The sequence below is a fragment of the Dipodomys spectabilis genome, unplaced genomic scaffold, assembly GCF_019054845.1.
Source record: "Dipodomys spectabilis isolate Male_0828 unplaced genomic scaffold, ASM1905484v1 ptg000002l, whole genome shotgun sequence".
NCBI classification, from domain to species: domain Eukaryota; kingdom Metazoa; phylum Chordata; class Mammalia; order Rodentia; family Heteromyidae; genus Dipodomys; species Dipodomys spectabilis.
In genome coordinates, this window is record NW_024870679.1 from 9992120 (window position 1) to 10064208 (window position 72089).

Below are 72089 nucleotides of genomic sequence, written 5' to 3' on the forward strand. Positions count from 1 at the left end.
AAGAATTACAGTCATGAACCACCAGTGCCTGGCTTATAAAATGATCATTGTGTGCCAGGCTATAATGTTAAACTCTGAGTATTAGAAACAAAGGTTTAAATTTTGCTTTTAAATTGTATTAGTAGTTTTTCTTCCATGTATTACTTTTGTAACTAAGAAGCTGAAAGGTCCATTTCAATCTGTTTCTGGTCCCTGATCTGTTTTGTTCCATACATACATACCCCGTGGTTTGAACCAGACAGGAATATGGGATTCTTGCCTTTTACTCTGCTCTTCCCTGACTGGAAGCTTTGCTCAGCTCTTTGTGAGAACATTTGCCATCCCCTTAGGACTGAGTTTGGAATAATTCCATAGAAGCTGATTATTTCCTGGGCTCCATAATATGCTAACTTATTCCACATAGTAAGCAATATGTGCTTAATCTAATTCCTGTTCTCTTCTGAAAGACACTCGGACCCTTGAAGAAAAAGCCCATTGCTGGCTTCCCATTACTTCAGCATTTGTGGCTTTTAACCTCAAGTTTCTGAATGACGAGTGCCAAGATCACTTCCATCTTGTGATTGCAGCTCCCAATTTATTAGAAAGAAAATGGTAAGTACAGCCTCGACAATGGATGGTCTCTTTTCCCATTCCCTACTGTCTCTTTTTATACAGCAAAGAATAAAAAGTGAACTCTTTCCTCTTACAAAGCACAAAACAGAGAGATGCGAAAGTACGCTCAGGGATGGAATATAACATCACACCACACATCGCTCGTGCTCCAATCAGGAAAAGCTACTCAGGCAATTAAATATCTAGTTTTATTGAATCCTACCTTCTGTCTTCTATAAATTCAGACTCCCGAATTTATAGCCCTGAAATTTAGTTAAGCCTGCTGACAATGACAGGAATGTTGTTAAGACTGATTGCATATCACTCTTTATCCTGATTTCCCTCCAGTGAAGTCCAGGAGTACTTGAAGGTTAGCAAGGTTCCTGTTAAGTCTCTCTGTCTCCTTTGGAATCCCAACTGGAAGGAGGGGGCTGGCACCTCATGCCTGAAGGTGATCATTGGGAGAGCAATCCCTTGCCTAGGAGCTCATGTCAGTAATCATAGCTACGCAAGAGGCTGAGATCTGGAGATTCAGGTTTGAAACCAGCCTGAGCAGGAAAGTTCATGAGGTTCTTTATTTTTTTTGGGGGGGGAGGTTCAGTCGTGGGGCTTGAGCTTGAACTCTGGGCCTGGGCGCTGTCCCTCAGCTCTTCAGCTCAAGGCTAGCGCTCTACCACTTGAGCCACAGCGCCACTTCCGGCTTTTTTTTCCCTTATGTGGTGCTGAGGAATCGAACCCAGGGCCTCATGCATGCAAGACAAGCACTCTACCACTGAGCCACCTTCCCAGCCCTTCATGAGACTCTTAAGTCCAATTAATCAGCCAAAAGTTGCAATCAGAGGTGTGGCTCAAGTGGTAGAGAGGTAGCTTTGAGCTAGCTAGCTGGCAGCCCTGAGTTCAAACACCAGCACTGGCACAAAGACACAGAGACAGAGAGAATGAAGAATACCTGTTAGACAAAAAGAACTGGGAGTCAATAAACTCATGTTTCCCAATGTCTCAGGGAGGTTTTCGAATCACTTCATGGGCTGATCATCCTGATACTGTGTTATCTTTTCTGCAGTTTCCAGAACACTAACAAGAAGGTAATCATTTTGTCATTCTAAACTGGTCACTTTTATTTTATTTTATTTTGTAGAACTACTCCCTGGATACTTAAGCCTTTTGAATAAGACTCCAATTTTAATTTAAAAAAAAAAACCCACAAACTAGAAAATTCAATCAGAGGCTAAATTTATTTCCTAGCTTTTATCTGCCATGCCCTCCTGTTTGTTCCTGATTACTGATTTGCCCTGTGGTTATTTGGATCTGATTACCCCTGCCCGGTAATTAGTAGCCCCAATTTCAATCCAAATGCTTATTACTGAATGGACTGGGGTAGGCACGGGGAATAGGAAAATGAGCCATTAAGGCTAGGTCTTAATCACAGCTAGAAAAATCGTTCAAAAAAAATGCCCTTTTCCAAATGTGTTAGTAACAATAAGGTCACTAGGTACACATATTCCTTATGTACCATAAGGTGCTATGAACATTGTTCTCTTTCTTCTTTTGCTTTCTCTTTTTCATCTTCCTTTTCCTTCCTCTTCTATTCTCTTTTCTTGTTGTTCCTCTCTCCCCTCCTCCCCTCTCTCTCTCTCCCTGTCTCTCTCCCTCCCCCTCCCTCTACACCTCTCTCTCTCTCTCTCTCTGTCAGGCAACTTTGTCATTTCTTTGATCCTACCCAAAGAAAGTAAATCAGAGAACTTGGAGAAGGCAAGAAATGGACATCACATTTTCTACTTTAGAAGACATTGAGACTAAAGAGTGCCAGCCAGATAGAGCTCACCTCAGGCTGACATGGTAATGATTATAAATGCTAAAGGCCACTACCCACTCTGTTTTCTGAAGGACCCACAGGGGTCAAATCATTCCTTAAAGCTTAACAATTAATGAGCACGATATATTGAAATCAGTTATCACCAATACCCAATCGATCACTGTAGTATTGCACACAGATCAAAATTGACTAGAGTGGTCAAATCCTCCAAGGGAGAACCTTTAGTTAAGATGTCCAGTGAAGACAGGAACTCTCGTGCTGTCCTTAGTGAAGAGACTTCTGGAAGTTACTGAATCTGAGAGCAAAATAACAGAAAAAAATTTCAAGGAACTAGCCTGGACCTCTTTCAAAACAAAAGGATCTGTCTTCCTTCCTCCTAGACAGGAACTTTGGCAGCTCCTTCTTTGTTACAAGGCCCTTGGCTCTAAAAGAATTCTTCTTACTCTCTCTCAAGGACAAGCAAATCAAGGAAAAGCAGTGGGCTGAGGGGATGAGGGAGGAAAGAGATCTTAAAGGATGGCGTAAAGGACACTGAAACTTGGTTAAGATCTCTCCTTTTGTTCTTTTCTTCCTACTAAGACTTAGAATGGCCAGTCCTATAATTACCCTGATAATCATTTGAATCTGTTAGAAAAATCCATTTTTGTTCTAGAAGATGCTAAGGAGTAGCTGGTATCCAATAACTACACCTTCTTCTCGAAGATATGCTTTTATTTTTAATTGTCACAAATGTAGGTGTACATATGTATGGAGTGATGTTTCTTTTCCATTTTCTTTTTGGTGACATTGCAATTCACATATAAAATGTGTAATAATGGAATATTTGGCATATCTATAACTCCATTTATTTATCTTAGGAACATTTAAAATCTCTGTGTAATATCTTGAAATATTCAGTTAGTTGTTGTAAAAAGTTATATACATTCTTTAGTGAGAATTCATCCCCATTGTAATTCTGAGATACACACACACACAGACACACACACACACACACACACACATCTACCTAGATGCATGGCCACACACTCAGCCACATACTTCTTTTTCTGGAATGTGTAATTTGTTTTTTTTTCCCTTGACCCACTCATCATATCATTCAGCAAAACTTCACAGAATAAACTAAATACCAGCACGGCTATATCTGTCACCTCCAAATGCCATAATGGCATAGTTGTGATTGGCAAATGACTTTGGCCATCCATGAACAGATGTTGAACACAAATGTCTCCTGGTTGGTAAGGGCCAGGATGTTAGAGACTAAGATTCCAGCACATTTAACAGTATGAATAAGGATTCAAGAAACAAAGCAGAAGAAAATATATAAACAATATAGGGACACTGGTGGCTCACACCCATAATCCTAGCTACCCAAGAGGATGAGATCTGAGGCTCATGGTTTGGATGGAGGCTGACAAATCCTCAAGACTCTTCTCTGTAATTAACCAGCAGGAAAGTGGGGAAGAGGAAGAAAGAGAGAGAGAGAGAAAAAGAGAAAATCTTGACAGCTGGTAAAGATACTTTAGAAAATGAGAAATTACACTGAGCACGGTGGCTTACATCTGTAATCTCAGCACTCAGGAGGAAGGTATAAAGGGATTGCCAATGTACGACCAGGCTAAGTTACAGAGGAAGACCTTGTCTCAAAAAACAGGGAGGGGGGGCATGCAAGGGAATTAAATATACTTCTTAAAATAATCTGAAAAGAGAGGCAGGAAAATAAGGAGGCCTGTATGAACAAAACTGAATTGTTGAAGAGGAAGTGGTTAAATTAGCCCAGAAAAATAGCTGGAACCAAAATAATCCAGAGACCTGTGATGTTAGCATTTTTCAGTGCCTGGTATCTCTGTGCCTCTTTCTGTTTCCTTCACCACCACCGAGGAGATCAAAAACAACAGTCATCAGACCATTAGTCAGCACTTCTAACAGAATTGCATCAAGGATAAATCATCTCTAAAAAGAACTTCCCTATTCTTCCCTTCAAAGTGATGGCCTTAAAAAAAAAAAAAAAAGGAGGATAGGGGATGAAGAAGAAGAAATGGAGGGGAGGAAATTGATGGAGTGCATTTTATGCATGGTGGAAATGTCACATGGAAATGTCACAACATGTCTCCTTGTATAGATAATAAATGCTAGTGGGTTTTTAGACTAGTCTGTGTAAGAATTTTTGAGTTCCATATTTAACATTATTATAGGACAGTTCATATACAACTCTTCCTTCAATAGTCTAAACAATGTTCCTTGGGAATTTGTAAAGAAGGTCCTATTTAAGGGACATGATGGACAGAAATACCAAGATCCAGGTAGTATGAGGAAAGGAGTCAAGGCTGGGAAATGGGCTCAGTGGAACACAAATATGAAAAACAAGGGCTCATACCCTTCCCACGGGTATGAGATTTAAACTATGGAGCTAGAAAAGAGACAGCCAATCAATGGCTTCTACAAATGGAATAGCCAATCAAAACAATCCTAGCCTGCCTGGTCTGCACACTGGTGTGCCTCCCTGGCTAACTAGCAGCCCTCTGTGTCTCCGTTGTATCTGTGTGCTAATGAACCTTTGTTTTTCCTGTCTTGGTAAATTCTTTTACCAGCCTGTGACCTGAACTACAAATATCATGACAGAATGGACTTTGAACTCAGTGCAACCTGAGTTCAAGCCCTAGCTCTGACAATGACTAGTTCTATAGCCTTGCTCCTTCCTACATAGGTCCTACTTTCTTCTTACATATACTAGGGAATTGTATGTAGGAAGGATTAAATGACATAGTAAGGATAAAATGAGAGAGCCATGGTAAAAGGAACACCCTCATGTCTAGCATGTAATAATGCATGCTCCCAAAATTATAGCATTGATTATCATTAAGTAATCAAAGCCAGCCACTGGTGCCTTCCTCCTGGGGCTGAGATCTGAGGATCATGATTCAAAGCCAGCCAGGGCAGAAAAGTCCATGAGTATCTTATCTCCAAGTAACTTACCAGAAAACCAGATGTGGTGCTGTGGCTCAAAAAGGGAGAGCTCTAGCCTTCAGCAAAAGAGCTCAGGAACAGTGCGCAGGCCCTGAGTTCAAGCCTCATGACTAACACAAGTAAAAAAGGAATAAATGCTCACCTATATGGAAGGACATAAAAGAAAACCATTGAAAAAGAGCTAGAGGAACAACGGATATACATGTGTGCATGCTGACAAAGAGAAAGATGATATTAGGCATTTGTGCATGAATATGCCTGTATTTATATTTAGTATGAGAGTTAGTAAGAGACAAAACTATAAGCCAGGCACCAGTGGCTCACATCTATCATCCTAGCTACTTAGGAGGCTGTTCAAAACCAGCCTGGGAAGAAAAGTCCATTTGATTCCATCTCCAATTTAGATAGATAGATAGATAGATAGATAGATAGATAGATAGATAGATAGATAGATAGATAGATAGATAGATAGAGATAGAGATATAACATATATATTATATATACATATATGTGTGTGTATTGTATATGTATGTACATACACATACATGTATATTGGTGGCTCATGCCACCAATAGACATAGAAGAAATACATACCAACAAATAGATCTGAGGATTGAGGTTCAAAGCCAGACCAAGTAGGAAAGTCCTTGAGAATTTTACCACCAATTAACCAACTCATAGCTAGAAGTGAAGGTGTGGCTCAAGTGATAGAGCACCAGCTTTGAGCAGAATTAAATAAGCAAGAGTGTGAGGCCCAGAGCTCAACTCCCAGTACAAAAAAAAAAAAAAGAAAGGAACGAAGGAAGGAAGGAAGCAAGCAAGCAAGCAAGCTGAGTTGGAAATGTGGCTCACGTGGCAATCTGAGTGACAGCCCAACAAGCTTGAGACACCAAGTTCAAACTTCATTACCAAGACAAAATTACATGTTAAAGAGCCTAACTGACTTCATTGTCAGTTTTAGGATCAAGCAGCACTTCAACCCATAAAATAGAGTAAATGTTCCAAAGGTTGAAAAAGAATTGGTTTTATAACAGAAGAAAAGCTTGAAGAAAGCAGAAACAAAGCCCCAAATCCCTGGGTGTATTTCAAAGTTATTTTCTTTATGAGGCAGGGACAGGGAGACAGAAAAAAATAAGAAAATCACTTATCCATTAACATTAGATTATTTCTGGGATTTTTTTCTTTTGTGTAAGGACTGAAGCAGAGGGAACTTCTTTTTTCATATACATTTTTTATTGTAAAAATACTGTACAGAGGGGTTACAGTTACATGAGTAAGGTAATGAGTACATTTCCTATCGAGCATTTTTACCTCCTCCTTTGTTTGTCCCCTACCATCTCTTCCCTCCCCACTCTCCAACTCCTCCCTCCCCATCTCCCGAAATTGTAAAGTTCATTTTAAACATAGTGTCTTGTACATCTCATTTTACAATGGGTCAACCTGTATCCTTGTTTTTGTTATTTCTCTTCCCCTCCCCAAATTATAAAAAATGTATAAACAAGATGCAGGACACCGGAATCAAATACAGCAAGAACAGGGGTTACACAGTGGGGGAAGAACACACAAAAGAAATAAAAGAATCACATAGTGCATTGTAAGTACATTAAAAACAATACCAAGAAAGAAAAAACCACTTGTGTCCCTGTCTTGAGGTTCATTGCTCTTAACATCTTAACTGGTCATATGTACATAGCTTTTGACTTTTTCTGCTTGTCCTAGAAATGAAATAGTTATTGCAAATAAGAGAAAACATGGGGATTTTGTTTCTTTGGGCCTGGCTTACTTCACTTAATATAATTTTTTCCAAATCTTTCCATTTCCTAACAAATGGGACAATGTCATTCTTTCTGATGGAGGCATAGAATTCATATATATATATATATATATATTATATAAAAATATATATATATATATATATCACATTTTCTTGATCCATTCATCTACTGAGGGGTATTTGGGTTGGTCTCATATCTTAGCTTTGGTGAATAGTGCTGTGATAAACATGGTTGTGCTGGTAGCTTTGGTATGACCTTGTTTGTGATCATTTGGGTAAATGCCCAAAAATGGGATTGCTGGGTCATAGAGGAGCAGAGGGATCTTCTTTATCAAGCCAATTGAAAATAGTCTGTTTGGCTATGTGTCAATGGTGCACATTTGTAATTCTAACTACTCAAGAGTCTGAGATCTAAGGATCACAGTTGAAAGCCAGTCTGGGGAAGGAAAGCCCATGAGATTCTTATCACCAATTAATCAGAAAAAGAAGTTGGAAGTGGAGGTGTGTCTCAAGTGGTAGAGCACCAGCCTTGAGCAAAATGGTAAGCAACAGTGCCTAGGCCCTGAGTTTAAGCTCTAATATTAGAATATAAAGAAGGAAGGAAGGAAGGAAGGAAGGAAGGAAGGAAGGAAGGAAGGAAGGAAGGAAGGAAGGAAGGAAGGAAGGAGAGAGGAAGGGAGGGAGGGAGGGAGGGAGGGAGAGAGGGAGAGAAAGAAAGAAAGAAAGAAAGAAAGAAAGAAAGAAAGAAAGAAAGAAAGAAAGAAAGAAAGAAAGAAAGAAAGAAAGAAAGAAAGAAAATGGCCTGTTTGGGAATTTTGGCTTATCTCTCTATTCCCAAGGGTCAAACAGCTTGGATTCTGTTTGGCAGAGCTCAAGCATGAATGATTCCATTTTTATTTATTTTTTTAGCCTGGTGTATTCAAAAACTTATTTAAAACAATAGCCTTGTGTACTGTTTATTTAATATACTAAAGTACAATGGAGAATAAGTAGATGGATTTAAGAGAGGGAGCAAGAAATGAGAAAGCTTTAGGAGAAAGAGAGAGAGAGAGAGAGGGTACGAGAAAGAGAAGAGGTGAGCTAGTAAGGATGGAGAACGGATGGTGAACTGCAAGAGGAAAGCAACCCCTTCAGTAACAAAGAAAATAGAGAGGGTGCATTTTGCTTACAAAACTAGAGGTGTGTCTTACAAGCATACTGTCCATCACCAATTCCAAATCCATGCATAATAAGACAAGTTCTCAGGACCACCAACCTCTGAACACAGTCCCGGCACCTAGACAGCTAGGCAGCCATGAGCTAATTGATAACCAGTGATTTCCTTGAAAGCAATAGTTATGGTTCTGTAATGGAGGTGACCATTTCCAATTTTATACCACTTTGTTTTTGTCATTCCTAGAGCTCAATTCCTCACATTAGTCTGCCTTGAACAATGATTTGTCCTGGAGAAAAGCTTGGAATTGATTAGAAGAACAAAGAGGGATGTTCCATTTTTGCCTTTCCAAGAGAAAAAAGATTTGATGAGCTCCTTTGTGAAGGCTATAGGACCTTAACTTCCCAGGATAGATTAAGGGCAGCTAATCTGCTAGTTATTAAGATGAAGCTGGGTGGAAGCAGAGAGAGATACGGTGGGAAAAAACTTCCCTCTGGGGAATGATGAGTTAGAGGCCATCTTGTCTCATAAACAAACAAATGGAAAACACTCTGCTTGCATTGGCAGGAACCCTCTGCCAGTCCCTTTGACTGGTAGGGAAAGTCAGAGTTTTCTTGGAAGGCCAGTAGAGTTCACTCTGTATGTGTGTGTGTGTGTGTGTGTGTGTACCAGTATTGGATTGGGGCTTGAACTCAGGGCCTAGGTTCTGTCCCTTCACTTTTTCTGGCTCCACCACTTGAGCCATAGCCACAGCTCCACTTCCGTTTTTTTGTTGATAAATGGGAGGTAAGAGTTTCATGACTTTCTTGCCAAGGCTGTTTTCAAACTATGATCCTCAGATCTCAGCCTCCTGAGCAGCGAGGGTCACAGGCATGAGCCACCAATGCCTGGCAGAGCACTGGTAAAAAAACTGGAAAGATTCACCCTAGACTCCAGGAAGAGTTGGTTCTGTGTAGAACAAGTTCCCATACAAACCGGGGGCCAGAGAGAGATTCTAGTAGGCAGAGTAGTGGACCAGAGAGGCCCAGAGGACACAAACCCAGCATCCTCCTGCTTGTCAAAGGCTTGTAATACCAGAGCTGGCTGGAGGAGACCCGGGGCAGACTTCAAAGGGACCTCAAGTAGCAGGAGAAACTAGAATGAGGACACGTCCGCTTGAGCGCACTCCTGGACTTTGACCAAACCAATCACAAGTCACACCCACCCAAGCAGCAGCCACAAACATCCTCAGGGGAACGGCCAGCATGGGCAGGGCACTGTGCCTAAGGACATCAATGCCTCCCTACCACCAGGAGGCTGTGCAGTGCGAGCCACAGCTCTTCCCAGCATGATGTAGGCCAGCAGAGGAGAGGCTGGGCCTGAGCATTTTCAGCCACAGAAGGCAGGACAGTATCCAAAGGGACTAAATTACTGCTCTGTGTGTGTGTGTGTGTGTGTGTGTGTGTGTGTGTGTGTGTGTGTGTGTGTGTGCATCATACATGCACACACTAGAGATTGAACCTTTGCATACTAACCAGTTCCAACAACACCCCAACTAGTCCCTAATGTTATTTTAGTTCTTTATGTTTGTCTTGGCAGTACTTGGATTTAAACTCAGGGTCTTGCACTTACTAGGATGGCACTTTACTACCTGAGCCAAGCCTCTACTCTTGCTTTTTGCTGGCTACTTTGGAGATGGAGTCTCCTATACCTATCTGTACAAGCCAGTCTTGAATTGTGATTCTTCAGATCTCAGCCTCAAGAATAACTAGGATTAGTGGCTGGAGCTACCAGAGGCCAATTTTTTTTTTTTTTTTTTCGAGACAGGTCTCACAAATGTAGCACAGACTGGCCTTGAATTTGTGATCCTCCAGCCTCGGCCTCAAGAGTGCTAGGATTATAGGCATATGCGTATGCCACCATTCGGGCTAGGCTAGGATTATATTTCAAGCCCGGTGTTCAGTTCATATTATTCTCTCCTCTACCACCTCCAACAAGGACATGAACTCAAGGAAGGAAGCCAGAATAGTTTAGACTAAATAAAAGCCAAGCTTCTATACATTTGAGTCACAATTTAGATGAAACCTTGCATTTCTATCTTTTTTTTTGTTTCCTGCACAGACGGTCTAAACACATCACGTCATTGTTGACTGGCAGGAATTGCAAAAGAACAAATTTTTTGAATGAGCAGGCACAGTCATCCTCTGTGCTGTGGCTGGCTGTGGAGCAGAGGGTCAGAGAAAAGCTGGAATCTGGCTACAGCAAGGGCTGTGTCTATATCTTTCAAGAGTGTATTGGGGCAGAGCAGGCACTCGGTAGCAAAGCTAAAGGATGAGCAGATGTGCTATTACATGGAGTATCCAGCTCTGTCAGACAGGGAAAAGCAGGATCTTATATGATTCTCACATCAGACTCTCACTTGTAATCCTAGCTATTGAAGAGGCTGAGATCTGAGGGTTGTGGTTCAAAGCCAATTCAGGCAGAAAGCCTGAAAGATTCTTATTTCCAATTACTCACCAAAAAGCTGGAAGTGGAACTGTGATCAAGTGTTAAGAACTTCAGCCTTAAGCAAAAAAGTCAAGTGAGATCATGAGGCCCTGAATTCCAGCTCTAGTATGGGAGAAAGAAAGACAAAGAAAGAGAGAGAGAGAGAGAGGGAGGGAGGAAAGAAAGAAAGAAAGAAAGAAAGAAAGAAAGAAAGAAAGAAAGAAAGAAAGAAAGAAAGAAAGAAAGGAAGGAAAGGAAGGAAGGAAGGAAGGAAGGAAGGAAGGAAGGAAGGAAGGAAGGAAGGAAGGAAGGAAGGGAGAAAGAGAGAAAGAGAGAGAAATAAGAAAGAGAGAAAGAAAGAAAGAAAGAAAGAAAGAAAGAAAGAAAGAAAGAAAGAAAGAAAGAAAGAAAGAAAGAAAGAAAGAAAGAAAGGAAGGAAGGAAGGAAGGAAAGAAGGAAGGAAGGAAGGGAGGGAGGGAGGGAGAAAGAGAGAAAGAGAGAGAGAAAGAGAGAGAGAGAAAGAAAGAAAGAGAGAGAGAGGGAGGGAGGGAGGGAGAAAGAGAGAAAGAAAGAGAAAGGAAGGAATGGAGAGAGAGAAGGAAGGAGAGAAGGAGGGAAGGAGGGAGGAAGGAAGGAAGGAAGGAAGGAAGGAAGGAAGGAAGGAAGGAAGGAAGGAAGGAAGGAAGGAAGGAAGGAAGGAAGGAAGGAAATCAGATCACTTGAATAACTTCTCCAGGGTCACACTCCTAGTCAGTGGATGATGAGACAGGATTTATACTCCAATAAAACGTATTGTAACTTCTGTATACATACATGTATTTTCTTAAAGCAGAAAAATACCTCACTCTGGAAGAAATCCTATCTTTCTGCCTTCCACTTTATGCTACAAGAAAGAGCTGATGTTCTCTGTGGTGCACAGGCGCTCATGGACAGTTCTTCTCCTGGCTGTGACCACACCAATGCATCCTGCAGCCAGGGCTGTGGGATGGCTGTGTGTGGAAGCTGAGATGCCAAAGGTTATTGTCATGGAAGGAAAGTAGAGAGAACTGCAAACGCAATCCCTGACAAAGGGAAGGAAAATTTGCAACATGAAAATCAAACCCTAATGAGTAATTTTGACTGAAATAAACAATTTTTTAAGGTTAAAAGTGCTCTTGAGCTTTCATAATCAAGATTTTTTTTAAAAAATCCGAATGAACCGACTTGCATAAAAATAAAGTCCCTTTATGGGTTTCCAGGGACATGACAAGCCACAGAGCAGGCTCCACCATCTACTTAAACTAGCTAGTTCTTTTCTCTCGGGTGAGTAGTTTGGTTCAACATCTACATTAACACTGGCCACACCCATTGGCTGCATTTGATCTCCAGCTCTAAATTTAGCAGACATTTGCATTGCAGCAGAAGCAAAAATCATTGTCATTTTAGACACTTGCATTCCATTTCTCTGGGTTATGAAAATTAGCAAGGGACTTTAGCTGGAAGGTCCAAAGTAAGGCTGGCTAGCTGTAAAAGAAACAAGAAAAACGGACATACAACCTTAGGCTTATCTCTGTAATTCTAGCTACTCAAGAGGCTGAGATCTAAAATAGTCTAAGCCAGCCTGGGAAGGAAAGTCCTTGAGAGTCTTATCTCCAACTACACAGGAAAAAATTGTGAAGTTGAGCTGTGTCTCAAGGGGTAGAGCACTGGTCTAGAGGGGAAACAAACAAACCAACAAACAAAAAATCCTGGAGACTGGCCAGGCCCTGAGCTAAAGCCCCAGCACCAAAAAAAAAAAAATAAAAGGTCATAGAACCTACAACATAAATAACTCACTTCTGATTATCGCTTTTTAATACAACTATGATTTCAAAACAGTAGAAGGAAAAAAAAAATGAACAAGTTACTTTTCTCTAGAAGGAGACAGTTAAGTATATTAGTCTAAGGTCTTTCCAACTTGATGAATCTGTGATTCTCTGAGGAAGCCTGAGGAAGTTTCTCTGGCTTTGTAGATGCACAGCCAGCAAGGCTGGTCACTCTTGGTCACATGACTCAGGGGAAGTTATCTAACCTCATTCATTAGCTTCAAGCTTCATGCTCAGAACAGATGTGTCCAGCTAGGTAAAAATGGGAAAGGTAGATTTGCTGAGGCATTTTAACTTGCTTTTTTATAAATATTAAAATAAATTTAAATCTTATAAATTTTTAATAAAGTCTTGGGGCTTGAACTCAGCATCTGGGCACTGTTATTGAGCTTTTCTGCTCAAGGTGAGGGCCCTACCACTTAAACCTCAACTCCACTTCAGGCTTTTTGCTGGTTAATTGGAGAAAAGAGTCTCACAGTCTCTCCTGCCCAGGGTGGCTTCAAACTCCTGTCTTCAGATCTCAGGCTCCGAAAAAGCCGGATGTGAGCCGCTGGCCCTGGATCCATATTAATAATTGAATAAATTTTAGTGAGGAAGGCAAAGGTCAGAATAAGTTTTGGGAAAGTGCCCGAGTTAGCCGTTATGCTGATACATTTACAAGATGGCGCCTTTAGAACAGATGCTCTGGTCTGTGTGCTCATCCCATCACATGGTGAAGGTGCAGGATGGAGTTGGCCCATCCAGACATGAGATGCCCACCAAAACATCTGCCCAGCCCCAAGTCCCAGATCCAGAGCCAGCCTGTTCTCCACTGTGTCTTTATTTTATTTTGGTGGTACAGTGCTAGAGACCAAACCCCAAGATCTCTCTTCCTTGTGAATTGCTCTACCCTATGAGCTAGACACCCCAGCCCTTTTTGATTTTTGTTTTTGTGCCTGTACCCGTGCTTGAACTTATGACTTGGGTGCTGTCATTTGGATCTATCACTCAAGGCTGGCACTCACACTCAAGCCACAACTCTACTTCTCACACTTTTTTGGTTGGTTAATTAAAGATAAGTCTTGTGAATGTTCCTGCCTACGTTGGCCTCAAGCTCCAATCCTCAGGTCTCAGCCTTCAGAATAGCTTTTCATTTTTTTTTTGAGATAAAGTCTTACAAATTTTGCCTGGGCTGGCCTGAAACTTATCATATTCCTGCCTCAGCCTCCCTTGCCCTGGGATTACAGGCATGTGCTGTCTCAACTAACCCACTGAACCACACTGGTCAAACCCCAGGAGAGGAACTGCGGAAATATCAGCATTTAAGGATCAAAAGATCCCACACCAAAATACACACGTGTGTGTGTGTGTGTGTGTGTGTGTGTGTGTGTGTGTGTGTGAATACTGAGGCTTAAACTCAGGACCTTGCTTGGCTTTTTTACTCAAGGCTGGTACTTTATACCTTGAGCCACAGCTCCACTTGTAACTTTTTGCTCATTGAAGATAAGAGTCTCATGTAATTTTCGACCCAATCTGGCTTTGAACTTTGATCCTCGGATCTCAACCTCCTGAGTAGCTAGGATGACAGATGGAAACCACAAAGCTCAGCTAAAAGAAACATCTTCGGCTCCCTGTGTCATAGTGAACAGAGCGAGGCACACATTCTCCGCTGATCAGGGGACAGGAGTTCCACAGGGAACCAGCATAAAACCAAATAAAACAGAAATCCCTTGTACATCTAATGTATGCTAATAAAAAATTGTTTTCAAAGAAATGTTCCTTCCCCAAAGGCCACCCCTTGGCTCATTTCCCTTCAGTGGCTTTTGTCTTTCCACATGGCAGCTTCTTGGCACAGCATGGATGCAGACTGAATGCCAATCCCTGAACCCGATGCCCCGTGTGGGGATGGTTTGGTGTGCTTCGACTTTTCAGTGAGTTCATCTCACTGCTTCCTTTCCCTATTCTGACCTTCCAGGGCCTCTTCATTCTCTAGCAACGTAACCAAACTCTGTCCCAGGCTGTTAAGGATTCTTAGTGAAAGTGGTGAGATGTGAATGATTTTCATCCTAAGACATTGTCCAAAAAGCCAGTGGCAAATTCCAGGGATGCCCTGCCAGTTCAATAATAACAGAAACAAAGCAGGAAAGTTTGTAAGATTTTTTTTTTTTCTGTGCCAGTCCTGGGACTTGAACTCTGGACCTCGGGTGAAATCCCTGCTTCTACTCAGCAACACCTGTAATGCTAGCTACTCAGGAGGTTGAGATCTAGGGATCAGGCTGTTCTATGAGACTCTTGTCTCCAAGTAGTCACTAAAAAAAAGAAAAAGAACAAAAGCCAAAAGTGGAGGTGTGTGGCTCAATGGGAGAGCATTAACTTGAGCAAAAGAGCCAAAGACAGAGCCCTGGCCCTGAGTTTAATACCCAGGCCTACAAGGAAAATAAAATAAAATAAACCATATATATGAAACAAAACAAAATTGCACCCTCCATTTGTGTTCTTCCCTAAATTTACCAAAAAAGGAATAGGAGAAGGACACATGATATAGCCAACTTTGTATGCCTTAGCTATGATGTTATAGTCTCTGTAATAAGACTGACCACTATGGAAAACAAATTACAGAGAAATTCCTTCAGTGAGATGTGAAGGCTGTGAATAGTTTATAACACAGGGAAACTGCTCTGCCCCCTTTGTGTCCAGAGTACAAAGTCCTCTTTTTTGCTTTGGATAGATTTAAATGAAAGTAAGGGCGGAATACAAGCCCTTAGAACAATAATAATGTATTTCTATTCCTGTGCTCCAAACGCAAGTGGCCTGGCCAGTGCATTCTTTATTGATAATGAAATGCAAACTCTAATGTAAACTTACTGTGGCAGTACAGACACTCACTTCTACCAGTCTGAATTCTGCGGACCGCAGATTCATCCAAACAGTGCCAGAACTCAATCTCAATAGGATAAGAAGCAGTTGTGGTGGCCTTAAAACTTCCCCCACCAGGGAACAAATCATAATATTTGATTTGGGACAGTACCAAGGTTTGCACTCCCCCAAATCCTGCACTCACTGGACTCTGTGTGCTTGTGCCAGTTCTGGGGCTTGAACTCATACACAGTCCCTTCAGCCATTTTACTCATTTTGCTCATGGCAGGTGTTATAACACTGAGCTATGTCTCCACTTCTGGCTTTTTTGGTGGTTAGTTGGAGATATGGTTCTCACAGACTTTCCTACACAGGCTGGCCTTGAACCCAGAGATCTCAGCCTCCTGAGTAGCTAGGATTACACATTGAGAGCTACTAGCACTTGGCTCTCATTGGATTATCTTGCTCATAACTGGTGCTTTACCACTGAGACATACCTTCAGATTATGTTTGCTTGTTCATTTGTTTTTGTTTTTTCCTGGTTAATTGGAGAAGGAGCCTGCCAAAATTTTGTGCCTGGCTGGCCTTGAGCTGTGATTCTTCAGATCTCAGCCTCTTGAGTTGCTAGAATTACAAGTATGAGCCACTGGTGCCAGGCCACAGCATTGCTTTGTAACAAAAGTCATCTCTCATGCCTTTTTTTTTTTTCAGTGTGCATTTAATTCCTCCAAATTCCCTAAGGTACATTATACCATTAGGCAAAAATTACTTAGAAAGAATTGTTCCTTATAAGGGACCTATTTGTTAGAGAAAGAGTCATGCATATGATTTTCAAGAAGTCAACTGTTCTCCCTCTTTTCTTCTCTTCTTTCTTCTTCTCTTTATCCTCCTTCTCTTCTTCTTCTACCAAGTCATCAAGTCATGACACAGCAAGAGTTTTCTGACTGATGTCAGGCTTTGATTTCTACTTCCCAGCCTTCAGAGCTATGAGCCAATACATTTCTGTTTATTGTAAATACTTGTAAATGTTTTAAGGTACCCATTAAAATTATTTTAGAAGCCCTTTCCTCTTTCCTTTTCCCTCCATCCCTCTTTCTTCCTTTCTTCCTGCTTTCTCTTTCTCTTTCTTTCTTCATTCTTTTCCTTCTTCCTGCCTGCCTGCCTTCCTTCCTTCCTTCCCTTCTCCCTTCCTTTCTTTTTTGTAGCTGGTACTGGGGCCTGAAGTCAGGGACTGGGAGCTGTCCCTTAGCTTTTTCAAAAGCTCAAGGCTAGCGCTCTACAACTTGAGCCACACTTCCATTTCTGACATTTTTGCTGGTTGATTGGAAATAGGAATCTCATGAACTTTCTTTCCTGAGCTGGCTTCAAACCAAGATCCTCAGATCTCCGCCTTCTGAGTAGCCTAGGATTATAGGTGTGAGCCACTGTTGCCTAGCTTTAAAACAACAAAAACAGTATATTTTTAAAATTTGAAGCAAAGTAAATTTTCTCCTGCAGTTAATAATACTTCAGATTTTCAAGTGAGGTTGAACATTGCATTGAATTAATATATTTGTTTAAATTTCCATTTAAAAGTGGGAACTTATTCCTTGATTGAACAAGATTCATCTGATGTATATTTGAGCATACATAATCCTATACTACCAAACCTCCAATAGTTTAGTTACTCTTTTTTTTTTTTTTTGGTCCGTCATGGGGCTTGAACTCTGGGCTTGGGCGCTGTCCCTGTGCTCTTCAGCTCAAGGAGAGCGCTCTACTGCTTGAGCCACAGCACCACTTCCGGTTTTTTAGTGGTTTATTAGAGATAAGAGACTCCCGGACTGCCCCGACTGGCTTTGAACCTCGATCCTCAGATCTCAGCCTCCTAAGTAGCTAGGATTACAGGCATGAGCCTCTGGCGCCCAGCTTAGTTTCCTACTCTTAACATGTAAGGCACCAACAAAAAAAAAATTGCAAACTGATAGGCTTGTGTGCTGATTAGCATTTGACTTAGAGTGTATGAGAATGCTCAGCATTGCCCTTTAACAAATTTGATATAAAACAGGAACCCAAATGAATGCATAAAGATATCAAATAAACAATCTTAGAAATCAGATCTCCTAAGCTACAAGCCATACATATCTTGGCATAGTTTGTGTCCCATATGTCCTTTTGGTAGACAGGACCCTGAGATCCAGGCTCCTGGGGGCTGGTGTCAAGTTTACCATCACATGAGCTTCTCTTAGATTCTTTAGATGGACAGAGAGCAGAATCCATTTCAGAGGGCCACCTACAAATACTTCAATTATTTAAACCCATTACAAATTGTGCTGCATACATAGGACTTCAGTTATTATAGATCACTGATTATAGGTAAGACAACATAAAGCACTGAATAAGCACTGATTTTTTTTTTGAGGCAGGATCTCATTACGTAGCACAGGCTGGCCTTGAACATTGGATCTTCTAGCTTTGGCATCCAGAGTACTTGAATTACAGGCATGTGCAATGATCCTTAGCTCCACATAAGTAATTCATAGAAGAAATTATTAGAACATATAAAATGAGGTGATGCAAACAAAACTTTTTTCAAGTGAAATGTAATTATGTGTCATTTTGTTCTTTAAATAAGAAAGCCCTAGCAAGGCTCTGTGGTGCAGGCCTGTAATCTTGGTAGCAGTTAGGCTGAAGCCTAAGAGGATCCTGAGTCCAGCCTACGTTACATAGTAAAACTCTATCTCTAAATAAATATACATAAATGAATATAGTCTTTGTATAATCTTCTTTTCAAGTCTTTATAGTTATTTATCTCTCTGTTCCTATTATGTATAAAAGTTTAGCTGGAAAAAAATGTTAGTAAAATGTATCCAGTTAATTGAATAATCTAATTTGTGTTTATTGGTTTGTTTGTTTTTACAGTACTAGGATTTAAACTCAGGACCTTCTTATGCTTACAAGGCAAATGCTCTACCACTTGAGCCATACTTCTGGCCTTTAAAAAAAAACTTAGTTATTTGGAGGGTAAGGTCTTGAATTTAGGCCCTTCCTGGCTCAACAGTAATGCTCATATTTATGTTTTCCACATAGCTGGAATAACAGGTAGATTTCTAGTGTTTGAGATGGGGTATCTCTTACATGTTTTGTCCAGGGTGGCTTTGAACTCTGATCCTACTGATCTCTGCCTCCCAAGTAGCTAGGAGCCATTGGGTCGGCTCCGAGATAATTCTTTATACCCTAGCTCACTTTGCATGTGAGAATGAGAATATGAGCATTGATGTTTTTCTAGAAGCTGGCAAGTAGACAAGGAAGAGAAACCAAGAACTATTTTCTGCAGGTGGCCACATGAAGCCAGCTGAAGCAGAACAGCATGTGAGAGCTAACCACTATTTCTGGTACCCGCAAAACTGGGGCCAACGCGGGGTAAGAGAAGACTCTCCAGGCATCTGACAGCTAAGATCTGCACAAGTGGCTTCACATGAGTCTTCCCTTATTTTAGAATCTAACTTGACGGATCAACTACATTTGTTTTTCTCTAAAGTGTCTAGACAGGAGCAAGAGAAACTTCATCACTAGAAATATTTTTTCTCCTTTGTGCAAAACAACAAAGCGATTCATCCTTTGAGAGTAAGATCTTGCAAATGGAGGGCAGATATCATCTGAGCCATTGGTGTGTGTGTGTGTGTGTGTGTGTGTGTGTGTGTAATATGGGGCTTGAACTCGGAGCTGGGGATCTGTGCCCAGCTAGCTTCTTTTGCTTAAGGTTAGTACTCTACCACTTGAGCCACAGAGAACCACTTTTGGCTTTTTCCTGATTAGTTGGAGATGAGAGTCTCACATACTTTCCTTTCTGGGTTGGCTTTGAACCTAGATCTCTAGCCTGTTCTTGGTGGTTTTTTTTTTAAAGAATCTTCCCCTTAAAGATGGCAAAAAATAGCCAAGGGCTGGTGGCTCATGCCTATAATCCTAACTACTCAGGAAGCTGAGATTTGAGGATATTTGTAAGAATATCTAATAACACACACACACACAAAGCCTTACATTCCAAATGAATTAACTCCCCATTATTTAATCTTAAATTATCTAGAGATGGCAAATAAAAGTCAGAGGTAAAGGCTGTGTGCCAGTGGCTCATGCTTATAGTCCTACCTTCTTGCTACACAGGAGGCTGAGATATGAGGATCCAGGTTCGGAAGTCAGGCCAGGCAGAAAAAATAAATCCACAAGACTCTTTTCTCCATTTAACCAGCAAAAAGCCAGAAATGAAGTGTGGCTCACATGATACAGCACCAGCCTTGCAGAAATTTCCAAAGGGCGGAGCGCAGGCTCTAAGTCCAAGGCCTCATATAAGCGTGTATACACATAGAAAACAAAAGCAACAAGAATAACAACAAAAGTCAGAAATAAAAAGTTGTCAAGCTGGGCACTGGTGGCTCACGCTTGTAATCCAAGCTACTCAGGAGGCTGAGAGTTGCGAATCTCAGTTCGAAGCCAGCCCCGACAGGAAAGTCCAGGAGACTCTTATCTCCAATTAACCACCAGAAAACCTAAAGTGGCGCTGTGGCTCAAGTGGTAGAGAGCCTGTCTTGAGCTGAAGAGCTGAGAGACAGCGCCCAGGCCCAGAGTTCAAGCCCCATGACATACAAAAATAAAAATAAAAAGGTTGTCAACACAAATCATACTCATTCATTGAAGGTATTTTACATTGCTGAAGAGGAAATATAAGCCAGTGAAAACATTATTTTAAAAACAAAAGAGAGGGGGGGGGGGGAGAACTATTTCCTCTCAACCATTGAAGCCCAGGAGTTAGGAGACTAACTCCTGCAAGCTTTCTACAGGCAGGCACCCCAGCAATCACTTTTGCTATATCCGTAGTGGGATATAGGACAACACAGGGCAGGAATGCTTGTGAAGGGATGGGAGCAGAAGGCCTAGAAGGAGATGGGGAGCAGCAGCATGAACCATGCCCATGCTTCCTCCATGAAAAGTGAGCCAACAGTGGGGGAAATAGACAAAAACAATTGGACCATCCCCAGCTTCTTGTCAGCCCAGCTAGCATTGCTTCTTCCTCCCATTTCCTTTCCTGCTTCACATCCAATCAGCTTGTCCAAGGTCTGGGCTAGGCCCAGAGCTGGCTGGAGGATGAGCCCTAAGACCCAGGCAAACAATGAGCCTGGCCCCTGGATTCTAAAATCCTTAAAAGCACATAATCCTGTCTTTCATATTCTTTGAATCCTTGCCTGTTATTTCTAACAATGTACTACTTTTACTTGCATGCAAATGTTATCTGATCAAATACCTTGTATAGATTTGATTATGTATTGTAAGACATAATTTGGCACACTACACTTTGTCTTGTCTGTTTCCAATACAAATGTGTTTCAATCTCCTTGTTAGTATATAAAAGTTCTCTTTTTTTGGCAGTCATGGGGCTTGAACTCAGGGTCTAGGCTTAGTCCCTTAGCTTTTGTGCTCAAGGCTGATGCTCTACCACACCACAGCTCTACCTCCAGCTTTTAGGTGGTTTATTGAATATAAGAGTTTCTTGGACTTTCTGTTGGGGCTGGTTTTGAACCATGATCCTCAGATCTCAGCTTTCTGAGTAGCTAGGATTATAGACATGAGCCCCCATGCCCAAGCAAGTTCATTGTTTTTAGCGTTTTTTGCTTGTTTGTTTTCATAGCTAAGGACCAAACTCAGGGCCTTGCATTTGCCAAGCAAGTGTTCTTCCCCTGAGCTAAATCCGCAAACCCCAAGAGTTCATCCTTCATGAAGTTGTTTATGATTCTTTGTATAGCAATAGGTGAAATGTTCATGTCAACCAACTTTTATTATGACAAGTTTCATTACATCCCTAGATACTTCCAACACAGAGAAATTGTTTAAGGATTACTAATACCCATCTTAAGCCAAGTTCTCATCTTATAGAAGTGAAAGATTATCATGGGGTCATGATTATTTAGCATTTGAATGTTTTGGTTGTGGGTATAGGGTAATACTAATAGGTCCCTTCTACAGAAGACTCTGGGATGTCTGCCATAGTTTTTTTGAACTCTATGGAACTTTCCCCTAATTCCACAGAGAAAGATCCTTCTGGCCCTCCCAATCAGAATTGAAGTCAAACATTTTGATTTTTTTAAAAAATATTTTAGAGGTCTTAAGAATATGCTTGACTATATTTTAGACAAGTCTATACATAGGTGTAAACCAGGCTCTTAAAAATTTAAGAGAATGAGTATTATTCATAACTTAGAAAATATTCCTATTCCTTTCCAGTTGTTCCTGTGTGTGTGTGTGTGTGTGTGTGTGTGTGTGTGTACCCAAGGCATTGTAAATGCTAGGCAAGTGCTTTTGCCACTTGAGCTACACTGTCACATCCTTGTACTTTTATTTTAATTTTGAATTTCAGATAGAATCTTGCAGCTACCTTTCCAAGGGCTAACCTGAAACCTGAAACTCGGATCCTCCTGCTTCTATCCCGGGAGTAGCTGGGATTACAGGTGTGCATCATTACATCTGACCATTGTTCTACTTTTAACACTTTCAATTACTTTGATCTTTTCTTAAATGTGAAATTATGCAGTTAATTCTTCTTCTGTGTCTGGCTTCTTTTGTTTAACATAATGGGTTTAGATGCATACAAACTTTAAAAAATATTAGTAATTGTTCCTTTCCATAATTACTAAACAGTATTGCATTATATGGGTTTGCCACGATATATTTATCAATTTGTTTGTTTTTTAAAGAAACTGCTGATTGAGGGATAAGATAATTCAATAAAACAAAATATAGCAATTCTTGTTCATTCGGGTCTGTAGCCTACACTTGCCTTTGGCTAAAGGCTGAGGAATAATCTTTGAGTCCGCAAGGAACACAGCACAAAGGTCAGTTTAAATCAGAGAAGCAATCACAAGAAACTAGAGATGGGATGGACTGGGGAATAGATTTGTAACTGGTGCCAGCACTGCTTTGGGTCCTGGTTCTTGTCAAAGATTGTGATATGACTAAATTAATTGCCACTCTAACTCTACTTATTATCTTTCTCTTCCTAACTTTTTTTTGATAACTGGTCAGCAACCATTTTGTGTTTTGTTGTTGTTGTTCTCGTTGTGTAGGTACTGGGAACTGAACTCTGCATGGACGCTGCTGTCCCTTAGCTTTGTTGCTTAAGGCTAGTGCTTCAGCAGTGAAGCCATGCCTCCACTTCTAACTATTTGGTGGTCAGTGAGAGCTAAGAGTTTCCTGCTTGGGCTGGCTTCAAACCATGATTCTCAGATCTCAGCCTCTTCAGTAGCTAAGATTGCAGGCATGAGCCACCACAGCCTGGCAAAATCATTTTTCTTTTTTTTTTGTCGGTCGTGGGAGTTGAACTCTGGGCCTGGGCGTTGTCCCTCAGCTCTTCAGCTCAAGGTGAGTGCTCTACCACTTGAGCTACAGCGCCACTTCTGGTTTTCTGGTGGTTTATTGGAGATAGGAGTCTCACGGTCTCTCCTGTTCGGGCTGGCTTTGAACCTCGATCCTCAGATCTCAGCCTCCTGAGTAGCTAGGATTACAGGCGTGAGCCACCAGCGCCCGGCTGCAAAATCATTTTTCTCACTTTGCTTACTTTTACTTACAGAAGTAAACTAGGTTTGCTTAAGGTTTTTTGAAAGCTCTCTCTACATCCTAGTCTTATGGAAACAGAAGCTAAGGTGGGATATAATAGTGTTTTGAGTCCTTTTCTTTGGCCCAGCACACATCAATAGGGCAGGAAGTTTGAAGGAAATGATATAATTCATTATTTTTCATTGACAACTTTCTATATGCATGTGTGGAAATGTCCTATTGAAACCCTTTATGGTGTACAACTAATATACATCAATAAAAAATGAAAAAAGACAGGAGAAAAAAAGAAAACTTTTTGTGTTCACAGGAAGAAGATTCTAATAGTTTTCTTTCAGTGAATTATAAATACTCTCTCATTGTTTATAAATTTAGACACAACTCAGACAAGTCTACTCTGGAAATCTAGTTTGAGCTAACTATTTCAGATCAGAAGTATAAAACAAACCATATATATACATATAAACCATATATGTATGTGTGTGTGTGTGTGTGTGTGTGTGTGTGTGTGTGTGTGTGTGTGTGTGTGTGTATTGCCGGTCCTGGGGCTTGAACTCAGGGCCTGGGCTCTGTCCCTGAGCCTCTCTGGGTTCAAGGCTAGCTCTCTACCACTTGAGCCACCGCTCCATTTCCGGTCCATTCTGTTTATGCCGTACTGAGGAATCAAACCCAGGACTTCATTCATGCTAGGCAAGCACCCTACAACTAAGTCACATTCCCAGCCCAAACCATATCTTTAAAATAATAATAATAACAACAAAAACATTATACACAGATTACAAAAATTCATTGCAAATATTGTAAATAACAGGACCTCCAAGTTAGAGACTAACTTTTCAGCCAGTGACTGGCCCAGATGACCTCAAACTTTTAATCCTTCTGCCTCAGCCTCCCAAAGATTACAGGTGTGTCTCACCTCACCCACTACAGAGCCAGAGAATATTTACAGGGTCAACATTCCAATAGCTTTGTATATGGACTATTTCAGTCCCATCCCCCACTGCTCAATTGAAAATGGGATAGCTAATAGTGAGAATTGCTTGAACATCAGTCTTCGTATTGAAGAATCTCTCCAAGGAAGCTCGCCACTTGTCTGAAGGTATTCTTTCATAGTAGCTCCAAAAATAGTTGCTATAAAGTGATGTATGGACAGAGGTATAAAGAATCAGATGCTTACAAGGCATATAAAGCTTTTAAAATCACTGCAGGGAGATGCATTGGGCAAATCCTGAACATAGCAATGCCCATAAGAGAAGTTCATTCAATTTGAAAAGAACTAGACTTAAATTCTTTAGATTCTTTATAATTGAGGGGAAAAAAACCCAACAGGTGAACTATTTACACTTAAATGAAGGACTGATATTACTCAAAAGAATATAGTATATTGTGAATTTTGACTATAACCTGAATTGCTAATATTATGAGATTTATTTTTGTTATAAATCAATGTTTAGTCAAGACTAAAAATACAGAAAAAAGAATTTTGCCTTATGTAGGTTTTGAATTCTGTAAACCCATAATCACATTTATTGCTGGGGATAAAGTATTATGTGATGTCATTTTAGCTTTTCTAATACTTTGGGTCAACTGAACCCTTTTTACACAAATATGTAAAGTATTTCCATATGTCTTTTACAGCTCTTGAACATGCTTTTGATCAAAACTTTGTATGGTATATTTTATCTAAGCATATATATTTATTTATTTATTTAATGTAAACATATAGCCATTGATATTTTTCCCTCATCTCCACTTCCTGGAATATACTCAATAAAAATCAGATAGTTGTGTTGGGATAAAACCAAGAATTCCTTCATCTTAGCCATTTCTTCTTGACCAGAGCTGAGGCTCTGCCACATGTCTGCCCAGGAAAACAATAACCCACAACTGCCCAGTGTTCTTGGAATGAAATGTACTGTCTGGAGTTTCTAGGGAGAAAGCGCCTCTAGTCATTGGAGACAGACAGACAGACAGACAAAGACAGAGAGAGTCAGAGAGACCGAGAGACAGAGACAGAGACAGAGAGAAAGAGAGAGAGGGGGAGAGAGAGAGAGAGAGAGAGAGCCTGGGCACTGTCCCTTAGCTTTTTTGCTCAAGGTTGTCACTCTACTACTTGAGTCACATTTTCCAATTCCAGCTTTTTAGTGGTTGAGATAAACAACTCACATACTTTGCTGCTGCTGGGGCTGGCTCTGAATCATAATCCTTAGTGCCTCCTGAGTAGCTAGGATTACAGGCATGAGCCACTGTGTCCAGCTAGTCATTGGATTTTGTGCTCACAGGTTGGCAAATGAGGTTGATTTCCTGGTTACCCACATCCCCGCAATGACCCTCTCCGCATCTGCCCTCTAGTTTGTGAGTCACAGCTGTGCCTTCTGAAGATAAGCCAGATAACACACACATTTTGTCCTCCACTGAAACCAAATGGACACACTTTCCCATTGGGCCTGACTCTGTAATGAAAGCGCTAGGAAGTGAGTGTACCATGAAGTCATTCCTTCCGCCTCAGCAGACAGATGGACAGAAACATTCCAGTTTGTTTCCAGCCTTTTGTCTTCAGAGCATTTTTGGCATTTCCTTCAGGAAGCTGGAGGTTATGACCTAAGATTTCCTTAGCGAACACACTTCTGTTTCCCACAGTTAACCTTACTCCAAAATGACATGGACGCTGCGAGGTGAGGTTTATCTTCATGTCCCAACTGCGTCCTGTGCACATTCAATGACTCTTGAAAACACACATTCTAAATGCAACAATAGCTCTGGGGAGGCAAACATACCAAAAGATACTTTTTTTTGTTTTGCCCCCAACGAAGAAGACAATCACACCGAGAGTTAACTATTATAATAATTCTGCGATGTTTGCTTCGCATTCCTTATTTTCATTTTATCTTGGGAGAAATTAAAAACCAAACATGTTAAGGTGATTAAATAAAAAGTTTTTCAATAAAAGATGCTCAGCTAACTCACCTACATTCTGCAATCTTCTTTTCTGTTCAGAACCAATACTGGTGCTTAAACTACGGCCTGAGATGCTGTCCCTTAGCTTTGTTGCTCCATACCTCCACTCTGCCTTCTTTTTTTCTTTTTCTGGTGGGTAGTTGGTGATAAGTGTCTCAGATTTTCCTGTCCAGGCTGACTTGGAACCACAATCCTCAGACCTCAGTCTTCTGGTTAGCTAGGGTTTCAGGTATGAAGCTTTGATGCCTGGCTAACAATTTGCTTCTTGGTTGATATTGTGCATTTCTATTTGTTCAGAAGACAGATTGGTGAACCCAAAACTGCCCTAAGGAAATTGAGAAATTTAATATTTTCTCTATGCTTGTGTTCCTATTCCCTGACATGTCAGTGGACAAACAAGAACATATGTTTTCTTGATGAGTTTGAGCTGATCGTTGTAGATCAGACTTTAAATTAGATATAAGACCACATTATTAAGTCTCTTAAAGCCCTTGGTTTGGGACAGAACATTGTACTTAATTTTGTGTGGCTGGAACGCCATTTAAAACTCAATTATATTTACTTGCCATTGTGGTATTTAGAAGGTTGGTGGTTTTGATCTTACTTTGTTTTACAACTGTTCTTTGTGAGTTTATTGAAGTTTCTCTTCCTGAAAAAGATAAGAGTGGTTTCTAAACAAACCACATTTTTTTTACACTCTGGTTTATCAAGGCAACAGTCCTTAAAGAATAAGAAACATTTGTCCTTAACTTTGATTTCATGGAGCCATATGATCCAAGAGAGTATCTCAAAAAAAAAGCAATTTTTTAAAAACATTCTTTACAAAAGGATCTTTAAAAATTCAGTTTATTAATGTTTAAAAGTTGATAAAGCTATGTGCAAAATAATCCACAAGTCAGAAACCTATTAAATACTATTTTAAAAAACAACAACAAAGACTTTTCTTGGTTTAATTGCACTGAAACCATACTAAAAAGATAGTAATATATTTTTTATTCTTTGTCATATTTATACACATCTTATTTACTACCTAATGAATAGCTGTATTGAAAAACATCTGGTGTTCCCTATCAGTTAAAGTAATGCTTTTAAGGGCCCATGATGATGGTATTTTCTTAAGAAATACACATTCAATGGTGTTAACGCTGGTTAGGAAGAAATCGGATTTAAAACACACACACACACAAAAAAAAAAAAAAAAATACGACCTCTGCAGAAACAAATACATTCAAACATCATAAAAAAGTACTTTTAACACAACAAAATACAGCCATCTTGTCGGTTGAAATGAATCTCGCAATGCTTTGAAATAAACATACACACACACACACACATACACACACACACACACACACACACACACACACACACAAAAGTGCCAAAGACAGATGTCCTATTTGTTAGAAATTAAGAATTCTCTCTTGGTGTACAAAAGTTAATCTCATTTTTCAAATTTGTTCTGTTTTTTTGTTTTGTTTTGTTTTTGTCCCCCCCCCCCCCCCTTTCCCTCCCAGGGTACTAAAGAATCTGCCCAATAGCATTGAGATAAAGGCTTCCTTATTCTGATTACAGTCAAGACAGAGATGACAGCCTAACGCATTTCACTGGGGGGGGAAAAAAGTTTGTGTGTGTGTGGGTGGGTGTGTGAACTCCCAAGTGACTTCAACCAAAGTCCAAACTACTATGGGGAAACTTTGGCCTCAGCGAATGCAATTACTTTACCTCTCCAAATGTTTTCCATCTCCTTTCTGCCTAACTTAACCGGACACAGCCTACGGTGCTGACCAAGGAGGAGGAAAGTGGGCTTTGCCACATCACCCACCTCCCAGTGAGCTGCCAGGCAGGTTCCCTAGAAGAGAACAGACCCTCCAGAGGGAAGGGTGTGGCCGGGCCAGGCGCGCAGAGCGTCGGGAAGACACGGAGCGCACATCCCTTCCCACTCACTTGGAATTAGAGGGAAAGGAAACATCTCCTCAAAGCTCCAGAGGCACCTGCCGCAGGGACCTTGGTCTTTGAGAAGGGGCTGGAGAAACCCTAGAGGAGCCAGACAATGCTAGACCTTTGGCTCAGTACAAAATCAAAGCTCCAGGATGGGGTGTGAGGGTGTGGGGGGGGGGGGGGGAACAGGCTCCAGACATAGGCCTGATCTCCACCCTTCCCAGGGCATTGTTCACTCAACCAGCCCACACCCACATGTCCAAGCTGTGCCTCCCCCCCTTTTCTCTCTCTCTCTGTCTCTCTCTGTTTCTCTCTGTGTGTCTGTCTGTCTGTCTCTCTCTCTGGCCTGCAGCAGGCTTCTTCCTCACAGCCCTCTGAGGCTCAAATGCATTTTCCCCCCCAAATGCCTGATCCAAGGAAGAGCACTTTCCAGGATGGAGAATGGGATCTCGGCAAGTTCCCAGGTCTAGGAGGAAGAGTTGACATTCCCAGAAGACATGATGGTCTCCGGGTTGTCCCCGTCGTCCTTCTGGGGGTGGGAGGAGTTGTCGGATTTGCTGCGGCTGAACTCCATGCCCGCGATGATGGGCCGCTTGAACTTGCCCGCCGCCTCCCCGCTGGGACACTTGCAGCAGGACATGATGCGGATGAAGGCGCGGCGCATCTCCTTGTTGGTCAGGGTGTAGATGATGGGGTTGGTCCCCGAGTTCAGCACCGCCAACACCAAGAAGTACTCGGCTTTGAAGAGGATGTCGCAGGTCTTCACCTTGCAGCCCACGTCCAGCAGGAGCAGGATAAAGAGGGGCGCCCAGCAGGCGATGAAGACGCTCAGGACGATGATCACCGTCTTCAACAAGGCCAGGGACTTCTCGGAGCTGCGGCTGGCCTTGGAAATGTTCTTGCGGAAGGTGAGGCGGCGGCTGCGAGTCCTGACCAACGAGTAGATCCGGCAGTAGAGGATGACGATGGAGAGCAGGAGCAGGGTGAAGACGGTAGTGCAGAAGAGGATATAGTGCTTGTGGTACAGAGGCAGCACGGTGGAACAGCTGGGAAGCGCACCGATACAGTTCCAGCCCATGATGGGCAAGCCCCCCAGGATGAGGGAGATGACCCAGCAGCCGCTGATCAGCAGGAAGGAACGGGAGCTGTTGCTGCCGTTGTGGAGTTTCATCTTCAGCATGGTGATGTAGCGTTCGATGGCGATGGCTAAGAGGCTGAACACCGATGCCGACAGGGCCACAAACATGCTCCCTTCCCGCAGAAACCACTGGGCCGGGGTCAGTTTGTACGTGGTGGCCCCGGACAAGAGCAGGTTGGCTGTGTAAGCCACCCCGGCCAATAGGTCCGACAGGGCCAGGTTGCCAATGAAATAGTACATGGGCCGGTGGAACTTCTTGGTCTTCCAGATGGTCAGCAAGACAAAGATGTTCTCCAGGATGATAAGGCAGCAAATGAGGATGAACACCACCGAAGTCAGCTTAATGCCGTTGTCCTTGTCTGCGCTGATATTCAGCTTTCCCGTGTAGTTGTAATGCCAGACAATGATGTCGTAGTTGACGTAGTCAGACACCGAGCTGTGGAGGGCCTTGACCAGTGGGGTGTTGGTGGACCCCATAGTGCTACACTGGATCTTTCCTCCACCACCACCACCACCACCACCACCAACACAGGAGTCCCGGGACGACAGTTCCCCCAGATGACCGCTAGAGGGTGAGGTCCACAGGGCCTGCCTTCACTCACAGGGCAAAAGGGGTATTCGGTGAGATGAGATTCAAGCTTTCTTGTGTGTAGATTTTCCTTGGCTGGAGAGAGAGGGAGAGCCAGCCCGGGGAACCACAGCCTGAAACAAGTGACAAAGAAAACAAGAGTCAGGGAGGGAAAGAAAAAGCCACCGCACATTAGCATAATTCATTCCAGCAGAGACATGGCTCCAATTCTGTTGTTGGTTTTGTTCTAAGGAAACTTGGGGAGAGCGCAAGAAGTTTTTTTGTTCGGTTGGTTGGTTTCAAATCCAATGATCATTTCTAGCAAAACAAAATGGAAAGTGGGAGAAACATACACACACACACACCTTCATCACACTGAAAACTCCATCTAAGGGAAACATGCCTGTATGATGACATTCAGAGAAATGGAAATTGGAAAACCTAGCAAAAGTGGCCCATTCTGTCACACAGACACACAGACACACACACACAGACACACACACACACACACCCTCTCTCCCCTTTGCCCTCTCCCTATCCTGGCCCCCAAATTCCAGCCCACGGATCTCTCTCAAGTGCCCACACACACACTCCGCTGAACTCACCACCAGCAAGATCGCACCTAACTGCCAAGCCCAACTGCCAAATCTGAGGACGGAGAAGCACACCTCTGCACCCCTACCCCCCACTTCTCTCCAGCTCAAAGAGGCTGAGCACCACCTCCTAATTGCCATGCAAGAAAGTAAGTTTGCTCGAAAATCATTTGACAGTGTAAGCCATTTTTCTGCTCTCTATTAATAACTCTAGAAGCAGGTGTGCGGAGGGTCGCAGGGCGCAGCGACGTGTGGGCTGCCTGCCCCAGACCTTGTGGTAAACAGGAAAGCTAGGCGCCCCCGTGAAGCAACTGCCTATTCTGCCTATTCTTTCTTCTTCCTCCTCTCTCTCTCTCTCTCCAACCCCAGCACAAGTAAAATGTAAAGGTATTCAGGGAAGAACATTCGTAGGAGATGGCTGCAAATCCCAGAAAAGTTTCATAGATTAAGTACAGAAGTTGTTGTAACACACACACACACACACACACACACACACACACACGCTAGACAATACATGCCCCCACTTTTCTAACCGCGAGTGCCAAAGTACTCTGCAGGGCTGGCACGCACGTGTGTGTTGCGTGCATCGCTGCACACGCGTGGACGGTTCCCCACCTCCCTATCACTTTGCCTCTTTGTGGCAGAAGTCAAGCGTGGGAAAGACGCCGCACGACTGTCCTGTGAGCAGAAGCCTGCTGGCAACTTGTTTAAATGCTCCCAGGTAATGCCTTGGAAAAGCATTAGAAAGTAGAGGCCGGAGGAGCAATCCCCGTCATTTCCCGGAGAGCAAAGGCTTCTCCCCTTCCCCCAATCCCCCCAAACTCTCCACGTTACCCCATCTTAATTCTACACCCCCCCACACTTTCCAGAAGCGCAAGTTTTAAAGTCAGTACATGTCTCCGATCATCTTTGTCTACAGAATTTCCCCAAAATAACGACCTTCCCTTTTTCTCTTCTAACCTCGTCCCGTGCCCCCCCCCGCACCGCACCCGCACGGGGTTCTGCACTGGGGGCGAGGGCGCTGACCCCGCACCCACCCCACGCACCCCCAGAGCCATCCCCCCGCGGGGGACAGGCTCCGCGGAAGCTGGCGGAGGAAATCTCCTCGGTGTCCACGGATGGCTGTTGGCGAAGTTCTTGATGGTTTCCTTCTGGTTTAGAAACTCGACGCGATTCCCTTCACCCCGCAAGACTGGGGGTTCCCTGGGAGCGACCCCCTCCTTCCTGCCCACTCCAGCCCCCCACGATCGTGACAGCCCCTACCTCGCTCAAGCAGGGCGAAGCTGCGTCCGGGGAGCTCGGGATCGCCGGGGCGCGCTCGGCATCTTGCTGCCGCCGGGGGACAGGGCCGTGGGGCACTGAGTTCCCGGCGCCGGGTCCCCTCCCTCCGCAGCCGCGCGCGCCGCGCCGCCCCGCACCGCCAGCCCCGAGCGCCGCCGCTGCGCGCCCGGCCGCCCCGCACCGCTCTGCGCCGCCGAGGCCCCGCGCGTCCCGCCGGGGTGGGGAAGGGACGGGGAGGGGTTAAAGCCTTTAACTCTTCCCGCCCCGGCCTGCGACGCCCGCCCCTCCCCCCGAGCTGGACGCCGCACGAGCGAGCAAGAGAGAGAGAGAGAGAGAGATCCCCTTCTCAACCAAAGAGACAGACAGACACACACACACACACACACACACACACACACACACACAGATCCCCCTCCTTCTCAACCAGACACACACACACACACACACACACACACAGAGATCCCCCTCCTTCTCAACCAACGAGAGACCAACAGAGAGACATCCCCTTCTCAACCAGGCAGACAGACAGACAGACACACACACACACACACACACACACACACACACACACACAGATCCCCCTCCTTCTCAACCAACGAGAGAGACCAACAGAGAGAGATCCCCTTCTCAACCAGAGACAGACAGACACACACACACACACACAGATTCCCCCTCCTTCTCAACCAACGAGAGAGACCGACAGAGATTCCCTTCTCAACCAAAGAGACAGACAGACAGACAGACAGACAGACACACACACACACACACACACACACACACACACAAACACACACACAGCTCCCCTCCTTCTCAACCAACGAGAGACATCGACAGAGAGAGGGGGGGCGGAGTCCCATGTCCTCTACATTCGAATCTATAAATCAAGTCCCTTGCCAGCTCTCCTGGTCCCCTGGCGATGGAGACCATTCTCCCGAACCCTGGAAACCGAAGGCGGTTGGGGACCCATTGGAAACTTTTCTCCCTAAAACTCTCAGGGGGCAGGGGACCAAATCACATGTCCTAGGAGACCCCTTGGTTCCCCTCTCCCCTTAACCCACGGTCCTGGGGCGGCCGCGTGTCCCCGCCGTGATTGTGGCTGCGGCCCCCCCCCCCATCCCGCGGGAAGAGAGGCTGTGTGGCCAGCGCACGACGCCTGGCTCCAAAGGGAGATTGGACTGGACGGATCCTGTCCTGTCCTGTCTCTCATTCATCTACTGGTCCCCTGCCCAACAACACCCCCTCCCCCCAAAAGAAAAAAACAACTCTGAAACTTGCAGTGAAAAGGGCAGAAAGTGGCTTTCCTTGGGGTTGGCTCGGGGCTTCTTGGGGGGGGGGATGGGGATCCCATAACTGAACGCAAATTTAGAGTGTGTGTCTCCCATGGTGGCCAGCGTGAGAGGGTGGGGGGGACAGGTCTGTGAGGAGGCGGGACACTGACCAGTCCCTGACAGATTTAAAGGCTTGGGTAGCTCACCAATTTCCAAAAGGAAAGAGACGCTAGGCCCAGCCCCTGCAGCTGCCCAGCTAAGGGTCAGACCCCCCCCCCCCCCGCCCCCCTTCTCTGTCCACCAGGGAGATAAAGACCTCTCCCCTACACCCCTAATCCTGAATCTCAATATTGACATTTCATCCACCCTTCTATTTCACCTAGATACGACTTGGTTTGAGAGGCTAGGGGGGGGGGGGGAAGTTTGGGTCAGATTTGCCTGAGTGGCAAACTCAGGGCATGGGTGCCCTGCCCCCACTGTTCTAAATAAATATATAAATAGGGTGTGCACCTAGTCCTGGTGGCTGCAGTCTTCCCACCCAGCCACAAGTGAACTCGACTGACTTCCTCCGAGAGTGCAGTTAGAATCGCCAGACACGCCCTGTACCTGAATGACTCACGGGAGCCCGAATAAACAACCGACCCTTGCTGGGACTGCACCCCAGTCACAGCCACACGTTCAAGGGTGTGCGTGCAATACGGAAAGCAAGATTAACGGTCCGCCAGGCTTCCGGAGTCGACTGCTGGGCTTAGAGGACTGCACTGCCGCTGCTTTTGAAAGCAAAGCGAGGAGATGCTGCTGTGTGGATCAACAAGCACCATAAGAAAAGGGAGACACCGGCCGCCACTGTCACCAGCTACTAATATAGGGCTTCTCTAAAGGGATCGGGGTAACAGGGAGCTGTGTACCTGGGCTGAATGGAGCGAGTGATACACTAATTCCATTCTACAGCTCCGAGAAGCAAACTAGTATTGGTAACCGTTTTATTCAGGACAGAAAGGCTCCTCACAAGGGCATGTGTCCTGTAATTTTCCCAGCGAATGAAGGACTGAGCTGGGTTCTGAAACTTAAGTGTTTCGGGTGTCTTACATCCTAACTCAAACACCATCCATCCGTCAGTCAATAAGGATTCAAGAATTGAAATGGACTGGAAGCTGGTGGCTAATGCCTAGAAGCCTACCTACTCAAGAGGCTGAGATCTGAGGATCTCAGTTCAAAGCCAGCCAGGGCAGGAATGTCCATGAGACTCTTCTCTCCAGTGAACCACCTGAGAACCAGAAGTGGAGCTGTGGCCCCAAGTGGTAGAGCACTAGCCTTGAGCAAATAAATAAATAAATAAATAAACGCTCAAGGACAGCGCCCAGGTCCTGAGTTCAAGCCCCATGATTAATGACAAGAATTGAAATGGTCCTTGCTACTCAGGAGACTTGAAAGGCAAATTCAAGAGACTCTTTTAGTTCCAAATAACCAGCAAAACTTAAAAGTAGAGGTGTAACCGGGCACCAGTGGCTCATGCCTGTAATCCTAGTTACTCAGGAGACTGCGATCTGAGGATCATGGTTTGAGGTCAGCCCAGGCAGGAAAGTCTGCAATTCTCATCTCCACGAAACTACTCCCAAATTTGGAAAGTAGAGCTGTGGCTCAAGGAGTAGAGTGCTAGCCTTGAGCAAAAAGAAGCTCAGGGACAGCACCCAGTCTCTGAGTTCAGCCCCAGGATGAGCACAAAAGAAAAGAAAAGAACAAAAAAAATAAATAAATAAAAGCAGAGGTGTGGCCTCCAGTGTTACAGTATAGCACAGAGTGGAAGCCCATAGAAAGAACAAAGCCCAACAAGAACTCCAGCATTTGGGACATTAATTGGTGATAAGAGAATCTCAAGGACTTTTCTGCCTGGGTTAGCTAAATTCAGTCTTCAGATCTCAGCCTCTTGAGGAGCTAGGATTACAGGTAAGCAGCATCAACACTGGGCTTAGCTATTTATTTTTAAGCCATGCATCCTAGGCTAGCTTCAATTTGAGATCTTCCAGCCCTCGCCTCCTCAATGCTGGGATTACAGGCCTGTACAGCCATACCCAGACATACCTATATATTTTAATGCATGTTATTTAAAACCTCTCCTTGCCGGTCTTACTTATTTAATGTACAGTTTTGCTCTATGTAATCGTGTACCAGGTCCTAAGTGTTATACACATCAATCCATTTAGTCCTTACAGTTTTATCCCTACAAGTTAAGTACAATTATTTTCCAATTTTTACAAACAAGGAAACAAAGTCTTAGATCTATTCATCAAGTTGAGAACTGTCGGATATGACCACAGATGATGATTATTCCTCCTCCTCCTCCTCCTCTTCCTCCTTCTCCTCCTCTTCCTGCTCTTCCTCCTCCTCCTCCTCCTTGAACTCAGGGCCTGGGCACTGTCTCTGAGCTTCTTTTGCTAGCACTCTACCACTTGAGCCACAGCACCACTTCTGGCTTTTTCTGTCTGTGTGGTACTGAGGAATCGAACCCAGGGTTTCATGCATGCAACCACTAAGCCACATTTTGCCCAGCCCCTATGATCACAGACTCTTAACCACTATTCCAAACCACCAAGATAAACCTCAGACATATCTAAGAATTACACAGGGAAAGTCAGTCCCTTCTATTGTGAATACCATTGCTGCAGACAACATTGAATATTGGATCTGATGTTCTGAAGAACTACTTTGCCGGTGATTATTCAATACTATCCATCTCAGTGCCACCTATGAGACATAAATGTAAGAGGACGATTCAGGCAGAATTAGAAAGTAGGGATTCACAGATGTTTTCCTTGGTAATTCTAGGTCTCTAGTCCATGGACTCCTGCCTTTCCACCCTTCCACCTCCACCCCCTCAAACACTATCTTCCAATTGCTTTCAAGAGAACAACAAGCATTGCATTCTCAATCTATCTCTTGGCTTCTAGCCCAACTCTCTTTTCTGCTACTGCCTAGAAATCAAGCCTAATAGGCCACTCATATTTCTCATCACACTGAGGTTACATCATATACTGCCCAGATCTCACGAACCTTGCCTGCCCCCTCCAAACTGCTTCATTTCTATCTTCCTTCTTTCTTTTTTTCTTTCCTTCCCTCCTTTTTTCCCTCCTTCCTTCCTTCCTTCCTTCCTTCCTTTTTTCCTTTCTTCCTTCCTTCCTTCCTTCCTCCCTTCCTTCCTTTCTTTCTTTTTCTGCTAGTACTAGGGCTTTAACTCAGAGCCAGAGTATTCTCCCTTACCTTTTCCCATGAGTCTGCCACTTTACCTCTGGAGTCACAGCACCACTTCCAAAATTTTTGCTGGCTAATTGGACATAAGAGTGTCACAGACTTGTTTTGCCTGGGCTGGCAATCCTTAGCTCTCAGCCTCCTGAGTAGCTCGGATTACAGGCATGAGCCACCAGTGCCTAGCCATGTTCTTTATTGATTTTTTTAAGCATTTCTTCTTAAGGACTGCTAAGTAAAATATTGTGTAACCTTTGAGGTATATACTATGAGTAAATAATTAATCAATATATATTTGTTAATGTGTGATTCAAGTGTCACTGGGTAAGCTTTATTCTTATTTGCTCAATCTAGCAACTCCACTTCGTTTCCTAATGACCTTCAGTCACTTTCCAACTATCCTCTCCTCCTCCAGACCTTCATTCCCAGTAAAGACCCAACCTTTCTCTTATTTATTCATAGGAAAATAATGAGCCTCCTCCTGCAGAGGAAATAGTACATCTTGTTGATGTCCCCGTGAAGATCAAAAGATACACAGCGGCTCATGGCTGAAATCCTAGCTACTCAGGAGGCTGAGATCTGAGAAGCACACTTCTCAGAATATAACTAGTAACTCGGTGTATATAATTTTAAATGCATCATTCTTTTTTTCCCCATGTGGCTGGGAAAAGATTTGTCATAGTTTTCATATGTTTCTGATTTGTGGGATTGAGTTATTAAATTTGGAAATAAAGTATTTGCAATTAAACATGGGAGAAATGGTAGATGCGAGATTTTACAGACTTGTCATTTCGATTTACAAAATAAATACTTTGTCATCAACATGCTTATTTAGGAAAGTATTGAGAAAATTCCTATTCAAAATTAATAGAAAATAAAACAAAGCATAAAAATGAGCAATTAATGAAATAGGAATTATTCTGATACAGAGAAACAATTTGTATCAGTAAATATGAATCATACCAAGAACATAATACATTATTAAGAGGGAAACACATGTTTTGAATAGAGGCAATGAATATTCAACTGAATATTGAATTGCTTATTATCCATATAACAAGGAGCAATGAATCATGAAAACTAGAAAAAGGTATCATTTCTGCTGATTTGATATTCAAAAATCTGGCATGGACAAAAGCACTGTAAAGTCCAAAATACATCACTATGGTACATCAACATTAGTAACAAACAGGTTATTATTTCAATTAACTGTATTTATTATCAATGCATAAGAAAGATTGGAATGTTATTCAGGAAAATAAAAGTCATAACAATGGTCTAGACTTGGAAATAGTTTTACAAACTTCCATGATGTTACAAATAATGAATTTTAAAATTGAAAGAAACATCTAAATCAATTTTTAAAAACTCCGATGAAGATAGCAGAGAGAGAACTGAAATATCTATTTCCCTACAGAAAATTATATTTTAACAGTAGGTCCCCCAAAGAACATAAGAGACATAGCACCAGGCAGCAGCTCACGTCTGTAATCCTAGCTGTGCAGGACGCAGAGATCTAAGGATTATGATTTGAAGCCAGCTCAGGCAGGAAAATCCTTAAAACTCTTATCTCTAACCAACAAAAAGCTGGAAGTAGAGATGTGGTTCAAGTGGTTGAGCACTGGCCTTGCGTGAAAAAGCTGAGCAGAAACTTAAAGCCTTGAGTTCAAGACCCAGTATGATACATAGCAAGAATGTAGTCATAATGTCTTATAACTTGTTTAAGGAAGGGGCTTAGTGGTATGGTAGAGAATGTTCTTAGCATTTGTAGGCCCTGTGTTCAATCCCTAGCATTCTCACACACTCAAGAGCAAGACAAATAATGAAGAATTTTATTATTTGAATGATTCATGATGCATTATAATTGTTTTTGTTTATCTTTGTCAGTTGTGGGGCTTGAACTTAAAGCCTGGGCACTGTCCCCGAGTTTCTTTGCACTCTACCACTTGGGCCACAGCACCAGTTCTGCTTTTTGAGTGGTTCATTGGAGATAAGAATCTCACAGGGACTTTTCTGCCATGGCCTGGCTTTGAACTGCCATCCTCAGATCTCAGCTTCCTGAGTAACTAGGATGACAGGAATGAGCCACCAGCGCCTGGTTTGAGACCTGGTTGTTGAGTCCTTCTGTGCTTCTTTGCAGTTCTGTCACCTGGATGTCATTCTGGGGTTGGGCTTCACAACTGTCTAGGTTGGAATCTCATTTCCTGAATCTCCTTCATTCTTTGTTTATGCTTTCCTATTGATAGAGCTTCCTGGTTGAGGGAAGATGGGAAATAAATTCCTTGAGAAGTTGCAAGGATGCAGGATAAGCTAGGTTATCCTGCCTGCCATCCCTCTTTATTTATAGTTTGGCTGAATATAGAATTCTAGGCTGCATGTTATTTTCCTTCAGCTTTCCAAAGGCATTGTTCTATTGTCTTCTGGTATGGAGAATCACTGGGAAGAATTCTGACTCCCTAACCTACATGCTGAAGCTGGGATTGCTTCTACCCTCTTCTTAGAGAATAAATTCCCTATTCCTCCACCAAGGCTGGAATCTATGCCTCCTCTACTTACAGCTTAATAACCAGAATGAGATACACGTGATACTGAGTGAAGCCCCTCCTCCTCTGTTTCTCTCTGTGTCTGTCTGCCTCTCTGTATTTCAATCTTGCTGTGAGAGCTGGCTGACATCATTATTGTCTTAGCTGTTACTAATGCTGAAACAAAATCCTTCCGACTCAGTCATGTACTCATTAAGTTCCAGGGTGCTGGGAAGTTCAAGCTCAAAAAGCCACCAGATACACTGTCCAGTAAAGACTTTTCTGCTTCCAAGATGGTGCCTATGACTATATCTTCTATTGGTAAAAGGGGCAAACCCTGTGTCCTTACCTAGCCAGAAGAGATGGAAGAGTGATAGACATGAAAGTAGATGTCACCTAGCCTTAATATGTAGCCCAGCGGCCAGAATCTCATTGTCCTCTTTCTCAGTCTCTCAAGGGGTGGGATTACAGGCATGTGTTACTATATCTGGCCTGATGCCATTTATGGGGCTGTCTGTCTATCTCTGTCTCTGTCTATCTGTCTCTGTCTCTGTCTTCTCTCTCTCTCTCTCTCTCTCTCTCTCTCTCTCTCTCTCTCTCTCTCTGCTTGTCCTATCCAGACTGACCCCACCTCTTAAAACCATTATCTTGGATTTGAAATGCCAATGTAAGATATTTGAATAAGAACATACATTCAAACAATAGATATGTTATAGATACAATATAGAAGGAGGGAAGAAAGAAAAATAGCCAACTGTGCGGCTGTTGAACTCTTCCCAGATGTGTGAGAGAAGTTTTTAGAAGCATGTCCCCAGGTCAAGCTACTATCTGACTAAACCTCTTGAGAAACACTAAGCCAGAACCACCCCGCAGAGCCGCTCCTGGACTCTTGATTCTTGATTCGGCTTGAGCTACATAGTGAGACTCTGTCTCAAGAACATTGAATGATCACAGATAGGTTACAGCTTTGAGCTACTAAATTTAGGGCCAGTGTGTTATATACAGCCACAATAAATCAAATTACCTTGCTTGCCTCTTTCCACCTCTTCTCTTTGTCTTGAGTTTTCTGAAAGTTCAGGATGATGTACCCTGGTAGGACTCTTCAGTGTTTTTTGTTTTCATACACTTTTTTTCAATGTGCCTATTGCACTTTTAAACTTAGGAACATTACTTTAATTGGAAAGCATCATGTGTGGTGGGAAGTGAGCACGAAGCCATGGCTTCCATTCCTAGCATGCAGAGGAAGAAGAAAGAGAATTCTTTAAATTAATTGAATGCTTCCATGAATGCTTCTGTCTTCTTTGTTTTATTAATTTATTCTTGTTGTGCCAATCCTGGGGTTTGAACTCAGTACCTCAGCGCTGTACCTGAACTTTTGTGTTCAAGGCTAGTGATCTACCACTTGAGCCACAGTGCCACTTCCATTTTTTTTCTGGTGATTAATTGGAGATAAGAGTCTCACAGGCTTTTCTGCCAGCGGTTGCTTCAAACTATGATACTCAGATCCTATTCTAGCTGCTAGGATTACAGGCATGAGGCACTAGAGCCTAGCATTCTTAGTTAGTTGATTAAGTAATTTTGCTAAAAAAAAAATCATGCTATCTGAATGGTAAAATGCTTGTATCAGTCTCATGGTCTCTTTTAGATTTGTGCCTGTGCCAGGGCTTGAACTCATGTTCTTGCTCAACTTTCTTGCTCAGATGCTACTTTACCACTTGAGCAACATCTCCAGCCAAGTCATGAGTCCAAGTTATAGACATATCAAGAGATAATGGAGATAGAATTTTGGAAACAAAAACAGACTGATGAATTTTAATTTACTTAGTATAACTAGGAAGACTGAGAACTAAGATTGCAGTGGAAGAAGCATAAAAGCAAGTTGAGTTTCCAATAGAACCCTAGAGAAGCCAAAATGCTGAGGTTTAGGCACTTCCCAAAGCCAGGCTTAACAAGATAACAAGTTAGGACTGGGTGTGGTGTCCCAAGCCTGTAATCCTAGCACTCAGGAAGGTGAAACAGGAAAGTGGTAGGGTTGGTGCCAGATTAAGAAGGAAGAAGAGGAGACAAAGGAGAATGAGGAGGAAGAAGAGGAAGAGGAAAGAAGAAAGAGAAGAAGGTGAAAGAGGAGGAAGAGGAGGAGGAGGAAGAGGAGGAAAGGAAGGCAGAAAGGTAGGAAAAAATAAGGAAGAAGAAAAGAAAGAAAGAAAGAAAAGGAAGGAAGGAAGGCAGGGAGGGAGGGAAGAAGAAAAGAGGAAGGAAGGGAGAGAGGAAGGGAGGGAAGGAAGAGGATGAGAAGAAGTCTGTCAGGTCAAGTGTAATGGCATATACCTGAAATCTCAGTGTTCCTCTAGAGGCTGAGACAGGAGAATTGTGAGTTTGAGGCCAGCTTGGGCGATGATGCAAGACCTTGTTTTTCCTGCAAAGAAACAGCTGGATCCTCACCTGCTCATTTTACCTTGTCAAGACCTGGTGAACTGGTCTTGGAGAGGGTAAAGGTGGAGTGGATAATGAGCTGAGCCACTGTGGGATGTCACTGAACACAGGATGTTGAAGTGAAAGTTCGTGTGTTCAGAGGTAAAATATTCTCCCCCAGTGCAGAAACAAGTGGTACAGAGCTAGCCCTTAGAACATAAGCTCAGGGACAGACCCAGGACCAGAACAGAAAACATAATACATAATGAAGAAAACAAATCAGTGTCTAATTAAATATGAGGTGACAAAGAGTAAAACAGAGAATTAAGAAAGATGTTTTGGCTTCCTGCTATTTCTGGGAGTGACCAGGACTGGCCTCTCTAGTCTCCCCAGACAGTCTAGTCTCTCTGACAAGGCATCAGAAGGCCTCAGGAGAAAGTTTACCCTTTGCCTGATAGGAAATATGGAAGTGAACCCATTCAGTGGCCTATCTAGCAGATTCATTAAATGGCCTAGACCAAGTTCCCTGCTTTCCGGGCCTGTAATCTTCTGTCTACTCCTAGCACATCCTTCATCCTTCTAGTCTTGCCTCTCCCTCACAACAATTTCTTTTTTTTTAAGTAGTTTTTTTTTTTTTTTTTGGGGGGGGGGGGGCTCTGGTCATGGTGCCTGAACTCTGGGCCTGGGCGCTATCCCTCAGCTCTTCAGCTCAAGGCTAGTGCTCTACTACTTAAGCCACAGCGCCACTTCTGGCTTTTTTCTTTTTGCTTAGGTGGTGCTGGGGAATCGAACCCAGGGCCTCAGGCATGCAAGGCAAGCGCTCTACCACTGAGCCAACTTCCCAGCCCTTGTCCCTCCATTTCTATGCCTCCCCTTACACTCCCAAAGACAGATGCATGAACAGACAAGATGAAAAGAAAAGAAAACTAGCCACATGTGAATGCTTAGAGATCTGTATAAGTTATTAGGTCCTGCTGTATTTTAGATCTAGTTTCCACATATGAGCTTGCACTGTTTGTGTCTCTGAGCTTGGCTTACCTCACTTAACATGATTTGTTCCAGGCCCATCCATTTCCCTGTACATGACATAACATTATTCTTTCTAATGGCTGTGTAAAATTCCATTGTGTGTAGGTGCCACATTTTTTGGATGCACTCATCTATTGTAGGACATCTGGAATAAGCTTCATTTTTGCAACAATGTTAGATTCACAGTAAAACTGTGCAATAAGTATGCACAGTTTCCCCCAAAACATCTACCTCACGCCTAGGCAGTCAACTCCAATATCAACAACCAGAGTATTACATTTATTAGCCATCACCAGCAGACACTGCCATCATGGCTGGCTCTCTACCACTGAGCTGTGCCTCCAGTCTGGCTTTTGGCTGGTTACTTGGAGAGGGAGTCTTGAGGACTTTTCTGCCCAAGCTGGCTTCAAACTTTTATCCTCCAGATCTCAGCCTCCTGAGTAGCTAGGATTATAGCCAGGAGGTGTCAAGGCCAGGCTCTGATTGATTTTTTTCCCCTCACCAGTCCTGGGGCTTGAATTCAGGGGCTGGGCACTGTCACAGAGCTTCCTCTGCTCAAGGCTAGCACTCTACCACTTGAGTCACAGTGCCACTTCCAGCTTTTTCTGTTTATGTGGTACTGAGGAATCAAGCCCAGGACTTCATACATGCTAGGCAAGCACTCTATCACTAAGCCACATTCCCAGCCCTCATTGATTATTGTTTTTAAAAATATAAGGCCATCTGAGGCTTTTTCTTGTCTTTAGAATAACTATAAAATATCAAGTTCTCCAAGAAGCTCTGCTGACCTGTCCTTTTGTGTTTTCTCTCTTCTGCCTCCTTGCATTTTATGCCTCCACCTTTCGCTTCTAATTGCCAGTGCTCCACCTCATGAGCCTCACACTTGTGGTTCTCTTGCCAGACGATATAGTCTTACCCACCCCTCCACTTAGCTCCACCACTCTTTCTTCGCCAGGCCAATTCTTTCTTATTCTCCATGATTCAGCTTGATCAACACTGCTCAGAGAAGCCTTCCAAAGCCCTCCTGACTTGGTCAAGTCCCTGTGTCACGTGCTACATTTCACTTACATGCCTTGAGTCACCGTGGGTTTGTTCTTCCTGTAGCTGTTTTACATCAAAGCATCACTATACTATACTATAAGCTCTATGAGGACCAGGGACATTGTCAATAGACTCTGGTTTCCTGGCACAATGCTTAGCACAGGGGAAGTGATTGAAGTCTGTAGCATGCACATTTTTGTGTATATGTGTGAACTCATGGTCTCATGCTCTTACTTGGCTATTATTCGCTCAAGGCTGAGGCTCTACCACTTGAGCCATACCTCCACTTCTGGCTTTTTGCTGGTTAACTGGACACAAGAATGTCTTGGATTTGCCTGCTTAACCTGGCTTTAAACCTTGATCCTCAAATCTCAGCCTCTCTAAGTACTAAAATAGAATTTATATGTAACATTATTGTATACATTTGACTAGTAATTAGGTATTCTAAAAGAGTATCTTGCTCTGCTTTTCTTGCTTATAATTATAGTAGTAATGAAGAAATAATGTCACCTTACTTTCCACTGAATTAGGTGTTCTTTAGACATGAACATTATTTCCTCTATCACTCCTTTCATTACATATTAGGACTCTTAAAAAGTCATACCACCAGCCAGCCCTTCGTGACTTTTACAAGGACACAGTCCCCAACTACTCAGGTGCTATTTTTACCTTTGGAGACAGAATAGAAACTAGTTGGGAAAAAGAATTTTCTTTGTTCTGGTTCTTTTTTGAATCTCTGATACCTCTTGTATTTTCTTTTACTTTTCTTTTCTCTCTTCTCGTTTCTTTCTTTTATTTGACACTGGTCCTGGGGCTTGAACTTAGGGTCTCGGTGATGTCCGTGACCATTTTTGCTCAAGGCTAGTGTTCTACCACTTGAGTCACAGCACCATTTCCAGATTTTTGGTGCTTAATTGTAGATAAGAGTCTCACAGACTTTCTTGCCTGGGCTTGTTTTGAATTTTGATCCTCAAATCTCAGCCTCCTCAGTAGCTAGGATTACAGGGTGAGCCATCAGCACCCAGCACCTCTTGCATTTTCTATGCACAATTCTCAAAAGGTTAACTAATCTTTGAAATGTTGGCACCACAGACTCTGACTTTTAATAAGAATTAAACTGAATCAGATATAATATATTATTATATAATAATATAATACGGTATATATTCTATATACCGTAATATATTATAAAATAATATATTATATAATTTTAAAATATCTTTGTTTATTTATACTATAAAACCCAAGTCTTTGCATATACTAAACAAGCATTCTACCACTGAGCTATACACCCAGCCCAGAGAACATGTCAAATTGCATGGCACACTATAAATAACCTTTGGGTGCATGAGCTTGAGAGATAGGGTTTCAACTAGAACCCACTTTGGAATTATTCTTGAAATGGAATAGATTTCCTGAGTGTTCAAATCCTGTGAGAATGCTACAAATAGTTGTCTTACAGAATATATTTTCTTTAAGCTATTTTAGTCAGGAAAAATACTATGCTAAAGCTTCCATTTTCAACATTCTAAATAGCTTTTAATTTGTTCTCCACAATTAGTGGTCAGTGATGATAGGCTTTTATTAAAATATTTCTTTCTTTTACGCTGGTATTGGAACCTAAATTCAGGGTCTTATCCTCTCATTTGGTTTTTTTCTTTTTCTATTCAAGGCTGGTGTTCTACCAGTTGAACCATACCTCTACTTCTGGTGTTTTGCTGGTTACCTGGCGATAAGAGTCAAACCAATTTTTCCACTCATGTTGGTTTCAATCCTCAATCCTCAGATCTCAGACTTCTGATTAGCTGGGATTACAGTGTGAGCCACGGGTCTTTGGTTTTATTTTTTTATTTTCCATTCATTCATCAAATATTTACTTAAAGCCAAAAGTGTATCAGTGAGAAAAAGTGACAAGGGCCCCTTCCCTTTTAGGAATTCTATTTCAGTAGAAGAGATATCCAATTCAGTATATTGGTGAATATGCTAGTAAGTTATGTACAATTAATTTAAGCTTACAGAACTTGGAACATGCTCAGGTGGTAGCAATGTCTGCCAAGCTACTGTGAGGCCTTAAGTTTAAACCCCTATTCTATCTATCTATCTATCTATCTATCTACCTACTTACCTATGTATCTATCCATTTATGAGATATATACACACACACACACACACACACATATATATATATATATGTTTTAGAAGTTCAGAAGTAAACAAAACTGGCAAAGACTGATTTATTTATCCTCATCATTAATATTAGTATAAATTAAGTATACAAAAGATTTTCATTGTGCTGTTTCCATGCATGCATATAATGTACTTTGGCATCTATTCTTTTTGCCAGGCCAGAGTCTCTTCACCCTTCTCCTGGTTTTAGCATCACACTTTTCCTTTGGCATAGCATCTTTCTTCATCCCACATGCCAGGACTGCCAATCAAGTGAACCAACCCGCGTGGCCCAGCAGTGTGCCTGGAACCCAAGCCAGGCCAAGTCAATTCTCCTAGGATTTGAGTCTTGAACAAGGTGACTCAAGGTCAAAAACCATTTTCAGCCTGAGGGCAAAACTTTGAAGAGCTTGTCAGTTGTTCCTAACGTCTTGATTTTCAAGCTTAAAGGAGCCACTCCATATATCTTTCTGCTAAAATTTCTTTTTATTTACATATACTCAAAATATTTCCTGTTGCTTACAACCAAAGAATCCTAATACAGCTTACCTGTATGAGATAGCTGATGATGGTTGACTATGCAATTTAAATCATTATTAAGTACTTATTTATTTATTAATAGTGTAAGTGGTTTCTTTTTTTTAAGTCAGTACATTTTTATTTAAACATTTTCATATGTTTTGATTCCTACACACTGCCATCGAGGTGAAGTTCAAGAATTCTCTTGAAATCTTAGCCCTTTTTGAAAGAACTGATCCAAGCCAGACACACACTGAAATCTGAGGATTGATTTGTATGTCTAATTGGCCAACAAAAAGCCGGAATTCAAGTGACAAAGCACCAGGTCCAGAGTTCATTCTCCAGTACCAGCATGCATACGCGTGCATGCGTGCAGACACACACACACACACACACACACACACACACATAAGGACCAATCAGAACCTGGCCTAGGGCTTCTTTTATTGCCACTTGAATTACAGACATACTAATGATAACTTCAAAGTCCCACATCTGAGATTTTTGAGATCTCATTTCTTCAAACAACTTACATGTAAGCTCCTAGAAAGATGAATTTATAGAAAGCACTTGGTATTTTTAGACATAATCCAAGATTTTATTCATTACTGTTAATACTAACTGGACACGTTTTTCTTATTGTATCTCCTGGCCTATAAGCTTAGAAAGGGTACAGATCTCATGGTCACCATTGCAACACATTTACCGTGATGAAGCATGACCTGTACCTCAATTCAGTCACATTGAAGTATATGTGTATTTATGTTTGCATTTACTTTTTGTATGTGTGCTGGCACTGGGGCTTGATGTCAGTGCTTCATGCTCCTGCTTAGCTTTGGTTCCTGACCACGTGAAGCAAACCTCTACTTCCAGCTCTTTGCTGTAAATTGAAGTAAATGAGTGTCTCTGATTTGTCTACCCAGGCTGGCTTCATAACTGTGATCCTCAGATCTCAGCTTCCTGAATAGCTTAGATTACAGCTGCGAACCACTGGTGCCCAGCTAAGCCTTTAAAACTATATATGTGCATATATAGTTACGTATATAACTAGATACAGTTTTGTATACATAACAAAACAAATAATCATTTTCATGTCATATAACACAAAAATGAGCATTCATTTTGTTTTTCCTGAAAGCTTTCCAGAAGTTCACTCCTCAGGGTACAAGAACTTAGCATGCATGTATGTAGGTACATATGTATGTAGGTGTATGTATGTATGTATGCATGCATTTATACAACAGAGTTTCTCTACCTTAGGCTAGCCTTGAACTTATAATCCTCCTGACTCAGTCTCCTGAGTTATAACATCACAAAAGTATTGTTTTAATATATTGGGAAATTTTTATCTTTGTCAAAATAAAAGCAGTCTTTTAAAGGAGGAATTATAAACAGACCAAGACTTCTATTTTGTAAAACTGCAAATGATCAAATGAGTTTTACAATGAGTGTGAGATAGTAATAGCAGAAATAGAATGAATTGCTGTAACAGATGCTTGTGGGAGTGAATGACAGAGTCTTGTCACTAAAACATGCCATGTATGAATATGTGTGTATGGACAGATACACACTCATCTCTTTCCATCGGCACAAAACCACATCTCCCTCTCTATACTTACCACTTGTTCACTGTGGATGGAGCGTTGAATTTTGATTGGACGCTTCTCTGTTCTGGCCACTATTCAGCTTTTTCATGATTCCCTCATTAATAAATGTGGGGACAATTATTCATTACAGAATGATTATTTGCTCCGGTTGTTTTTAGTTTTGTTTTATTTTTAATGTTTGGATTATCACAAAAGATATAACCTAGGGAAGACTGATCAATTTCAGAATGGAGTATTGATTGTGGTAGGTAGCTAAATAATAAGAAACAAAATTTGAATTCGATGACCTATATTTTTCTAGAAAGTGCTTTTTAGTCTGGAGCACTATTGTATACTGCCCAGGTCAGGATCTAAGCAAGAAATAGAAGCAACTTGGAAGGTTCACTGAAGAGACTCAAACACAGTGCAGATGTGTAGGCCAGGTTAAGGAAGACACCTAAGGACTCTGGTGTCTCCAAAGCCCCATGGAAAAGGGGAAAGTAGCCACTCAGCTGCTGCCTAGACTCTAGTAAAAAGCGGGGAGAGAAGGCTGATGTATTCTAATCCCTGTTTTCTCTTCTCATGTTCTCATGTCTGATCTGCTGCTAGGTCAGGAAGATGGCCAAGACTTCTGGTAATGCACCTATTAGGAAGCAGCAAAGAGAAGAAAAGAGAGAGAGAGAGAGAGAGAGAGAGAGAGAGAGAGAGAGAGAGAGAGAGAGAGAAAGAGAGAGAGAGAGAGAGAGGGAGAGAGACTGAAGTGAAACCTAGAAACTCTAGTCACTCACATTAACTCAGAATACAAGGGATTAAAATGACATAGCTCATGATTTGTGACTGGGCCTTACATACAAACCTGCAGCCCCTCTAAGTCATTCTTTATTCCAGTATATTTTAACTCCTGGTTTGGCGGTGGATTGCACACAGTGTTGAGTAAAACCACTTCTTGTTTCTGAGGGAGCTTGCTCTATGAGGATCCCTGTGCAGGTTCCTTGCTGTGTGTCCAGGACGGGAGCTCAGCCCATCCAGCAGCCTGGCTAGGGCATCAGGTGAGTCATGAGGATGACTGTCCTGTCCAGCTGGCTGGAGTCACTGCATAGACTCTGGGGTCTGTGGGAAGCTAGGCAGGAGCAGGAAAGCCAACACCAGGGCCAGTGCTGTCAGAGAGAAACATCACAGGGTGCATAAGAGCTTTGCCGCAGAGGAAAGCAACCCTAGGTTCAAATCCTCTCTGTCTCACTACCGTGAATATTTAGTGAGCAATCAACCGAGTCTCACTTCACTCCTCTATTAATGGGGTAAAATTATCTATTCCACAGGGTTGAGATGAAGAGCTAAAACAACTTTTATACAGTGTTCAAATGGCACTTAGCATAGTAGTTTGAATGAATGATAGTAGCTCCAGTTCACCGGACTCTTCACATGCTATTGCTTTTCATAAAACAGACTTAAGGTGGGGCTCAATACTGCTTATTTTACAAACATGGAAACAGAGGCTTCGAAAAGGATTTGACTGAGATTACCTCACTAAGGCCCACTCTGAGATCTGAATTTAGAAGCACATGCTTTATCCCATTATACAGATCAAGACAAAATGAGTAGCTTTGCTGGAGGGGCTCAAATCAGAAACTTTATGAATGTGCCTAAGCCTGCATTTGCTTGGAGCTCCATGATTTCTTCACTGTTTCCTGGTTATGCCGTTCATCTTTTAGCTGTGTCCACTGTTGACACTTGAGGCCTCACACCAGCAATGTTTCTGTTTTGTTTTCCCTTAAAAAAAAAAAAAAATAAAGCCCAGGACGTCCTTGAAGAACATGCCTTTCACCCTGGGATAATTGGTTTGGAATCCTGGTACCTTTCTTTATCATCACGAGGACCTGATTTGCAAGGAACATGGCTTTGATGCTTGAGCCTTGGCTTTGAGCCAAGAAGTCATTGTTGGGGATTCGGGTTGTTTGATGTGAAGATGCAGTCAGCTGAAGGGCCGAGGAGGCCTATTAATAGGAGTTCAAAGACAGAGTCACAGGCATTCCAGTGAAAGCCTGGAAGGACAGGCCCTGCATAACAGTTCCTCCTCAGCCAAGAGGTGTCATTGGACAGGACAGTGTGCCCTTGACACCATGCTAGGAGCTCAGGCAAGCATCTGAAACATGCCGGCAGCTCCTCTCCTCTGCCACCCCCACTTGAACTCACTATTTTGGGCACACGATATGCCCCAATTAGGTGTCTCTGTTTCCCACAGGAGAGAGCTCCTTAGAGGCAGGGATTATGTCATTAATTCAGAAGGCATTCATTGAGTGCCTCTTGTTACTGCCAGGCATTGTACAAGGAGCCAGGAGCCTTATTCATCTTTGTACTCAGCCCCTTGTAAAAAGGCGAGCACATGGCAGGCATTCAGAAAGTATTATGGGGCAAAATATTACTCATCCAAGGGGGCCTAAACACAAACATTCTGTTGGCTTGAATATGGAACATATTTCAAGTATGATGTTTTTTCAAGAGCTCCTGCAATACCCAACTCTTAGGCATTAAGGAAATTAACTTGTGCAATATATGGCAGTGCTATTTAGTATATATTTGCCAGTCCTGGTCTTGAACTCAGGGTCTGGACACTGTCCCTGAGCTTTTGCAAGTCTAGCGCTCTATCACTTGAGCCACAGCGCCACTTCTGGCCTTGTCTGTGTATGTAGTACTGAGGAATTGAACCAGGGCTTCATGCATGCTAGTCAAGCACTCTACCACTAAGCCACATTCCCAGCCCTATTCAGTATATTTCTGTTTAGCTCATGGTGAAAGGGGATGGAGTATTCCAGTTGATCAAATGTTTTGGTTGTTGCTATGATCAGTTAAAACAAGTTTAATTCCTAAACAAAATATAACGTTCTTTGATGATCAAAAGGTAATGGAGGTCTCATAGCCATTGTTAGGGATCATTTATCAAGGGGTAGGTCCTATCTACACATGGAGTTAAAAGCTTAGATTAATAAATATGTGCTCTGTTACTGTGATTATGATTGGAGGGGTAGTACCAGTGTTTGAACCCAGAGAATTGCACTTTTGCTTAACTTTTTCTGCTCATGACTGGCACTCAACCATTTAAGCCACATCTCCAGTCTGACTTTTTGCTGATTTATTATTTATCTCATAGGCTTTTCTGCTTGAGTTGGCTTTGAATTGTGATCCCCAGATTTCAGACTCCTGAGTAGCTAGGCTCACAAGTGTGAGACACAGATGCCTGGCTTACTGTGATTCATTGTTTTATGCCCAATTAACAGCACACAATGATGATATAACCCTCCTCCAAGGTGACAGACAATTGCTTAAAATTACTTTAAAATAGTTTTGGAAACTGTAGCAATGGAGTCTGTTTGGGAACACAACAATGATGGAATTAAACATTAAAGAAATTCATTTGAAAGATAATGGATAGGTCTCAAAAGGGAAAGTTGGAAGCCCAGGATCTAAAATAAATGGCAGAAACCTAGGGTGATATTAATGAGCCTTGAGGATCTGCTAATATTGGATCTTCCCTGCTATTGCCTTACCCAAAGCATCTACACCTTCTCTATGACAGGGAGTTGGAGCCCACAGGGCTGAGCTGGCTCCTTGCTACTCCATGAGCAAGAATTTGAGTCCTGTCTCCCTTCAGCTTTGACTATGCTCAGGGTCAAAAAAGAGGTAATGTTCAATGCATAGACTGAATGATTTTGAAACATATTCAAACTCCATTGCTTGTTATAATATCTTATGTTATTTATTTCAAAATTTTAAAATAAACAGACACACAAAATAGATGCACTAAGGATAAAAAAAATTAAGCCAGTCAATCAGGTGTTGATGGTTTATAATTGTAATCCCATCTACTCAGGAGGTTGAGATCTGAGGATTGTGGTTCAAAGCAAGCCTAGGCAGGAAAGCTGGTGAGACTCATCTCCAATTATACCCCAAAAGCCAGAAGTGGAGATATGCTCAAGTGATAGAGCACTAGCCTTGAGCACAAAATGCAGGGACAGCACCCGGGCCAGAGTTCAAGAACCAGGATGAGCACAAAGAACCAGAACAAGAAAAGAGAGGGGAAAAAGAAGAAAGAAGAAGAGGAGGAAGGGAAAAGAAAACTAGGCAAATCAATAAGAATATGGTAGATGGAGTGCCCCATCCACCATCAAAGAGGTCACCATGTAATTCCCTAAGTCCTTTGAATACAATCCAAGGCTTTCAAGCAAAGGAACTTGGCTAGTGAGATTAAGGGAAGAATCCTGACACATGGAGATTCACTGGATTGGTCTGTGTGAGCCCCATGTAATCACAGGGGCTTTTCAAGACAGAGGAAGAAGAAGGATAGGTCAGCGAAGAGGAATGATTGTGACAGCAAGAGGTTAGACTGGTGTGAGGAAGGTGTCATGGTCTAAGAATGCAGGTGGCTTCTAAAGCAGGAAAAGACAGGAAACAGATCCTCCCCTGCATCCTTCAGGAGGGAGCAGGCCTTCCGTCAGCTTGACTTCAACCGCAGAAAAAAACATAGTTTGGAACCCAGTGTGGTTCAGCACTCGGGAGAGGGAGGCAGGAGGATTGGTCCAGGAGTTCGAGGCCAGCTTGGGTTACACAGCCAGACCTTGCTTCAAAAATGAACAAGAAATAAGCAAATACATACCATTTGAGACTTCTAAACTACACAAGGATAGGGATAAATGGGGTTGCCTAAGTTTGGAGTGGCTTATTATAGTAGCTCTAAGAAACTGATACAGCCGGGAGCTGGTAGCGCATGCCTGTAATCCTAGCTACTCAGGAGGCCGAGATCTGAGGATCACGGTTCAAAGCTAGCCAGGGCAGGAAAGTCTGTGATACTCTTATCTCCAATAAACCACTGGAAAACTGGAAATGGTGCTGTGGCTCAAGTGGTAGAGCACTCATCTTAAGCTGAAGAACTGAGGGACAGTGCCTAGGCCCAGAGTTCAAGCCCCAGGACTGACAAAAAAAAAAAGACAAAGGAGAAATGTTTTCTATTTAAACTTTCTAGTCCAACATAGAATTCCAGATAAAAAGAAGGCCCTAGAAAATGCAAGAGAGAATAAAGACACTGCCTTGTATTGCTTCCATATTTATCAGCACAACCATGATTTACTCCTTTCTATTGAAGCCTTCAATCTTTTGAAGTGTACCTAATCATGTTATTGATTAAAAACCACAGTTTACAAAGACAATTATCTTAAATTAACAGAGCAAGGCCTTGCACAAACAGTGGTTTGATTTTTAGTGAATCTTGCAGGCAATAAGTTAAGTTCCATGAATTATAATACACAGACCTTCCTTTGTATCAGTGTGTTCCATACCAATGAGAATATCCAATGAGGAATCAAAAATACGTAAAAGTGAAATTGCATCTGTACTGAACATATGCAGACTTTTTATCTTTAAACAGTGGAGTATAATAGGTATTTAGTTCATGGAGTCCTAGAAGGAACCAATCTTCTATCAGAACTAATGGATGGATTTAAAAATTGTTTTTATCTTTTGATCAATTGTGAGGCTTGAACTCAGGGCTTGGGCACTGTCCCTGAGCTCTTTTACTCAAGGCTAGCACTCTATCACATGAGCCACAGCTCTACTCCTGGTTTTTGAGTGGTTAACTGGAGAAAAGAGTCTCATGGGCAGGCTGGTTTTATACCATGATCTTCAGATCTCAGCCTCCTGAGTAGCTAACATTATAGACATGAGCTACTGGTGGCCAACAATGGATAGAATTTTGTTTGTTTGTTTGCTTTATGCCAATATTAACACCTGACCTCAAGGCCTGAGTGCTATCCCTTGGCTTTTTAGTCAGGAGGTTGAGATCTGAGGATTGCAGTTGTGAAGCCAGCCTGGGCAGACATATTTAAGAGACTTTTACCCTCAACCAGGAAAATGTTGGCAGTTGAGTTGTAGCTCACGTGAGAGAATTCCAGGCATGAGCAAAAAACTAAGCAAGCTGACTTGCTGGTAGTTCATACCTGAATCCTAGTTCCTCAGGAGGTTGAGAGGATCACAATGCAAACCCAGCCCAGGCAGAAAAGCCCATGAGACTCTTACTGCCAATGAACTTCCAAAGAGTTCTAAGTGCATCTGTGGCTTAAGTAGTAGAGCACTAGCCTTGAGCAATAATCTCAGGGACAGTGTTCAGCCCTAAATTCAAACCCCAGCAACCAATACACACACACACAAAAAAAAGAGGAGTAAATTCATGAAAGACAGAGAAGACCTCTTGAAGAAGTAAGGCATGGTTTTAAAGCTCCCAAGGGAAGAGAATGTTTCAAGAAAACAAGTGAGAAACATTGAATACAGCAAAGGAAATAGCAGAGATTAAATCTCCCTTGCCAGAAGTATCTTTGTGTGTGTGCAAGTGTGTTATGGGTGTGCATGCACACACATGTTCCAGTATTGGGCCTTGAACTCAGGGTCTCATGTTCTTGATTTTCCATTCAAGTGGCACTCTACCACTTGAGCCATATCTCTAGTTCAAGCTAAAAAAATTATTGTTACTATAAAGATGATGTACAGAGGGGCTACAGTTATATAAATCAGACAATGAGTTCATTTCTTTTTGGACAGTGTCATCCCTTCCTTTGCTCAATTCTGGCTTTTTGCCAGAACAAAATAAGCATTGCTCAGATTTGTCTTCCCCAAGTTGGTTCTAAACTATGATCCTCAGATCTGAGCTTCCTGAGTAGCTAGGATTATAGGCACGAGCCACCACACCTGCTTAAAATAAAAGTAAGGTGTTTTATTTAACAAAACAAAACAAAAGTAGCTACATACTCTTAGGAGAGGAACACAAAGGTGCAATGGCTATGTGCCTCTGATTATACAAAATCTTATTTATCAAAATGAGCTCCAGGAAATGGAAAAGAAAAAGTAGCTACAGAGGGTAGTTTTATAAATGTTGAAATTGGCGCACGACTGTGTAACCGCCCTACTACTCAAGACAGACAGACAGCCTTTCCAGCCCAGAATCTCACCACCATCAGGAAATATACAAGTCAGAATGGCTCAGCTCAGTTAGCTAGAAGTCACAGGGAGAAGCTGAAGTCCAAGGTCTGCCAAGAGGGTTGTATATCATCTAAGGTCAGAGGGAGTAAAAAAAAAAAAAAATCAAACATTGAAGTCAGGGTCAGCGGTGACACTATTTTGTAAGTGTGAGGAGGTTTGGGGTTGTGCAATCTTGTGGGTTATGAAAGCAAAGGTTGGTAACCAAGGGACAGAGGGGGAGACATCAAAGTCAGCCTGCATTGTCTAGCTGACAGGATTTGCTCTTTTTGTAACCAGTGAAGTTAAGGGCTGTGGGTATGTGGTGCTCTTGTGAGAAGTGTGAGGTGATTTCTAGGAGCTTCTTATGCACACTCACTCTCTGTCCGCCTCCTGGTACAAGTGAGATCTTGGCTGGCTTGGATGGGGTGTTATTGTCATATTAGCAACTCTCGGCTCCCCGCATTGGAATATGTTGTAACTAAGAATATGTGAAAAGACTGGTGGATGTGGATCTCAGCAGAGTAGCCTGACCCCGTGCTGCACTGTTGCCAGTGGTACCTGTCTGTCGTCTTGGAACATGTGCTCAGGTGTCTGTCTGGCTCTGCTGTGCTCCTTCTATGACGTTCTATCTCGCCAGAGCCCCAGAGTAACGGAATCTCTTGCTGGAAACTCTACAACCATGAACACAAATAAACCTTTTCTCTGTATAAGTAAACTACCCTAGTAATGACGGGTAGATGACAAAAGCATTTTCAATATTGATCTAACCTTGAGTCTCTTTTAAAACCCACTGACCTTTACCAACTTCCCCTTGTTTATGCTTTTGCCTTCTATTTGTTTACACAGCCAACCAAAGTGAAGCTGTCGTTTTTTAGACAGACAGACAGACAGACAGACAGACAGACAGACAGATAGATAGATAGAATCAAGCCCTTTATCTGTCTTCCAGTGGTCTCCCGATTGTATAAGAAACGTGAAGTTCTTCCCATGGAAACCTTGGTCCCAGCAGGTCTGTTTTCCACAGATAATTCACCATGCAGCTATCTCCCTGCAATGTATATGATGAGTTACCAGTGGTTAATTTTACCTGTGTTCTGTCCTCAAATGGGTCAGTCTTTCTTGGTGCAGGGCTTGGCACCAGGTAAACCCCATCAACACACACACACACACACACACACACATGCATGCATGCATGCACATGCACACACACACATGCACAATTCTTTCAGCTCTCATACACACACGGAAAGGAATCTGCCCAAGTTTCAAACTACTCTGTTCCCCACTTAACCCTAGGTTCCCCCTCTTCCCAACTTTTTCATAGTTCTTATCAACACCTAAAACACACTATATATGAAATGGTTGATTTGATTATGCGCTGTTTGTTACCACCACTTGATTTATGACTGTGATCAAAATAGTGAGCATCACAGGAACTGGTTTGTGTTTGTGGTGTGTGTGTGTGTGTGTGTGTGTGTGTGTGTGTGTGCACATGTACCCGCACACTGGTCCTGAGGCTTGAACTCAGGACAAAGCCTGGGTTCTGTCCTATGCTCAGTTGAGCCACAGCTCCACTTCCTGCTTTTTTGGTGGTTAATTGAAGATGAGAGTGTCACAGACTTTCTTGCCCAGGCTGGCTACGATCTTCAGATCTTAGCCTCCTGAATATTTAGCAGAACTGTTCAAATGAATGAATAGATTTATCATCATATCTCTCCACATTCTCTACTCATCCATGCCCAGCTCCAAACCCAGTATCACAGAGATTGTTTAGCTCAATACACTTGTTCTGCAGGTGAAGGAACTTCTCAGTAGAAGTGAAGGTGATCTTGGGACTACTTCTATATTCAACCTCAGACCCTTAATAGACTTTATTGTCTTCACCATCTCCGTCCACACTCCACTATGCCCAGGGCTGTGGACAGTGCAGAGGATCCTAAGAACTGCTTCCATTAATCTCATTGTCTCCTCTCCTTGTCCTCTCTGCCTTCCCTCCTGCTAATCATCAGGTGGGTATCTCTCCTCTCTCTCTTTCTCTCCTCTTTGTCTGTCTGTCTGTCTAGGACTACAATCAGATGAGGATACCAAAACATGAGGGCCTCTGTAACTACCATTAATACATGTCCCATGCACCCAACACTTCCCACGCCCAATTCCCCAATATGTTGTAATTACAGTGAGAAGCGTGACTGCACACAACATCACATACAAGATCTGTGTCTTCAAGGTTTACTTCGGTTTACAATGATGGTATTCTCCCTTCATTTTTGCCTCTCCCTCACTTGCCTTTGTCTGGGTCTTTCCTTTGTTTTTCTTCATGAAATGATCATTAAGCAGTTGTACAAAGGGGTTCTGGTTCAACATGTGAACTCCTGAATGCAATGCATCTTGAACCTTTTCTTCCATGACGGCAGCCTTTCTAAAAGGGAGCAAACATAGGAAGTGAGAAATGCCTAGTTTAGACACGGACAAAGTCAGAGTTGAAATCTGCCATGAAATGAGCCTCGGGAGGGCTCCTGAGCACTGACAGCAATAACCTGGCACCTTCCTCTGTAAACTGCAAATCATATCATGAATTCACAGCCATGGCCAGCCCTGTGAAAACTACTTTACATCATCGATCTCTAACCTTAGCAAGAATCCCAAGGTTCTACTTCTTCCTTCTTTCCTCTGCCTCCTCCTCCTCTTCCCTCTCCCTCCTATGTGTACCATTATTGGGGCTTGACCTCAGAGCCTGGGTGCTATCCCTTCACTTTTTCCCTCAAGACTTGGATACGCTACCATTTAAACCACAGCTCTACTTCCAGCTTTTTGCTGGTTAGTTGGATCTATGGGTCTCATGGACTTTTCCACTCAGGCTGGCTTCAAACTGTGATCCTCACACCCCAGCCTCCTGCTTAGCTAGCATTATAGGCATGAGTGAATGCTAGTGAGTGACTTCCACTCTGAGTGCTCAGTTGAAAGTGCTTATTCTGTAAAGAGAACTAGACCTCAGAAAAAGTCAGTAACTTCCTTATGGTTCCTGAACAAGGGTGTCTTTCCAAGAATCCGCAGGCCCTTTGTACTGTGCATCAGTTTCCAAAAACATGAAGTCTAGGGCTTGTGGACTCATAACTTCTCCCACTTTCACATATAGCACCCATTTCACAAAGTATCAGGTTAGGGGCTGTAGGGAAAGAGAAAAGTAACATGCTGTCTGTGCTCACTCAGTGTACATTGAACTTGGAGACGAAACTAATCCACACAGATTAACTGTCAACCTGTTGATGGGGTTGAGGATATAAAGACATACACATGGTACATATATCTTAACATGAAGACAGATGTTTTCTATGAATACAAATTACATTTAGTGTAAGAAATCCATTTATATTCTACATAATGTATGAATATTCTAGTTGATTGATCTAATTTACAATGAGAAATTTATATGAATAAAAATGAGTATAAGTTGTTTATTTTAAAATTTAACAAATGATGCCCCATTTTTGGAATAATAGAGTCTATCTAGACTCTTTGTCCATTTAAAAACTATAAACCCTGGGCACTGGTGGTTCACACCTGTAATCCTACTTACGTAAGAGGCTGAGACCTGACGATCATGGTTTGAAGCAAGCCCAGGCAGGAAAGTCCACAAGACTCTTATCTCCAATAAACTACTCAGAAAAAGTTGGAAGTGGGGCTGTTGTTCAAGTGGTAGAGCACTAGCCTTGAGCAAAAGAAGCTCAGCATCCATAAACCATGTGTCAGTGGCTCACACCTGTAATCCTAATTCCTCAGGTGGCTGAGATCTGAGGATCATTCTTTGAAGCCAGCTGAGGAAGGAAAGTCTATAAAACTCTTATTTCCACTAAACTACCCAAAATGCCAGAAGTGGAGGTGTAGTCAAGTGGTAAAGCTCTAGCTTTGACCAAAAGAGCTCAAGGACAGTGCCCAGGCTCTGAGTTCAAGCCCCAGGAAAAGCACTATCACACGCGCACACACACACACACACACACACACACACACACCAGAAACAACTAGTATTATTAAATTTAATAATAAACCATCATTCTTTTTTAATATTTTTATTGTAAAGATACTGTACAGAGGGGTTACAGTTATATGAGTAAGGTAATGAGTATAGTTCCTCTTGAGCATTGTTCCCCCTCCTTTGTTTTTCCCTTACTATCCCTTCCTTCCCCACCTCTCCAAATCCTCCCCATCCCCGAAAGTTGTTTTCAACATAGTGTCTTATACATCTCATTGTTACAATGGGTCATCCTATATCCTTGCTTTTGTTATTCCCCTTCCCCTCCCCAAATCAGAGAAATGTATATACAAGATGCAGGGCACCAGAATCAAATACAGTGACAACAAGGGTTATATCATAGCAGGAAGAACATACAAAAGAAACAACAAAATAACATAGTACATTAAAAACAACAACAAAGAAAAAACCTCTTGGGCTGGGAAGGTGGCTCAGAGGTAGAGTGCTTGCCTCACATGCATGAAGCCCTGGGTTCAATTCCTTAGCACCATATAGGCAGAAAAAAAAGCCAGAAGTAACACTATGGCTCAAGTGGTAGAGTGCTAGCCTTGAGCTGAATAGCTGAGGAACAGCGCCCAGGCCCAGAGTTCAGACCCCATGATGGGGTAGATGGGAAGGGATAGGAAGGAGAAACAAAGGAGGAGGCAACAATGCTTGATAAGAAATGTACTCATTATCTTGCCCATGTAATTGTAACACTTCTGTACAGTATTTTCACAATAAAAAAATAGAAAGAAAGAAAAGGAAAAAGAAAGAAAGAAAGAAAAAACCTCTTGTGTCCATCCATACCTTGGGGTCCATTTTGTTTAGCATCATCTTATATGGTCATATGTACATAGCTTTTGACCTTTGCTTCTTGTAAGATTGTCCTAGATGTATACTAGTTACCCAAATGATCACAAACAAGGCCATACTAAAGCTACCAGCCCAATTATGTTTATCAAAGCATTACTCACCATAACTAAGATATGAAACCAGCCCAGATGTCCCTCAGTAGATGAATGGTTCAAGAAAATATAATATAATATAATATAGTATATATATATATATATATATATATATATTCTATGCCTCCATTATGAAGAATGATATTGCCCCATTTGTTAAGAAATGGAAAGACTTGGAAAAAATTATATTAAGTGAAATAAGCCAGGCCCAAAGAAGCATAGGTCCCATGGTTTCCCTTATTTGCAATAAACCATCATTCTTTTTTTTTTTTTTTTGGGTCCGGTCGGGGGCCTGAACTCTGGGCCTGGGCGCTGTCCCTCAGCTCTTCAGCTCAAGGCTAGTGCTCTACCACTTGAGCCACAACGCCATTTCCGGCTTTCTTGTTTTTGCTTATGTGGTGCTGAAGAATCGAACCCAGGGCCTCATGCATGCAAGGCAAGCGCTCTACCACTGAGCCACCTTCCCAGCCCCCAAACCATCATTCTTGAGAGGCTCACAAGAAACTTCCACCTCACAGGTGAGGGTAGACTCTGCCCTTCCACATTTTATTTACTTTCTCTGCTTTCCCTGTTTATTGTTTAAATTGATTTTCCACCCCTCCAGTGAGTGCCATGTGCTAAGCAAAGCTATATGGATGGCATTGACACATCCGTCTTTCTACCCAGAATTATTTCTCTCCATCAGTGTGTGGTGGAATAGAAAAGGATTTGACAGGAGAATGCGTGCACTGAGCGCATGCTCCAGGAGGCAGATGCTGGCTCCCCAGCTCTCCCCTAGATGGAGAGAAGGGAAGGGAGCAGCCAACAGTAAGCCTGGGACCTTCACAGTTGCTGGTGGGAAAGAGTCACAGGAGTTCTCTTCAAAGTATTGAAAGAAAACGTGACACGAGCTATATCATTATCTTGGACTACCTGCTACTTAAACATTATACTCTGTTGTTATCTCTTGACATTAAGCTCTACTGTTTCTTAGCTATAACCTCTGAGAAAATCCTAAGGAGAAATCCCAGGAAGACTTCACTCTCATTTCTTTCTCTTATCAACTTCATTTTATTTATTTCTTTGTTTATTGTTTATTTTGATGTGTTGGAATATAAGACCCTGAACATTCTAGGCAAGTGCATTATTATTTGAACCACACTTCTAGCCCAGCTTTCTTTCTTTTTCTTTTAAAGATTTCTTTGCTAGTAAGTATAATTAATAGTAAAGCGTCTAGAATAAAATCAGTATTCTCCATATACTATTTAGATTGCTATGCTGTGCACATTGACTTCATTTCATTCTTCTATAACTGGCTTCCAATTGGAGTTTCAAAGGATCCTAGAACATTCCTCAGTAGATGAAAATTTGCATGTGAGCACTCCCCCTCAGAGGAACAAAATAAATGGGGTTGTCACATTTCCTTACTTAGGGTTTAAATTTTTAAAAGTCCTCTAAAAAATGATCAGATCTAAGATACAATGCACAGAAAAGGCCTTTTAAAACATCATCATAAGTACAAAAAGAAAAAAAAAAGAAAACCTCAAGACAAAACATTTGACAAGAGAAAGAAAACTTGAGTTCTAACCCACGCAAAACTCAGATCTGTCACAATATTCCCAGACAGTACAAGATAACAGGATTCCATTCCTGTGATGTATGCAAGTTCATACATATTTTAAAAAAACCTTTGGCTTGTGGTTTGTAGAGACACTGAGGTGGAAATTACACATTGTATCAACCTTATCTATCCAAGAGTGGCTGGAGTTAAATCTGCCATGGATTTATCATTTAAGTTTACATGTAAGGCACATGGTTCTAGGCTCCCCCCCCCCCCCCCCCCCCCGTGAGACTGGGGAGTTAAGAGGTATGCTAGTTAAATATGCAAGATAGCCAGCCAGAAATGAAGAGACAGAAAAGAGCATCCTCCAAAACAATATGAAATAGAAAATAGAATACAAAATAGAAAAGAGCTACTATCTAAAAGTGCACATATGAAAATATGATATGAAGAGTTTCACAAAAATGATAATCAAATTAAAAGTATGATGGGCGGAAGGCAGGGAGGGCATTGACTTCTTCATTGTGCCCAGAGGAATGCTGATCAGAGACCAGAAAACTCCACCCTAGCCTGCTGAGAAATCCACTAGGAGGGCCTCTCCTGTGAGTGAAACCAGCCTTAAAAAGTGATTAAATGTAGCCAGGCACTGGTGGCTCACGCCTGTAATCCCAGCCACTCAGGAGGCTGAGATCTGAGGATTGTGGTTCAAAGCCAGCCCAGGCAGGAAAGTCTGTGAGACTCATATCTCCAATTAATCACAGAAGAAGCTGGAAGTGGAGCTGTGGCTCAAGTGGTAGAGCACTAATCTTGAGCCAGAAAAGCTCAGGGCCAGCGCCCAGGCCCTGAGTTCAAACCCCAGGATTGGCATAAATGAATGAATAAATAAAAGTGATATGGTTTTGTGGTCTACCCTAGGCTTTACATTTTCACAGGCACAATTGAATAGTGCCATGATTCAGATATTATCTTTAAATTATCTGTGATTTCTGTCCTTTCTAGCGACGCAAGAAAAAAAAGGTTTTTTTTTTTTTTTTTTTACAAAACAATGTAAAATGATCATATAAGACAGTTGCTAAAGGCAATTTGTGTCACAGAAAAGGAATAGTATTATTTGTGTGTGTGAGTTAGTGTATTTGTGTGAGAGAGAAGAGGGGAATGGAAGAGGTGGGTGAAAGAAAAGGAGAGAAGGAGGAGAGAGGGAAGAAGAGAGAGAATGAGAGACATTAGTGTGTGTGTTGAATGGGCAGACCACAGTTTAATGGATTTTTTTGTATTAGTAAAATTCAGTCAATTACCTCTCTTCTTCTAGCTTCTCTTAATAAAAACCACCTTTCACCTTAAATTTTTCTATTTGAACACATATTTTGGAAAGAGAATCTTTTATGTTAAACACAAGCTTGTTAAGGTAGCATCACAGATCATTTGTTTTGGCTTATAATTTCATAGAAAGATTGCTTTGGTTACTAGATCAAAATTTCAGCTTGAGAGACAATGGATCATTGGGCACATGTAACTATATAATTATACTTGGAATGCTAGCCCTCATCTCTTGCTGATGGTGTTTATAATACAGAACACATGAATGAATACAAAGATTTTCTCTGTGTAACAAGTTCGGTAACTAATATCAAATACTATGCAATTGCTCATATCTTAATCTAGTTTTCAAAGTAATTGAAAGATATAAAGTAGTACACCTCTGATGCTTATGTTATATAAAGTTCTACTCAATGTAATCCATCACAACAGAAAGTGGTTCCATGGATGCATAGGGAAGAGGTCAAGAAAGCAAGGGGGGAGGGGTGACAAAGAGACAATAAAGTTTTGGGGGTGCTGGATATATTTATCCATCTTGATTGTTACAACAGTTTTACATCAAAAATGCACGCTTTAAATACTACTTGTATTATTTGTACTATTTCAAGTATACCTCAGCCTCAACAATGGGTGTGTGTGTGTGTATGTGTGTGTGTGTGTGTGTGTGTGTGTGCACACGTGTGCACGCTGCAGGTGCACCCATACATATGTGTGTGTGCCAGTCCTGGGACTTGAACTCAGGGTTTGGATACAGTCCCTGAGTTTTTTTGTTCAAGGCTAGCACTCTACCACAAAGAGCCACAACTCCACTTCTGGCTTTTTTTTTTTTCCCATGATTACAGAGAAGAATCTCATGAACTTTTCTGCCCTGGGTTGGCTTTGAGCCATGATCCTCAGCTCTCAGTCTCCTGAGTAGCAAGGATTACAGGTGTGACCTACCAGCTTCCAGCTTCAACAAACAGATTGTTTTTTAAACAATCGATATCTATCCTATCAAGTTCTTTATCTAAATGACCTCTGATAATACAACTACTGTTTGTTGCATATATCTGAAGGTTAAGAAGAAAACTAGACATAGGAATAGAACCACAGATGTATGATTGACAGGAAGATAGGTCCTTCATTTGACGTTGTTTCTGGAGACCAAATCTCTAGTGACTTCTCTTAGACAAATAACTTGGCAAGTTTTCACATAGCACTACTTCCTATGGTATCTCAAAAATCTAATACTAGAAAACATCTCATAGGATTGAAGCTATGAAAACCACCAAACAAATCTAGTCGCTGTTATTGATAAGGACTGAAAAGCAACAATTTACAAACAGAAAACACAGTCCAATGGTTTTATTTTACTTTTAATATATAAGAAAAAACAGGTCTTTTTTTAACAGCACATAGTCTAATAGGACATGTTCATACATGCACAGAATATACTTTGTTCATATACCCTTCCCCCCATTATTCTCTTTGAAAGATACATGTTTGGTGTTTTCCAAGCACATTGGTAATTCACTATGTCCACACTGTAGGAAGAGCGATATTTTACATATGACAATCTCATCTTGTCCTTCCTGTGTCAGACGATACCACAGCTTCCTACTGGCCATGGTCTAAAGGGAGAAATCCTTACTGGCCACAACTCCGTGACCTGACCCTCGTCCTCCTCTTCAGCCCATCTCCCTCAATCCACAGCCTTCCTAAGGGCCTTTCGCTATCTTTGTCTTGCTGTAGCACAGTTTGGGTTCTCCAGGAAACATACTGAGGCAGAGTTCCATGTTCCGGATGTTTACCAGGGACAGATTCTGAGTCAACACCCATGCAAAGGAGGGGGAGGAAGTAGGGTTGGGAAGACAGAAACATCAGGCTGAGATGCAAGCCAGGCAGCGCCAGCCAACAAAGCAGCAGCGTGCTCAGAACCTGAGATGCCCATTGGAGCTGGTCAGCTTGAGGGGGAGGAGGGGAAGGGCGTGACCTTGGCCTGAGAGTAGTGAGAGGAAGGGTGTGACCTTGGTCTGGATATGGGGAAAGGTGTGGTCTTGGGGAAGCAATGCCTGGAAGGGCTGGCAGCCCTTCTGGGACCTGGGACATCTTGCCCAAGGGGGCCTCTGTGTGTGGCAGCACCTCTCAGCACCTACCACGCATGAAACTCTCTTCTTTTCACTTCAGTTCACTTCCAACACTTCCAATTCTTACTTTCCCAGACAGGATGCCCCAAATTTCCAAACTCTGTTGCTCTCTCCACCAGATCAGACTTCTCCTATTTATTCAGGCCATCCTGGTCACAAGCTTTATCATGTTTTATGGTAACCAGTTGCTTACAATAATAAATCCATGCTCAAAGGGGTACCTCCTATAGGTTTGACCATCAATGTCCAGCCAGAGCTGGCACTCAGTAGGTACTCAGAAATATTGACCAAGTATATTAGTGAATCGAAGTCAAAAGAGCAGGGGTTCTTGTCAAACAGATCTGCTTTGCTGTATCCTAAGGGTGGCACTGGGTGGCAAAGATATCAGGCTCTTTCACTGGTCTGTCCAGTAGGCCAGGTCACGCTACATCAAATACAAACTGTGTGACTTGGGATATGGCTAGCTAAGCTCTCTGAACCCAGATTTTTTTAAAGAATCATCAATAATAATAATGATGGTGATAGTAATAGTTTTCCCACACTCTGTTGAGAGAATCCGATGAGATAATAGTGTATATAATAGGCTGACCATACTGTCTCTAATCCAGTAAGGCTTCACAGATGTTAACTACAGATGCTGTTATTGTTTGCTTGAGAAATAAGAGCTTAGTATACCACAAGAAGAAAAGAATGTTAGGAAAAGATTTTTAAAAAATACATTTGCTATTATAAGGTATCAACATACTGCTCTTAAAAATATTAGAACCTTTTGATTTCTGTACATTTGCTTGACAGTTTACTATTGGATTTGAAGGTACAGTTTAATTAGCTTTTACTTTTCTGAATAGGAAATGGAGGATAGCATCGTCTTCTCTGACAGTCTTCTGAAGTTTCAAGGAAGTCCCTCTCTTATAATTTCTGCTCATAACATAGGAATTTATAACTCAGCAATACTGAGCTACTTGTAGCATTTGAGTACCAGTAGTGAAAGATGTGTGTGTGTGAGTGCGTATGTGTGTGTGCTTGCAAGAAGCATGCTGTTTTGCCTGTGTCTGAAATGCCTTTTCCTAAATTAGGAAATTCTGAGTTGGGTGTGAATTAGTTCACTGGTTCAAAAATCATCTAATCAAAGCCTTCTCTTACTCCCTTGTTACTCCAGGTTGAACATTTTCTCTTTTTTTAATTTATTGTGAAAATACTGTACAGAGGGGTTACAATTACATGGGCAAGGGGTTGAACATTTTCATAGTGACACCACATGAATACCTTGACTATCATCCTAACCTCCCCTAACCCAATTACATCTCCCAGCTAGATTTCAAACTTCATGGCATCTTTTGTGACCTGTGAATTCAAATATTCAATAAATGCTTCTTGAACTGACTTGAACTAGAAGAAAAGCATCAGATCTCTTTAGAAAGACAAATGCAAATTGGGCACTGGTGGCTCATGCCTGGAATCATAACTACTCAGGAGGCTGAGATGTGAGGATCACAGTTTGAAGCCAGCTCTGGCACCTGTGGCTCATGCCTATAATCCTAGCTACGTAGGAGGCTGAAGTCTGGCAGGGAAGAGACCAAAAGAAAGGGATATAGATAATCTGACATATGCTCAAAATACAGAATGTAGTCAGATAAAAGCCAAATACTTGACTTTTGTTACCATTTCCCTTTCAAATTAAAATACAACATCCACATAAAAAAGTGTCCAAAATATTAGTGGATTATTTGATAAGTTATCACCAAATAAACCAGGTGCTGGTGGCTCATGCCTATAATCTTAGCTACTCAGGAGGCTGAAATCTGAAGATCAAAGTTTGAAGCCATCTTGGGCAGAAAAGTCAGTGAGATTCGTATCTCCCATAAACTACTCAGAAAAAGCCATAAGTGGCACTGTGGCTCAAGTTACCACTTGAGCACTAGCCTTGAGCACAAAGGGGCACAGGGACAGAGCCCAGGTTCTGAGTTCAAGCCTCAGGACCAGTAAGTAAATAAATAAAAAATAAAGAAGCATCACAAAACACTTCGCCAACCAATCAGAAATAAAACATGTATTTTATAAGGTAGTTTTCTTTGTATCTTTAGCCCTTCAATGTTATTCCTCTAAGAAATAATTGTCCCTCCCTGCTTTCATTATGAGCTGATAGCCAGCCACTCTTTCAAGGGCATGTATTTTTCAAGCTCTTACATATTCTTAAAGACATACACATACTTCATATCCCACTTTTATGACTTCTGTAGGCTCCACTTTGTCCTTTGTCTCCTTTTTCTGGGCATGTCTTATTTTTCATTGAAGCCCTTCCTGTTAACTCCTCATTTTAACTCCTCTGTTATTAAAAACAATATCCAATAGGAATTAAAGTCCTAATGAGTACTTTAAAGTCCATAGATGAATTCTTTGTTTCACTCAGTCTGTAGAGATGAAACTGGCATATTAAGATATAAATCTACTAAACTGACTAGAAAAGATGACAGATTAGAGAAAATAATTTGCTTTTCCATATGACAAACAGAAGTCAGGATATAACTACAACTGCTTGACCTCAAAGGGTTAATAGTAAGAGTTGTACTCAACAATGCTGAGACTCTGAGTTTCAAAAGGTATGATTAATTGATAATGCTATTTATTAGTCAGTCTAGAAGGAAGAACATTTATAATCACCAGAACCAACTGTTGCTCTAGAAATGTCTCATTTCTACGTATGCCTCTGTGAGGTAGCTGTTTTCTTTTTTCTTATGCTCAACGTTTCCTTCCATTTCTTGTCACTCTCATGTCATTGGTATCTGCTGAGATTTGTATTTAAGTCATCACATGTAACATATAAAATTGTTCTCTTCAATGTTAGTGAGAAGCTTGGATCAGAAAGTGTTTCCAGAAAAGAAAAAAAAGTTCCAGCAAGCAGAAAACCTCAGGTCACTCTGTTTCTCTTATTGACTGTTTTCTTTTTTTTTTTTTTTTTTGGGTCCGGTCGTGGGGCCTGAACTCTGGGCCTGGGCGCTGTCCCTCAGCTCTTCAGCTCAAGGCTAGTGCTCTACCACTTGAGCCACAGCGCCACTTCCGGCTTTTTTCTTTTTGCTTATGTGGTGCTGAGGAATCGAACCCAGGGCCTTGAGCATGCAAGGCAAGCACTCTACCACTGAGCCACCTTCCCAGCCCTTATTGACTGTTTTCAAGAACTACAAAATGCTGAGCCTAGTGGTTCATGCCTGTAATCCTAGCTACTCAGAGAGGCTGAGATGTGAGGAGTGAGGTTTGAAGCTAGCCCAGGCAGACAAAACTAAGAGATTCTTTATCTCCAATTAATCACCAAAAAGCCAGAGGTGGAGCTGTAGCTCAAGCGGTTGATCCCCTACCTTGGTTGAAAAAGCTAAGGGACAGAATACAGGCTCTGAGTTCAGTCCCCAATACTGGCACACACACACACACACACACACAACAACAACAACAAAAACAAAAACAAAAACAAAAACAAACAAAAAAACAGATAAGATACCCTACTGAGAAACTGTCCCTGTGTTTCTGACTCACTATAAGATCTTCAAGGCTACAAACTGTGTGTTTATTCAAATTCATGTATTTTACACCTTACATAAAGTTTTCACTGAAGAAAGAAGGGAAAGATTAAATACTGATACTTTGTTTTCCAGTGAAAGTTGTAACTCCCAGAAAACAGCCTAATGACAGCTACCTGCTGAAATAGTTCTCAACAGACATTTAGTAAAAATCACTAAGAAGATAAAGTCGGCAGAAGAAGGGAAAACTTGCTAAATTTAAATAAACAATGCAACAATAATAACAGGTAATATTCACTGTATTCACTGCTCAATAACCAGCTACATAAAACTATACTGGTTATTATATATATATATATATATATATATATATATATATATATATATACACACACACACATATACGCATACACATATACTGGTTACTTTTTATCAGCAAATTCTGTTTGAAGTTTTCATAAGAATTAATTTTAGTACAACAGAATAAAGTAGGAAGAACTGAGAAAAGAAAAAGCTAGAGCAAGAACCATTTTCAGAGTCCTCTGCAAGAAGTAGGAGTTGGAAACTCCTAAGCAAGCTTATTTAAGCATCATAACACCATTATTAGGCAGTTATTCCTATTGGAAGTCTCTCTCTTTTTGAAACTGAGGAAACTGAGGAATTGAAGCACTCACTTCATGAGCAGCACAACTAAGATGGAAGCCAGTTCAATTCTGGTTCCAGAGCATATTTTCAACCTTTCTACTATGTTAAGAAAAAGTCATGACAAATAATTATACCTGGCCATGATCAATTGATCAGCACTCTATGCATTAGCACAGTGAGAACAAAGGAGGATATTCTTAGGAGAGGATCACAATGGCTCAATAGCTATGTGCATATGACCATATAAAATAATGTTTTTCAAAATGAACACCAAGAAATGGAAACAAGAGGTTTTTTTTTTTTATTATACTCTTTTCAGTTATTTCTTTTTTCTTTCTTTTTTTTCCCCTTTGGTTTATTCCCTGTTGTTACTGTATTTGATTTCTGTAGCCTTTGTCTTGTATATAAGTTTATCTGATTTGGGGACAGGAACAAGAATCACAGAAACCGTGGGACAAAGGGTGAACCAATTCAGCAGTGATACTTGCTAGATGCTATGTTGGAGATTGGAGATGAACTTTACAACTTGCAGGGGAAAGGGATCAAGAGGGGAAAAAGTGGAAGAAAATGAAGGAAAGGGTAACACTGTTCAAAAAGAAATATACTCATTACCTGACTTGTATAACTGTAAGCCCTCTGTACATCAGCTTTACAATAAAATTTAAATTAACAAAAGAAAAAGTCATGAAAATCAGATGACAGAGAGCTTCTTGGAAAGATTACAATTTCCCATCTCTGTTCTATTTATTGTTTATTCTTATTGACTTTACTGGGGTTTGAACTCAGAGCCTTGTACTTGCTAGAAAAATGTTCTACCACTTGATTTATGCTCTGAGCCAAGCCATTCTAATTAATTTTTTAATTTTACTTTCTTTAAGCACTTGTACAAAGGGGTTTCAATTCAACATGTCAGTTTATGAGTATACTATATCTTGATCAATGTCACTACTTTCCATTTTAAGTTTTTGGGGTATTTTTTGGTGTTTTCTTTTGTTGTTGTTGTTGTTTGTTTTGGCCAGTCATGGGGTTTGAATTCAGGGCCTAGGCACTGTTCCTGAGATTCTTTGGCTCAAGGCTAGCACTTTGAGCCACAGCTCTACTTTCAGTTAATTGCAGATAAGAGTTTCATAGACTTTCCTTCTCTGGCTGTCATCATACCACTCTTCTCAGATCTCAGCTTCCAGAGTAGCTAGGATTATGGGTGTGAGATACCAGCACCAGCTTCCATTCTAATTTTTAAAGGAACATTACAAATCAGAAAGACTATATCTGAATAACTCACAATGTTATTTAAGACAAAGCCAAGCCCGAAGAAAATCTGTAATTTTTCCACAAAGTATAGCTCTAGAAGCTAAGTTAAAACTCAAGTTATAAAAATTGGATTGGAAAAATATAACCTAAACACTCATATTTTGTTGGTGTGCTAGGGCTGGAATGCAAGGCCCTATGCTCTTTCTTAGATGTTTTGCTTAAGCTGGTGCTCTACCATTTGAGCCACAGCTCTACCTATAGCTTGGAGATAAGAGTCTCAGAGATTTGTCTACCTAGACTGGCTTTGAACCTCCATCTTCAATCTAGAAATACAGGGTGTGAGCCACCAACACTTGGATTCTAAACATTCATCAATGAGAATCTTCATGTTATATTTCTGGAATTAGTTACAAGCTTTGTAAACTACTATTATTACTAAAAATTAATTGTACAAAGGGATTTCATTGTGATACCTGCACACATGTATGTATTTGAATGAATTTGATCAAGTCCACCTCTCTTTTACTCTTTTATAGCTTCTCTTTCTTCTCTTTGCCACTACATTTTAAAACAATTTTGGGTCGGTTTCATTATGCTATGGGGTACAAGCTTTAAGAATGAAAGAGAACTGTGTGTTTTTGCTCCAAAAAATATGAACACAACATTATAAAAATATGACTCTTACAAAGTAATAAGAATACATGAAAAAGAGTGAATCAATACAATAGTAATACTCACTAGACACTATGTTGGAAATGAACCTTACAACTTGGGAGGGTTGTGGGGTCAGGAGGGGGAAAAGTGGGAGAAGATGAGGGAAGGGGTTGAACAGTGGCACAAAAAGAAATGTACTCGTTACCTGACTTATGAATCTGTAACCTCTCTGTACATCATCTTTACAATAAAATTTAAATTAAAAAAGAATAGATGATAAATTATAAAAGTTTACCTAGTATAGGCAAAAATGCGATGATGGAACAATAAATACATGTTAAATTCAAGTTGCTTACTCATCGTACTTTAGTTGTACAAAGTGTGTATGTGTGTGAGGGAGGAGTTCATTGCGACACATCCACAGGCATCTGCAATGGATCCAGATGAACCTCTCACCACCTCTACCACTCTCTCTTATTCCATTTCCCCTTCTTACAACAATTCCAACAATTCCATTGTTCTATTTTTATACATGCAAATAAATTACATCAACCATATTCATCCTCACTCTCTTCATTAGCCCTTCCCCCCTCACGCTGATATGCACCCCTCTCCCAGAGGCTAGTTTAGTTTCATATCCGTTATTTTATGAATTTTACTTTATTATTTATTTTATTATTTCATTTTCATATCATTTATCAACACACACACTAGTGTGTATTAATTACACCAAAGGCTTTCACTATAGAATTTTGCATTTGCATATGTAACCTTCACTATTGCTTTCTCATCTCCTGCACACTTCTCTAGTCAACTTATTTGTTTTAAGAAATAATTTTGAACATCAAACGGGGTATTTTTTGCCTCTGCTATTTCCAAATTATCCCCACCATAGCGGTGTCATAAAATAAAATTGCTACTACTATAAAACTGCAGAGACTTTAAGACATGAAGCACAAAACTGCCATGCACAGTCCTAGAACTGAATTTTAACTAAGAAGAAGTAACAGTAAATGAGTGAGCTTTGTTTCATGGCCTGACGAAAACAGGGCAGCATGAGGAAAAGTGCCTCAGGAAGTCAGAACACAATATAACTCAGTCAGACTTTCCACACCTTCCCAGGCACAGGAAATCTTAAAATACCAGTCCAGTCCGCCTGTGACTGCAGCAAAGGCCATGTTTCCAAAGCCTGCAAAATATAGTGGAAGGCAGACATTATATGCCTTTTCAGATTAAAGAAACAACTTGCATATGAATCTCACCTATGAATGCTATTTCAAAGAAGAGGCCTTTATAAAAGACATTGACAGTTTTACTAAGCTGGAATGAAAATACAAACAAACAAATAAATGCAGTGGCTCATGCCTGTAATTCTAGCTATGCAGGAGGCTGGAATATAAACATCACAGTTCAAAACCAGTCCTGGCAGAAAACGTCCCGTTTGTGGGGCTTGAACTCTGGGCCTGGGAGCTGTCCCTGAGCATGCGGCTCAAGGCAAGCACCCTACCACTTGAGCCACAGTGCCACTTCCTGTTTTCTAGTGGTTACTTGGAGATAAGAGTCTCACGATCTTTCCTACCCAGGCTGGCTTTGAACTGCGATCCTCAGATCTCAGCCTCCTGAGTAGCTAGGATTACTGGCATGAGCCACAGGTGCCTGGCCTTTAGACTCATCTCTAATTAACCAGCAGAAAGTAGAGCTGTGGCTCAAGTGGTTGAGCACCAATCTTGAGCAAGAAAAACAAAGGAGGACAGAGCCCCAGTACAGGCACCAAAAAAAAAA

General features: G+C 41.8%; 1 protein-coding gene across 2 annotated transcripts; it reads right to left on the reverse strand.

The window, feature by feature from the left end:
* Positions 1-27175: 27175 nt before the first annotated feature.
* S1pr1 (sphingosine-1-phosphate receptor 1) lies at positions 27176-31636 on the reverse strand. 2 transcript variants are annotated; one of them, XM_042680762.1, is made up of 2 exons: positions 31480-31636; positions 27176-29757 (listed from the first exon to the last, which is right to left on the reverse strand). In XM_042680762.1, the coding sequence occupies exon 2, from the start codon at positions 29530-29532 to the stop codon at positions 28384-28386; it is 1149 nt and encodes a 382-aa protein (XP_042536696.1). In that variant the 5' UTR covers positions 29533-29757; positions 31480-31636; the 3' UTR covers positions 27176-28383. The 2 variants fall into 2 exon arrangements, with proteins under 2 accessions (XP_042536696.1, XP_042536703.1); XM_042680769.1 differs by lacking the exon at positions 31480-31636 and adding an exon at positions 30229-30279.
* Positions 31637-72089: the final 40453 nt, after the last annotated feature.

What these genes read in the sequence shown, in the direction of transcription:
- S1pr1 (XM_042680762.1), bottom strand. Translation starts at nt 29,532, where the DNA reads ATGGGGTCCACCAACACCCCACTGGTCAAGGCCCTCCACAGCTCGGTG.